The sequence below is a fragment of the Akebia trifoliata genome, chromosome 13 (genome assembly GCF_017979445.1).
Source record: "Akebia trifoliata isolate Shusen 1 chromosome 13, ASM1797944v1, whole genome shotgun sequence".
Lineage (NCBI taxonomy): Eukaryota > Viridiplantae > Streptophyta > Magnoliopsida > Ranunculales > Lardizabalaceae > Akebia > Akebia trifoliata.
Window position 1 is genome coordinate 5767865 of NC_141387.1, and position 70458 is coordinate 5838322.

Sequence of the window (70458 nt, forward strand, 5' to 3'; positions counted from 1 at the left end):
TCTCTTGGTAGAGTTGATAGGAGATCTTGGTAGATAGAGTTGGTGAGTATTATTGGAAAGATGGTCAGAAGGTTTGAACCTTCTGAATCACAAACAATGAAAACCATAGAACTGATGAGTCCCTTTACCCCTTGTGAATTATGTTTCTTTCATTAAGTTCCACTTGCCTCAAACATTAGTGCTAACTAGGTGCAGAGGCTAGGTATTGTTTAACCAATAGTAAAATTAAGAGCTAAAAGTCACGAGGTTTGAAGGTGCCAACTTGGTTAGTTTGTAAAGTCTGTGAGTGGTTGTGCTACATACTTAGATTGAAACCCCACCTTCATTTGTTACCTATCAAAGAAGAAGTTGTAGGGGTTGTGCAAACTTGATTCTGCCTCGGAAGCATTGTTACTTGTTGTACTTTATAAGTGAACAAGTAATATAGTTTATCGTGGATTCAAGTCCAGCTTAGTAGCTTACCCATAAAAAAATGTTTGACCTTACATCACATAGAAAGACAAAAACTTGTATGTTACCTAAGCTGTGAAGGTTGAGGTGGTTCCCCACAAGCGATAAAAAATGAGTTGACTTGACTCTGAGCATGTCATCCTCTATCTTAGATATTGAGACTCAGCTTTAGTAATAGAATATCTTAGTGGTTGAAAGTTGGCACCATAAAACTAAAAACTTGACAAGGAGAGGTTCTAGATGGAAAACAAACCTCAACTTATCATAAGAAGCTTTTGTGCTTGTCTGCCATAATCTAGCATCAGGGGAGATAAGACATACACACAAGCCAAAAAAAGGGTGCCTTTTGTTAATGATAACATATGTTACCTTTGTTCAGTTTAGGTTGTGAAGCATACTGCCTGAGCTTTTTAGTGCTTAATTTGGGTGACTGAATCACGAACCTCCCAAATGTTCAAGAATAGAATCTGTCGCATCTCAAGAACATAGGTAAGAGGGCCTTTAATTGGTCTAACAATAGATCGAGTTTGATGTATGAGTGGATTTGTTCCTTTTGGAAGTTGCTTTCCAGATTTTGTAATCTGGTCTGCATCTAAGATGTCTATTTTGAAAGGTTTTAGGTGCTTGGGGAGAGAGATTCATACGAAACAAGATTGTTAATGCTGATGAAAACATGGGTCGAGTCCATTGAAGTCATCTTGATATTGTTTTCTCTATGATTCAGTGAATACCACCTAGAAAATCTCCTAGGCCAATATTAACCTGGCTGGGTGTTGCCAACCATTCCAAACCTATGTTACCCAAGTCAATGGGATAAGAGAAGTTAACAATGGATGTTAGTTTAGACCCTCCGTTGTTGTGAACCAAGAGTTAAGATTGGAGGTGAAGGCCTAACAACCTTTTATACACTTGTTTGTGTTGAACCATATATATGTTATTGTCGTTTTAATTGTTATTGATATTAAAACATACTTGTTATAGGAATAATTATAAGAACTCCTAAAATTTTGTGAAACCACTCACAATTGGTTTTGTCAGGTTTGCTATCAAAATGGGCAAGTTTTATGTTGTCTTTGTAGGGAGAAAGACCGGTATATTTTTCACTTGGGAAGAATGTCACCAGTATGTCGATAGATATCCGTCAGCTTGTCACAAATCATTTTCATCGTACGAGGAAGCCAGAATGCACTTTATCGAAGATAGGCGTAATCGTGATATAGTTGAAGAAGAATTCCATGAAGTAGAAGATCAATTCCATGACTTGAAGCAAGAATTCCATGAAGTGGAGCATGTGGAGTTTAAGAAAAAATCCAATGATTCAAGAGATTTCATGTAATTTGTATAATTATTTTCATATTGTCTTTGTTCATGGGTATGTATTTTCTTTGAACTTAATAGTTTTTAGGAGAATAATTGATTTTGGATCTTGATGATTGTAAGAAAGAAAAAACTAGATAATATATAAAACTACTATGAGTGTTCTTTGACCATCTTTCTCTAGTTTTACTAAATATAGCAAAATATGTTTCACCAGCCATTAGTAATTTCAAGGTACATAGTTATAATTTACAATTTCCTATATGTTGTGTTGGAAGTTTATCACTTTACATTGGAAAGATCTCCATGATAGCTTTCTAATTAATACATTGTCAAGGCAAATCAATTTATGGAATGACTTTCAAAATGATTGGCCATTGAACTCCCAAATTTAAAGGGAGTGATTTTTAATCATTTGACCGTGACTATCTTAATCCTTGAAATTAGCTACATAATGTTGGAGTATAGAGGATCTGCTCTTGCACTATGAGGCAAGAATGATTTTATTTTAAAGATTACAGCCGGGAAGAACTTGGAAAATTGAAGTTGCCCTCTCTATGTTGTGACACCAACTTTTTACTTTTTCAAAATTTGAAGTAGCGCATTTTGCAATGTGACACTGCCCCACATATGAATATATTAGAAGGCGATACCAAAACGATTATATTTATTTACCAAAATTATTAAATATAACTAATTAAACAGCTCGAGTTTCTAACCCACAATTACTTGAATTTCTAGGTAGACTCAGTAGTTTTATAAGGGTTGAGTAACAAATGAGGAAATTCATTTAACAGGAGTCTTGAGAACAGAAATTAACTACCTTTGAATTTGATCTTGTGGGCAAATTTTTCCAAAACAAATGAAATAGAGAGATAAACTAATTCGCCAAAACACACCCTCTTTTAACACCCTGCAACTCCTGCTATTCACATCAATTCTTTCTCATCGTCCTTTTGGAAATTTAGCCCAAGACTATTGACTGGAGGCCAAGGGGGCGAGCTCATTAATAGCTCTTGAAGATCAAAGCTTGGCTTCTTTGGCCTCAATGCAGAGTTGTTCCAAACCTACAAAACCAAAACATAGAACTTTGACAGTGAAACTGAATGTGTATATATATAAAAAATGACGAACAAAAACAAAAAAGTTATAAATAGGAAATCATGTTTGTGTTTATCTTTATTCAGAATAAATAAAAGATCACCTCTATATTTCCGACATCCTCCATTGGTTGCCTATGGTTGCTGTGACCAATTGACATATCTCCTCCAGCTTATCTGTTAGAATGTGAATGTGATGTCACACCAGCCTTCATCCTCTGCCTTTCAGGGCTGTTGGATATGGAACGCTGAAGGTGCTCTGATCCTCCATCTTTCCTGGCTAGTGTTGCCTTAAGACTAGCAATCTGAATAGTAATTAAAAAACAAACAGAATTGACCGTTAAAAGCATTAAAGCACGAGATGATGAGATGTTTCTAACAATTTGTTTTTTGTTTTGATAAGCTGGACTTGAACCCACACCCTCAAAGTTGTTCTGCAATGTGCCAAACCAACTGAGCTATGGGTCTAAGCCCTCGGGATGTTTCTAACATGATAAAGCAAAAAAACCTGTTCTTTGAGCTTTTTCACATCTCCACTTTCTTTATTTAATTTAGCAGCACCAAGCTCAACAGTTGCTACCCGCTCACCTATATAATATGTACAAACATCAGTGTCTTGGCTTGCCCACCTATATAATAATTAAAACCCAAAAAAAGGATTAGAAAAAAATCAAATTTCTTATACCCAAGAAAAATAAAACATTAAGTTGATCTTACCAAGGGAATCTGGGAGCAATTGCGTGAGTTTACTGTTCCTATAGGGGACATGTGAATTCTTTTTAGTTTACTGTTCCTATATGTTGCGCCTCCTTCAATCTATCTCCTGTGACCTTAGATTTGTCGACTCTCTCACTTCCTGCCAGGTCAACTAAATGCATGCATCCACGAATAACGGTACCTGATGTCAAATCTCTTCCTTGAACATGAACGGTAAGGCAGCTGCAAATCAATTTCATAAAATTTAGCACTAATTTAAGGTAAATTGTTCCAAATTAAACCTACAGGACAATTGTCCTACCCTACCTGTGAGAGCGACTGCTACAGTCATTGAGGGCAGTTGCACTAATTGCACGATTCTTTAGTCCAATATTTATCAGTTCAATAACATCTGATGTTGATGAAACAGGTACAAGGTTTGCATTTGGTACATTGAGTCCATTATGAGAATTGTTGCAAATTTCTAATGTGTTTATGGGTTAAGGTACCTCAAGAAAGAAGAGTGACATGGAGTAAAAGTGAAATCTATAAATAAACAAATTAATGTCATAAAGGATATCTTCTAAGGCTATCTGCACGCATTCTGCAGCGGCCCTTAAACCTCCAGCAGCGGCAGATGAGGCTAATGCATGTCTCTTCACAAGAAGAGCAAAAGACTCTATCTGCTTCGTAGCCCAAATGACAAGCTTAGATGCATATGTTGTCTCCTTACCAAAAACAGCAGAAGAATCACTAACGGCTTGAGCAATGGCCAAGAAAACTAGCTGTGAGAGGGCAGCAGTATATGCTCCTCCATATGAAGTGCTTGATGGACGAAGACTTCGCATGTTATATTGAAACCTTTGGAAATGTGCATTAAGCAGCCACTCATGAGCACGGAGACTGTCTCCAAGTCTTTTAAGAGCTGAAACAGCAGCCCGAAGTTGAAAACCACAGGTAGAAGGTTGGCACATAGCTTAGGATAGCTGGTCGGCTAATTTTTGTCGGCGTTCAGTAATAGCAGACTGTAGTGAGATAAGTGTTGTAGGGCTCAATGTTTTGTTTTCTTTTGCTTCTGCAGCTAATTGTTCTCCTTCATCAAGGGCAGCTAAAGCTTCGTCTACTCTCCTCTAAGCTAACAAAACATCAAGTAGATAGCAGTTTTCTACTGACCACTTTTCTATGTCAGAAGTTTCTGTGTCCTCAGACTTAGAGTTGCCTACGTAGATAGCAGATTTCTAATGGAAAGAAGCTCTCCCTCTAGATCCGATATCTCCTTTGACGTGCTGTCAAATACAAAGAATACATATTACACAATGTATAAATGTCATAAATCACAATACATTACACAAAAATCGCAATAATTGTTCAGAAGCTTAAGCTCCATTTGTGTAATAGATAATTTTACACTACAGATGCAAATTTTACAGACATCAGAAAACCATGAGTTTGTTTCATCGAGAAACACTGAATTTGTGGAAATTTTATATGCCAAAGACACTAAATCTGGAAAAACAGCTACTAGATTTTAGACTGTCAGGTGGTTTTCCAAGAAAATAATGACATCATTTTCACCTTTGATCTCTCATTCTCTACTTTTTCTTCAACCCCACCCCTACAACACTTCTCTCAACCACCACAATTGCCACCATGTCACATCGCTGCTGCCACCACCAATGTCACCAAGTAGTTGTTACTTGTACTACCACTATCACTACTACTACCACTGTGACCAACACATGCCCACAACAGTTGCTGAGTGTATATTTTCCTCCACTCTCGGGTGTGTCATACCCCAGTAAGCCTTGTGACCCTCTTATATTCATAGTTATCCCCTTCAACAGAAGGGTCTTTCGGTGCAGTTGGTTGGTCAACAGTAGATCTCACTCTTACACAGCTCATATCCACATGAATGACAAATCTATTTCTTTCTACTACTCAGATGCTGAACATCCTTCTGCAACTCACATCCACAATAATGGCAGAACTCTATTTGTTTTGTAATTACGATCCAACTCATATCCCAACACTAGTGGGCCTGAACCTCTTAAACCATCAAGTTTGACTCATGGATCTTACTATTAGCATTAATACTTTACTCAACCAAACCATCATCAATCATGAAGGATGTGAGAGTTTCTCTCTGAGCATCTGCACTCTGATAAGCAAGACTCATGTTTATTAAAACATCACATAATGTACAAAACCTATTTCAATCATGTATGGAGAACTATGAATTGCATCCCAAGATTGGCAGCCTTACAAAGTACAAGGAATCAGAAATGCGTGTTAATAAACCATTACAGAGATGAACTTTACCTGGAGATGATCTCCAATTTTTGCAGTAGTGTGTCCAATACTAGATATACGGGAATCCAGCCTGGAATGGTACGACCAGAAGTAAATTGAAATCATAAAATTAAGACACATAAATGAAGTTCTGGAATCAGACCCAATAAAACTTCTCCAAGTGTCTAACTCAATGGAGATGCCTCATGATCACTTTCCATGTCCTGACCCAATTCTTGAATATCATTATTATCTGTTAAAAAAGAAAAATTATATATAAGACTTTACTATAAAAATAAATGTTTTCAAGCGATATTTTTTCTTACAAAGATAATTTCACGTACCTTGGGTTGTAGAACATGTCCGCTTTTTATATGGATTTATAGGACATATTCGTTTGTCGTGTCCGAATGCTTTACATGATGCACACTTTCGTTTCTTCTTTTGTTGGCTTAACTTGATACTACTTTTTAATCTACCTGTACATTCAACTTTTCCTTTTTCCTTCTCATCTTTCTTCCTACCCTTTGTTTGCGAGACATTCAGGTCCAAAAGTAACAACTGTGATTCATTCATCGCATCGAATTTCAGAAAGTTTTTTGGATAGTTCATTTAAGGTATTCGTGAAGATTTCATATCTCTTCATTGAAGTTGATGCAAAACTAGCTAATGTAGTAGCTTGTTGACACATATTGCCAAATCTTAATGCAATTGGCGGTTCTTTCCCATCGATCATTACTTCTGAATCCATCACCCTAAATTTGTTGGCCCCTTTTATCCATCTTCCAAGAATGAAGTGTGACGGTATACTATCAATGTCTAGACGGAAAAATACCTTTAGAAAATGCCGACATATTATTCCAAAAAATTCAAATTTCTTACATTCACATGCACCCTCGTAAGTATCCAAATTTTACTTCAACACAAACTCCTCGGACTTACCAAACTTAGTTGCCACTCGATACATATGAAATCCATCATTGATTCCCATTTCTTCAACTTTAAATCGATTCACTTGGAGCCATTCTTCCCTGAGTTTCTGAAACATAGTTCTAGTATACACTGTTGCAGCATGTTTAAGAAGTAATTCGTCATTCTTCACACATCGAAACTTGTGTTCTGATTTAAAATCTTCATCGGTCTCATATGTAACAAGTTTTTTCAATGCTTCCTCATACTTGATTACAAATTCTCTCAGATTTGTCTTCCATGTAACAAACCCGTCAAAGAATGCATTAATACTCTCACTACGACTAGTAGTATTCATGCCAGCAAAAAAGAAACCCCGATTATAAACTGGCACCCAAGACTCCCGCAAATGAAATAATTGTTCAAGCCATTCATTTCCTTCCAATCCATGCTCTACAATTAAGTTCTTCCAATTCTTTTCAAACTCTTCTCCCGTGTATGTCGACCAAATGCACCTCTCTAATTTGCTTTTGAAATCACAAGTTTCAAAATATTTATAAGCCAATTTCTCAGGAAACTTCTTCATGATGTGCCAAATGCAAAGACGATGACGTGTGTTAGGAAAAACTTTGGCAATCGCATTCCTCATTGCCAAATCCTGGTCGGTGATCATCGATATTGGGTGACGTCCTCCCATAGCCTTGAGCCAAGTCTCAAATAACCATATGAAGGTCGTCTCTGTCTCATCTTGTAGAAGAGCACACCCAAATTATATAGACTGAAAGTGGTGGTTTACTCCAGTAAATGGAGTGAACGGCATATCATATTTATTTGTCCGATAAGTCGTGTCGAATGTCACCACATCACCAAAATATTCATACGACAATCTAGACCTTGCATCCACCCAAAAGAAATTTGTTGCCCTCATCTCATCATCGCATTGTATTGCATAAAAGAATTGTGGATTTTCAGCCTGTTTTGTTATGAAGTAATTCAATACTGACTGTGCATCCCCTATCTCCAACTCCCTATGCCTAACATTCCTCAAGTGATTGTAACAATCCCTACCATCAAAGCCAATTAGATCTCCGCCAAGAATAGTTGACACTTTAGTGATTTGAATATTTTCTCTTTTGAATGTTTCCACTAGATCCTTGGCTACTGTTGGCATACAATGGTTTGATTTCATCATCATTCTCTTCGATGGTGTGACTACCTTATGATTATGGCTATCGTCGAAAACGGACACTTTCCATTTTGCGGTCCATTTGTAATCGTGTGTAACACGCATCATAGCCTTACATCCACATTTAACAGTTGAAGAACTTCTTCTGATTATCTGATTTGCGTTTTCATTCACATTTGTTGCTTCAACCTCTTTTTCTTTCGCCTTATAATTGCCTTGATGCATGCAAACATATGTCACTCCAGTTATCTCGTTTGAACCTCGTCGACACCTAGAAGTTGTTAGAATACGAATAGAAAATCCTTCTTGATGCCCGTAATCTTCATAATACTTCTTGGCTTCTTCAATTGAATCGAAGATCATCCCAACATACGGTATATCCAACTTTGCAACATTTTTTATAGGACTCTAGCAATCAACACGTTCTCCACTATCTACTTGGATTCTCGATGAAGATTCCATAGTTTCACCAATAGTTGCTTCCCCACACTTGTCAACGCCAATCGTATCCATGAAATATTTTCACTGATACATTAAATCACAATCAATGCATTAAAGGAATATTTTTCTTAGGTACCCAACAAATTCAGAATTTTCACAAATAAAATTTAACGTCCACAATACTGTCAACTATGGCAAGATGAGTCTCCTTTGGTATGTTGTTTACACCATTGAGTTTATCTGGGTCACAGATCAATTGTATTTATTTACTCTGCACTTTTCAATTTCCCACTCACTGTTAATGAAACTAAGGCACAAACAAACTTGGTAATTTAATTTGTACATCAATTTAGTTTAAATTTTCATTGCATAATTAACAGATATTTTAGACAAATTTACAAAATGAATGAAACAACTGATACAAACTAAAAAAAAATTAAAAATCAATGGTTCTCCACAAAGTTAAGCATTTAGACAATTTTAAAATGGGGTTTCACATAGATAACAATTAAGAATTTAATTTAAACACTAGAACTACAATCTTCTCAATAGAGTTATTTCAAATAATTCTTACTAAAATCACAAATTCCAAAACAAAACAAAACAAAAAAAAAAAATTTACAGTTCTGTCAAATAGGGCGAGAGATTTGCAGCCGTTCGAGTTCGTGAGATGGAATTGCAGCGAGAGTGAATGAGAGAGGCAGCGAGAGTGAGAGAGAGTGAGTGAGAGAGGGAGCGAGAGAGAATGAGAGAGTTAGCCGTTCGTGCGAGGGTTTCAGCGAGGAATAGGACGAGAGAGAGAGAGAGAGAGAGAGGCAGCGAGAGTGAGAGAGAGAGTGAGAAGAGAGAGCCAGAGAGCTCTTCGAAGAGAGAAGAAGACAGAAGCCAGAGAGCTCTCGGGTTTAAAGAGGAGAGGGAGGAAGCACAAAATTTTCATAACTTTAGGGACGGCGCTGTAAAATCGTAAATGTTATAACGTTCGTGTGAGATTAGATCTTAGCCGTCAGATTACATTTTATCAAACGGTTAAAACAAGTTAGCCAATCCATTCGCTAAAAAGTTAGCCCGTGAACGCCACCCTATATATATATATATATATATATAATATATATATATATATATATATATGGGTCAGGTTCAAGGGCCATATGAGAAAACATATGAGAAAACTTTCGTTTTTCAAAGTAAGGGTTAGAGGTTTTGGATTGAGCTGATTTTTTGCAAGGATGGTCACTATGATGAGAAGATCATCCTCACAAAAAATCAGCTCAATCAGAAACTTCTAAATCCATCAAAAGTGATTTACAAATTTGTGATAAAAATTGGTAAAAAATCGACGGTCCACATTCTAAATCACTTTTAATGGGGTTAGAAGTTTCAGATTGGGCTGATTTTTTTTTTTTTTGGATGATCTTTCCATCATAGAGATCATCATCACAAAAAATCAGCTCAATCCAAAATTTCTAACCCATATTTTAAAATTTTATTTACCGTCGAAAGTTTTCTCATATGTTTTCTCATATGGCCCTTGAACCTGACCCTATATATATATATATAGGGTCACGTTATTACGACCCCCTTTGCGACACACCTTTTTGTCTTATATGGGCAAAAATGTTTGGAATGGGCTGATTTTTTGTGAGGATGATCTCTATGGTGAGGGGATCATCCTGGCAAAAAATCATCCCATTCCAAAACTTCTAGACCGTCCGATTTTTGTTGAAAAATTATAGACCGTCCAATTTTTGTAAATCAATTTTGATGGGGTTAGAAGTTTTGGAATGGGATGATTTTTTGCCAGGATGATCCCCTCACCATAGAGATCATCCTCACAAAAAATCAGCCCATTCCAAACATTTTTGCCCATATAAGACAAAAAGGTGTGTCGCAAAGGGGGTCGTAATAACGCGACCCATATATATATATATAGCGTTCAATGGCAAACTTTTTGGCAAAACATTTTTCAAAACATGAGTTAGAGGTTTTGGAATGGGCTGATTTTTGGTGAGGATGATCTCTACGGTTAGGAAATCATCCTCACCAAAAATCAGCCCATTCCAAAATTTTTAACCCCATAAAAAACAGTTTGCAAAAAATGGACGGTCCACGATTTTTCAACTTGTAAACATGGGTTAGAAGCTTTGGAATGGGCTGATTTTTGGTGATGATGATTTCCTCACCGTAGAGATCAACCTCACCAAAAATCAGCCCATTCCAAAACTTCTAACTCATGTTTTGAAAAATGTTTTGCCAAAAAGTTTGCTAAAACGTTTGCCATTGAACGCTACCCATATATATATATATATATATAATATATATATATAGATATATATATATATATATATATATATATATATATATATATATATAGGGTCACGTTCAAGGACCAACTTTTTGGTAAAACATTTTTCAAAACATGAGTTAGAAGTTTTGGAATGGGCTGATTTTTGGTGAGGATGTTCTCTACGGTGAGGAGATCATCCTCACCAAAAATCAACCCATTCCAAAACTTCTAACCCATGTTTACAAGTTGAAAAATTGTGGACTGTCCATTTTTTGTAAACTATTTTTGATGGGGTTAGAAGTTTTGGAATGGGCTGATTTTTGGTGAGGATGATCTCCTCACCGTAGAGATCATCCTCACCAAAAATCAGCCCATTCCAAAACTTCTAACTCATGTGTTTGAAAAATGTTTTGCCAAAAAGTTGGCCCTTGAACGCCATCCTATATATATAGGGTCACGTTATTACGACCCTCATTACGACCCCCTTTGCGACACACCTTTTTGTCTTATATGGGCAAAAATGTTTGGAATGGGCTGATTTTTTGTGAGGATGATCTCTGTGGTGAGGGGATCATCCTGGCAAAAAATCATCCCATTCCAAAACTTCTAGACCGTCCGATTTTTGTTGAAAAATTCTAGACCGTCCAATTTTTGTAAATCAATTTTGATGGGGTTAGAAGTTTTGGAATAGGATGATTTTTTGCCAGGATGATGCCCTCATCACAGAGATCATCCTCACAAAAAATCAGCCCGTTCCAAACATTTTTGCCCATATAAGACAAAAAGGTGTGTCGCAAAGAGGGTCGTAATGGGGGTCGTAATAACGCGATCCATATATATATATATATATATATATATATATATATATGGGGATGGTTCAGCAGCCCTAAAGTTTTCCAAGTTTGGCACCAAACATTTTTCAAAATATGGGTTAGAAACTTTGGAATGAGTTGATTTTTTGTGAGGATGATCTCTATGATGAGGAGATCATCCTTACAAAAAATCAGCCAATTCCAAAATTTCTAACCCAATCAAAAGTGATTTACAAAAATTGGACGGTTGACGATTTTTCAATTTGTAAACTAGGGTTAGAAGTTTCAAAATGAGCTGATTTTTTGTGAGGATGATCTTTTCACTGTAGAGATCATCCTCATAAAAAATCAGCCTATTTCAAAACTTATAACCCCATCAAAAGTGATTTACAAAAAATGTTTGACACCAAACTTGGCAAACTTTAGGACTGCCGAACCGCTCCCTATATATATATATATATATATATATATATATATATATATATATATATATATATATATATATATGGGTCCCGTTCGCCACCCTTAGTTTTACCACACACTTTAACAAACGCGTTTTGTCTTACATGGGTTAGAAGTTTCGGAATGAGCTGATTTTTGGTGAGGATGATCTCTATGGTGAGGAGATCATCCTCACCAAAAATCAGCTCATTCCAAAACTTCTAACCCCATCAAAATTGATTTACAAAAAATGGACGGTCCACGATTTTTCAACGTGTAAACATGGGGTAAACATTTCGGAATGGGCTGATTTTTGGGGAGGATGATCTTCTAATCATAGAGATCATCCTCACCAAAAATCAGCTCATTCCAAAACTTCTAACCCATGTAGGACAAAAAACGTTTGTTAAAGTGTGTGGTAAAACTTAGGGTGCTGAACATTTCCCTATATATATATATATATATATAGGCATTCGAATCGGATATTAATGAATCGGATGTAGCGACATCTGAATTTGTATCCGATATCTGAATTTTTCAAATAATATTCGAAATTTCAAATGCGAATTTGAATTTTCAAATATCCATTGACAGCCCTAAATCATGTACGTCAATTCAGACACTAGTTATAGAGAACAAAGATTTGTTGTTTTGAAAGTTATGTGCATCAAAGTTATTGAATCGACGGCATGACACCATGTGTACTGAGAAGTTAAAAAAAATAAAACACTTAAAACTCCCAAATTTTGTCTTAGAATTTTCTCAATGACCAATCACCTTTGCTCATTTAATACACATGGCATCGTGCCATTGGTTCATCAACTTAGCACATAACTTTCGAAACAACAAATCTCATTTTATTTAAGTTATAGAAAGATTGCAATTAATCCATTAAATATGCCAATAGTAAGTCTGTAGATTCCATATATTTCAAATGCTGGAGTTGAGATTATCAATTAAAAGCTCCTTTAATTTACTTTATAAATCAGGCTAGTATGACTAACTTAGTAAGATTTGAAATCTTACTAAGTATCGTTGGGTCTACATGGATTATCAAATTAGCAATCCAATACAACAACCTTCTAGATTTCATGGTAAAACTTAGATTCAAAAGATAAAATTAAAAAAAAAAAAAAAAACAACCCTTTTGAACTTGATCTTAGGTGTTGAAAATGGATGGTTACTAAACTCTCAAATATAAAACTAAAACTCAACTGTGAAAATTAAGTTTTTCCAAATTTTTTCTTTCAAAGTTCTTAGAATTTTGTCTTTTATAACCCTATACGTGGTAGACCCTGAGAATTTCATTTTTGGGGACTGAACTAATAGTATAATGATGGAATTAGAAAATTATAAATAATAAGAGGATTTTAGAAAATTGATTTACTATAGAAAATAAGAGGATTTAGAAGAAAATTCTTTAAAATGGAGAATGAAAAGTTCATTAGCTTCTTGCAACTCAAACTCTCAAAGTGAAAAATGAATACAAACCTGAACAATTAGTCTCATGCCATTTTAACTAAAATAACTTTTATTTTTAAAAATCCCCAAAATTATCGAGTAAGATTGACTTGACTCGATTAGCTTTAAAATTACTATTATTTGAAGCGTACAACAAGTTAGTGGAATTGTGAAAGAGTTTTTCTTTCCTAAGAATTTAGATATAAAAGAGTAAGTATAACCTTACTAATTTAGTAATATTTCAAATCTTACTAAGGATCGTTAAGTTCACTTGTGGCATCTTAAAACATGATCCAATGCCGCAAGGACATAAAGGAAAAAAAATTCTCCGAGCTTTGAAAAAAAACTTAAAATATATTATTTATCATTGTTAAATTTTAATTTTAAATTTGAGAGTTCAGTAACTTTATTTATCATCGTTAATATAATTTTATTTTGGAACTCACATTTTCCTTGAAATTTAGAGGGATGTGGTGTTGGATTGCCAATCTGGTAATCCATTAAAGTTTAACGAGTCTTAGTAAGAAAATTTCAATTTTATAAAAAAACTCCCTTAGAGTACTTCTGACAAGAAACCTTACTTTATAAAGCTTATTAAGGGTTTTGAGAGTGGAAAATAAAATTTATGGGGCAGTAATAGTAGATTTTTTTATCTACCATTAAAATCTCTCACAATAGCTTACTAATCCATATATTATGAAAATTCTTGTGGGGGCAAGTGCCCCCACTGTACATCTGCCCCGGATATATTTCAGGGTTGTAAAGGACACAATTCTCTGAGTTTTGAAAATATAATTAAAGAAGTTATTTTTCAATGGTGATAAATAATTTTAAAATTTTTTTTTTTTTTTAAGTTCATAGAATTTTGTTTTTTACAATCCGGGGATCATGTTTTTGTTTTTTTGGTTTTTGTTGCACGAGCCCAACGACCCTTGGTAAGGGTGAAAGCCTTACTAACTTAGTAAGGTTTGTCAGACTCTTTAGAGTAAAAGGTTTAGGGTCAAATGTGGTGCACTTTGTCTGTTGGGAATTGGGATTGCACCTCACGTGAGGTCGAGCTTGGACAAGTTGCTTTAGAAGTAGAAGTGCAAGAAACCTTACTCTCAGTCTAGAAACTCTGGATGGATAATGTGTTACATCTTCCCCATATCTCATATAAATTTTAAGTGTGTAACTGCCATTAGAGCTAAAATAGAAATGAGCCTTCAATTGTTCTTCCTTCTCTTTCTACTCTATTTTTCTTTCTTTAGTGATGTAAGCTCTGATGACGAGATCAACAAAAGCCAGTTCCCAGAAGATTTTCTTTTTGGTGTTGCATCTTCATCTTATCAGGCAAGTCTTTTTAATCATTTTTGTTTAAAATTCTTTAATGGGTTCTCTTTTTCTGATATTGTTATGGTTTCTTAGTAATACAGATTGAAGGAGCTGTTCAAGAAGATGGAAAGGGTCTCAACAATTGGGATGTTTTCACTCACATCCCAGGTCCAAAAATTGAAAAAATCTCAATCTTTAATTTCTTTGGACTTAGTTAAAATAATAATTGGCGTGGTTGTTTGATCTTCACCGTTTCTTATGAAAAAATTTCAGGAAATATACTGGCTGGAGACAACGCAGACATCGCCGACGACCATTACCATCGTTACATTGTATGCAATTATATATAAGAGACATGTCTCCAGTCTTTTTGTTCCAAATTTCTTGAAATCTAGATAAAAACAATCTTATTTCTTGTTTATTCTATACAGGAAGACATCGAGATCATGAATTCGCTCGGTGTAAATGCTTATCGTTTCTCGATTTCTTGGACTAGAATACTACCTAGTAAGGATGATAAATATTTGGAATTGATTGACTTTCAATGTTAATCATCTCAACCCATTCTGATTAGCTAATTGTGTTCATAGGAGGGAGATTTGGGGATGTTAATTCTAATGGGATCATGTTCTATAACAAGATTATAAACAATCTCCTACTCAAAGGTAAGTATTTGAGACTTTTGATTTGATATTTCTCACCCAATTACCTTAAACAAACAAAAATGATCCAACACAACTAAGGTTTAAGGCAGGAATCGAGCCGTTTGTGACGATACATCATCACGACGTGCCTCAAGAACTTGAGGAGAGATATGGGTCATGGCTCAATCCACAAATACAGTGAGAAAACTCTGTTTTTTTATTATTTGATTTACTAATGATGTGTGAATTTAATTGGGTTTGGTTGGTTTCCCTTGTAGAGAAGATTTTGTATATTTTGCCGAAATATGTTTTAGAAACTTTGGTGATCGTGTGAAATATTGGACTACCATCAATGAGCCGAACCTCTTTGTCAAATTTGCTTACTTGAAGGGCACATACCCACCTGCCCGTTGTTCTGCACCCTTTGGAAATTGTTCCCATGGTAATTCAGAGATTGAACCTTTGATCGCAATTCACAACATGATATTGTCCCACGCCAAGGCTACTGACATTTACAGAAGATTATATCAGGTATTTAAAAAATTGCAACAATTCATTTTGGGATTTCTAATTGTCTCCACATCCTGAGTTTCCCTATACTAAGAACACTAGTGTCATATTTCTTAAAGATATTCCGATGCCCAAGTCAGATTCAATTGTCGTCCTACATAACTTACAGATTTGACATTTTTTGTGAACTAATATGATCTGTGTACCAGCCCAAACAAGGTGGTTCTATAGGAATCGTTATTTGTGCATTCATGTATGAACCAATCAGTGAGAAAGAGGCGGATCGTGATGCTGCCAATAGAGCACTGGCTTTTGAAGTCTCCGGGTAAGTTGTAAATTTCAAGTCTACCAATGTGACAGGATAGAAAGGAACACAACCGTGACACAACAGCAGTTGTATTGGGTAGAGCATATATATATATATATATATATATGATGTATGGCCCATAACCCCAAGGGGTTTGCCTAGTGGCAAGACGAGCCTTGATAAGCTCCTCAGGAAGGGTAGGTCAAGTGTTCGAAACCCCATGAAGCTATAAACTCCTTGGGGTCAACCCTCTCGAGTCGACCAGTTGCACGTAGGACTTTCTGAGGGGGGCTGTGCATGTGACCGTGGGATTAGTCTCACCCGGAGGGTGGGGATACCCACCATAAGCAAAACAAAAAAACAAAAAAAAAATTGATATATTGCCCATGTTTAGAATACAAATAAGAGCCACTCGTGTAGCTTTAAATATCGTCTGTGCAAATTAAGTGATTGAGACAAAAACACGAATTGATACGAAAAGATATGATGAAACATGCCTTAATGGATAACTAACACCCAAACATAATGGCCCCACGACCAATTATTACTAAATGCAAATGAAATGTATTGTCAATTGTGTGGTGAAGCAGGTTTTTAGATCCCCTAATATTTGGAGATTATCCTTCAGAGATGCGCTATTACCTTGGACATCAACTTCCCAAGTTCTCTCCAAAGGAATCAAATATGCTGAAAGATAGTATCGACTTCATTGGAGTCAACCACTATTCAACCTTTTACGCAAAGGACTGCATCGAATCTCCTTGTGACGAAGGAGGTGGTCATGCAGTCGAAGGTTTCGTGTACACCACTGGTGAAAAAGATGGAATCCCAATCGGAGAAAGGGTATTACTATATCATAAACAAACACTAGACAATGCTCATGAAACATTGAAAATGTGAATTTTTGTTACCCCCCTTAGTGCTACTACATACCACAACTCAGCCTGACTGGTCGTTTAAAACCGTTGAATTTGATTGATTTTCATCATGGGCAAAGTCCATGGGTGAAAGAATTCAATGGATTATCGGTTTAAAATTCAAAGATTAGGGTGTTGTGTGGGGTCAAAAAATAGTCAGTGTGTTCCCTGGGGTCATGACAGCAATGTAACACCACCACAAAAGCATAATTATATTAAATATTTATGTTTCCTTCTTTAATCCTTTCTTCCTACAACTTGATGCATTTTTTTTTGTTACTTAAGTTCATATGTTCTTATTTTATTTTACAGACAGGAATGCCAAGATTCTTTGTCGTCCCAAACGGCATGGAGAAAATTGTTGGATATCTGAAGACCAGATACAACAACAAGCCAATGTTTGTGACTGAAAATGGTGAGTAAATCAAAGTGGTAGAAAGCTAGTGATGTAGATGCAGCTACGAATATCAGGTTTGGATCGGGGTAATTTGGGTATCCAAATCATGATAAGATAAATTGATCCGATTACTTGAATTGGATTCAGAACTCATAGATAGAAACTAATACTAATTTGGCTTGAACGGATTCGGAATCCAATTCATTGACAGCCCTTGATATAGGGTTATAAATTGGAGAGCCTTGCTTTTTTTGTACTTTAGTCATTCGTTAAAATCGAAGATCAAAGATACTAATTTCGGGAATGTTTTTTTTTTTTTTTTCCGAATCAGGAAGTTTCTTTTCTTCATTTGGCAATTTTGTGACCTTGGTTGTGGACTTTAAACTCTTACTTGTTACTCCATGTTTCCAGGGGTCTCTATAGAGGACGAAAACACGAAACAAGTGGGTGAGCTACTGAATGATGTCAAGCGCGTCGAGTTTCACAAAAGCTACCTTGCTTCCCTAGCACGAGCCATAAAGTAAGTGAATTGATCAATTGGTTCTCCTGATTTAACCATAATTTGAGGGCCGTATTTTTTGCTCTGCTAAAAGAGGGAAAAGGGCGGCGTCATCAGCAAATATGACCCCTCTCCTCGGGAGTTTTCTAGTAACTTGGCGAAGGATTCAAAATACTAAGGTGGCTCAATGTCAACCAAATGAAAGTGGTTCGATCCACCTAACAACCCTATCATCATTATAATAAAAGATTTGGGGTTTGTTAAAATAATCTTGTTTAATTTCTCCATTCAATTCTTACCTACCGCCTATATAATTTATTAAAATGAGTGAGACAGTAATTGACCGATTAGGTATTTCTTTGACAGGGATGGTGCAGATGTACGAGGCTATTTTGTGTGGTCTGTAATGGATAATTTCGAATGGATTATGGGGTATAGTGCGAGATTCGGATTGTATTACATCAATTACCAAACATTGGAGCGGACACCAAAATTATCTGCAAAATGGTTCAGAAATTTAATAACTAATAATAGCCATCAAAGAGGGATTTTAACTTCCAAGAACAAAAATGTCAGACACATCACATGGATAGGTGTAGAAACAGATATGGATGTCATGTAGGCACAAATCATGTTATTGCAGCATTTGCAGAATTTATTGTGGTTTGGAATAATATTGGAGATAACTTCTCATGTCTTGAAATGTTTTCAATTTATCAGTTTGATATCAGTGCTCATTTGAATTTCGTTGGAGAGACAAATAGGGCTACAGATTTCTTCATCTGTTTGGGATCATTTGATAGGAATTTTTTTTTTATAGTGGAAGATGTGCGAGTTCTTTCCCCCAAAAGCTTTATAGATGACTTATTGTTGATGATCTCTCTTATCATTACATGTGAAGGTAAACACTGTTTCTTTTAGAGATGGGGGGAACGTCGTCTTATCCATCATTTCACACATTGGTATACCAAGTTCTATGGGCAAGCCACTACTTCATATACTTGGGGTTGGGGTATTTCAAGGGCAATGTTGCACTCTCTTGGCTATGTTGAACTATCAACGTTATCACTATCACCAACGTCGTCTTATCCATCATTTCACACATTGGTATACCAAGTTCTATGGGCAAGCCACTACTTCATATACTTGGGGTTGGGGTATTTCATGGGCAATGTTGCACTCTCTTGGCTATGATAAAGAGTCGTGCTGGAGTATCATTGACATTGGCATCGTTTCATGCATTGGTGTGCACAGAACCATAGATGCTTCGCACTTGTATCTCGATGAAAAGCATTTACAGTTTTGTACACACATCCACATCAACAATGTGTGAAATGATGTCGATTTCAATGTTACTTCAGCATTTTCCTATGTTAAAATCACTTATGTTTATTGTTAGGCATTTAAATCAATATGCCAAAAGGCATAGATCTATTGGATTATGTTGAATTTAAGCTCTTAACCACTTAGGCATATGGCAATCCAACTTCGAAAGACTCCAACTTGAGGTAGGTGGTTCACTTTGATACCAATTATTAGGCACTTTAACCAATATGCCAAAAGGCCTGACCAGCTCTGGAATACGTCAAATTCAAGCTCTTAATCACTTTGGCTAGTAAACATTTATTAATTATATAACATAATGGTTGGGTTTGGTTTGTTTAAAGGGTTGGGTTCCACGAACTCAAGATATGACATAAGATCTTGACCGTGTAAACACAAAATCAAATGATTGAAAATTATTCATGACATAAGTTCATCACGATATGTATTATTGAGATACACATAAAATCTCAACCATTGGATTTTGTGTTTAAACGTAATAGATCTTGTGTCATTTCTTGAGTCAACAGAACTCCACCCTATCTATAAACTTAAGAGTGAGTTAACCACCAACCAATTATTGGAGCCAAAATGACAACTGACGCACAATGCTTCTTTTTTGTCCTTTTCCTTCTACTCTCCTTTCTTTTGTTTAGTGATGCAAGCTCTGATTAAGAAGAGATCAACAGAAGCCAATTCCCACATGGTTTTCTCTTTGGCACTGCCACTTCATCATATCAGGCCAGTTTTTTTTTTTTATTTGGTTAAATGGTTCTCTTTTCCATATATGACATTATTATTTCTTTGTAATGCGGATTGAAGGAGCAGTTCATGAAGATGGAAAGGGTCTCAACAATTGGGATTTTTTCAGTCACATTCCAGGTCCAAAAATTGAAAAAAAAATCTCAATCTTTAATTTCTTTGGACTTAATCAAAAACAAATGGTGGGGCTGTTTGATCTTGGTCTTCGATTTGTAATTTTTTTCAGGAAATATATTAACCAGAGACAACACTGATGTAGCCGACGACCATTACCATCGTTACCTTGTATGTACATTATGTATAATAGACAGGTCTCTAGTCTTTTTGTTCCAAATTCTTGCAATCTAGACAAAAACAATATTATTTATTGTTTGCTCTACACAGGAAGACATTGAGCTCATGCATTCGCTTGGCATAAATGCTTACCGTTTCTCAATTTCTTGGGCTAGAATACTACCACATAAGGATGATAAATATATATTTGGACTTGATTCACTTTCATCGTTAATTGTCTCGATCCACATTGATTAGTTAATTGTGTTCATGGGAGGGAGATTTGGGGATGTTAATCCTAATGGAATCATGTTCTATAACAAGATCGTAGACAATCTCCTACTCAAAGGTAAGTTTTTTAGACAGAATTTTGACTTGATCTTTCTAGCCCATTAACCTTAAGTAAGGTTTAAAGCAGTAATGTTTAAGACATGTTGAGAAAAATTTAGAGTACTTAACTTTAAATACTCAAATATTGGATATAAACAAATAAACAAATTACTTGTACTATACCCTTAATAAAAGAATACTATTCACAATTTGAAAAAGAAAATAACATTCTTTTAAGAAAATATAACTTATTGTTTTGCTTACAACTTAATTTTTCTCACAACTTGATGCAAAATGAAAGAACTCACTCCTATTTATACTAGTGACACCTTCTTAAGTAATGATTAGGATTGTGCCAACACGCTTTTAATCTAATGATTACAATTTATCATATAGAATTTTCACCAAAATATCTACTACTTTAGAGTTTTCTACTTTTCTCTCATCAAAAAATATTTAGAATTTTCTCTAGAAAAATTATAGAAATTGAACTCTAAATTATCATTGGACTTGTGCAATAAGTTTAGGTTTTTTCTAATTGAGCTAGTGTTAAATTTTAACAAGACACACCACAAGAACTCGAGAAGAGATATGGGTCATGGCTCAATTCTCTAATACAATGAGCAAACTCCATTTTCTTATCTACTTTATTATCTGAATTACTAATAATGTGTCAATTTGATTGGGTGTGGTTGGTGTCCCTTGTAGGGAAGATTTTGCATATTTTGCCGATATCTGTTTTAGAAACTTTGATGATCGGGTGAAATATTGGACTACCATCAATGAGCCGAACCTCTTTGGAAGATTTGCTTACATGAACAGCCTATACCCCCCCAGTCATTGTTCTGCATCATTTGGGAATTGTTCCCATGCTAATTCGAAGATAGAGCCTTTGATTGCAGTCCACATGCCGACATTTAAAGAAGATTATATGAGGTTATTAGAAAAATGTAACAATTTCATATAGGAATCTCTAATTCTATGTCTGTTACATCTCATATCTCATTAAACATTAATTTTTTATTTTATCTTTGAACACGAACTAATGTGGTGTGATCTGTGTACCAGCCCAAATAAGGTGGTTATGTATCAATTGTTGTGAGTGCATTTATGTATGTGAAGCTGCCAAACATGGCTTTGGCTTTCAATGTTGCCTAGTAAATTTTAAATTTCAAGGCTAAGAGCATCTCCAACAATGCTCTTTAAAATAAAAAGGTAGATTTTGTCAAAATCTGACAAATGTTATTTTAGCTAATCTAAATGTTTTTAAATGTTTCAACAGACTCAACAAATCTTTTATTTGTTGAAAATTAACTCAAATTTTAATAAGAGTTGTGACCTCACATTTTGGAATTCAAAAACATGATCGGATGCCACAAGTTTCTGGAGAACGAAATTCTAAGAAATTTGACAAAAAAATATCATTTTTCACTGTTTAATTTTAATTTTAAATTTTGAGAGTTTGATAATTGTCCATTTGTATTCGATTGTCAATGTGATAATTCATGTGGGCCCAACGACGTTTAGTGAGATTTGAAATCTTATTAAGGTAATAAGATAAGTATTTTTATATTATAATTTTATTAATAATAAAGAAAGTACACGTTATGTGTCTTCATCTCGATATTTGTATTATCTACTTTAACTCGGGGACCTTAATTATTTTGTCAACTGTGTATAATATAAAGTATGACTCACGTTTATAATATAAAATTAAATACATTATTAAGTACCAATAACGTGATTCTCACTCCTTGGTATTATATTCTCTCCAATCAGTTGGACAGAAATAATGAAAAAAGAATGGGAAGAAAAAATTGTCTCTTTACGTAAGCTTTGAAAATTTTAAAATGGTAGGAATTTCGCATTTAAAATTTAAAAAATAATAATAATTGCACAGCTTTCACACAAGGCCCTATGATGTCTATATGATGTGGGGACTTATCTTTACTTGTGTAGCATTCTAAAGTAAATATTGGTCTTGTTTAATAAATGGTGACAAAACATGAATTGAAGTAGAAATAAGAGATTTAATGAGTCATGCTTTGATATAATTTAGAGAGAATATTTTGAAAATTAGAAAACTGGGTGTAAAAAAAATGGTTTGTATATCTGTTTTTGTAAATAACTTTTTTTCCATTATAATGAAAATCCAATCCTGATCTTAGTCAAGGCGAAACTTTTGATTTAGGCATCCATTTGACTATTATCATTAATGCTTTTGTGACATCTCGAGAAGATCTATCCAGTTGGATAAGCTAAATGATTCAAATATTCTTATTTTTGCATTTTAGAGTTATGTTGTTATTAGTTTTGAGGCACGATTTTGATAATTGTACAATATAATTTCAAGTCCAAATGCTCCTAAAATAATAAGAGGATTTTAGACAATTGATTTTCTATAGAAAATAAGAAGATTTAGAAGAAAAATATTTAAAATGGAGAAAGAAAAGTTTATTGACTTATTGCAACTTAAGCTCTCAAAGTGAAAAATGAATATAAACCTGAACAATTAGTCAGATGCCATTTTAACCAAAATAACTTTTATTTTGAAAGATACCCAAAATTATCGAGTAAGATTGACTTGATTAGACGAGTTGTAAAATTACGATTATGTGAAGTGTACAACAAGTTAGTGGAATTGTGAAGTGTACAACAAATTAATATAATCACAACAAAAATTAAATCCTTTCTCTCTTTGAGTGACAAAAATAGATTAACAATATCTAACCAATATCAATACCATCATTATACCCAATAATGCTAATCAAAGTGTAGGATAATTCAGCTGAGCAAAATAAACAACTACAAGCAACACAAGATTTTTAACATAAAAAACTCTTCAAACTGAAGGTAAAGCCATGGGACTTGTCTCGGTAGTCCACACCCAAATCTTTCACTATCAACAATAATGAGTTACACCAAAGGTCTCTCAAGATCAATATTGAGGCTCATAAAATTACAATCAACATCAAGAATACTTATTCTTGGTTCAACAATATAATAAACATCATTAAATAAAGATGAATTTCATAAATTAAAAAAAAAAAAAGGAAAAAGGTTTAGGTCTCAACAAGAAAATCTTTCAATAAAGATGAAGAGAGAAGTTAATCTAAATAAATAAATCGGTAGAGTTGTAGGGGTTGTTGCAAAAATTCTCCACTCCAAATTTGAGTTAAATCGGATAAGTTTTACCCTTTAATCTTTTTGTCTCAACTCTTCCAAGTCCACCCCTTTACTTTTCTCTTTCTCTCAACTTTGCTATTTTCTTTCCTACCTTTTTATAACCCAAAAACAACAACTGTTGCCCTTTTCTTTTCACTTTTTAAGTTGAATGGGCTTTCGCCTTATTTCCCTTGGGTGGCCTACATGAGGTGTCCTCAGCCCAACAACTCTCAGTCTAGAATCTCTGGATCGGTTGCATCTTCCCATATCTCATATAAATTTGAAGTGTGTAACTGCCATTAGAGCTAAAATAGAAATGAGCCTTCAATTGTTCTTCCTTCTCTTTCTACTCTATTTTTCTTTGTTTAGTGATGTAAGCTCTGATGAAGAGGTCAACAAAAGCCAGTTCTCAGAAGATTTTCTTTTTGGTGTTGCATCTTCATCTTATCAGGCTAGTCTTTTTAATCTTTTTTGTTTAAAATTCTTTAATGGGTTATCTTTTTCTGATATTGTTATGGTTTCTTATTAATACAGATTGAAGGAGCTGTTCACGAAGATGGAAAGGGTCTCAACAATTGGGATGTTTTCACTCGCATCCCAGGTCCAAAAATTGAAAAAAAAAAAAAAAATTTAAATCTCAATTTTTAATTTCTTTGGATTTATTTAAAAAAATAATTGGTTGGGTTGTTTGATCTTCACCATTTCTTTTGAAAAAAATTCAGGAAATATAATAACTGGAGACAACGCCGACATCGCCGACGACCATTACCATCGCTATATTGTATACAATTATATATAACAGACATGTCTCCAGTCTTTTTATTCCAAATTTCTTGAAATCTAGATAAAAACAATCTTATTTCTTGTTTATTCTATACAGGAAGACATCGAGATCATGAATTCGCTCGGTGTAAATGCTTATCGTTTCTCGATTTCTTGGACTAGAATACTACCTAGTAAGGATGATAAATATTTGGAATTGATTGACTTTCAATGTTAATCATCTCAACCCATTCTGATTAGCTAATTGTGTTCATAGGAGGGAGATTTGGGGATGTTAATTCTAATGGGATCATGTTCTATAACAAGATTATAAACAATCTCCTACTCAAAGGTAAGTATTTGAGACTTTTGATTTGATCTTTCTCACCCAATTACCTTAAACAAACAAAAATGATCCAACACAACTAAGGTTTAAGGCAGGAATCGAGCCGTTTGTGACGATACATCATCATGATTTGCCTCAAGAACTTGAGGAGAGATATGGGTCATGGCTCAATCCACAAATACAGTGAGAAAACTCTGTTTTTTTAAATTATTTTGAATTACTAATGATGTGTGAATTTAATTGGGTTTGGTTGGTTTCCCTTGTAGAGAAGATTTTGTATATTTTGCCGAAATCTGTTTTAGAAACTTTGGTGATCGTGTGAAATATTGGACTACCATCAATGAGCCGAACCTCTTTGTCAAATTTGCTTACTTGAAGGGCACATACCCACCTGCCCGTTGTTCTGCACCCTTTGGAAATTGTTCCCATGGTAATTCAGAGATTGAACCTTTGATAGCAATTCACAACATGATATTGTCCCACGCCAAGGCAACTGACATTTACAGAAGATTATATCAGGTATTTAAAAAATTGCAACAATTCATTTTGGGATTTCTAATTGTCTCCACATCCTGAGTTTCCCTATACTAAGAACACCAGTGTCATATTTCTTAAAGATACTCTGCTGCCCGAGTCAGATTCAAATGTCATCCTACATAACTTACAGATTTGACATTATTTGTGAACTAATATGATCTGTGTACCAGCCCAAACAAGGTGGTTCTATTGGAATTGTTATTTGTGCATTCATGTACGAACCAATCAGTGAGAAAAAGGCGGATCGTGATGCTGCCAAAAGAGCTCTGGCTTTTGAAGTCTCCGGGTAACTTGTAAATTTCAAGTCTACCAATGTCACAGCATCAAAAGGAACACGCCCCTGACACAACAGCAGTAGTATTGGGTAGAGCATATATATATATATATATATATGTATGATGTATGGCCCATAACCCCCAAGGGGTTGGCTAAGTGGGGAGCTGAGCCTTGATAAGCTCCTCAGGAAGGGTAGGTCAGGTGTTTGAAACCCCACGAAGCTATGAATTCCTTGGGGTCACCCTCCAGGGTCTGGTTGACATTCGAGTCAACCAGCTGCACGTAGGACCTTCCGAGGGGGGCTGTACATGTGACCGTGGGATTAGTCTCACCCGGAGGGTGGGGATACCCACGATAAGCAAAAAAAAAAAAAAAAATTGATATATTGCCCATGTTTAGAATACAAATAAGAGCCAATAATGTGTTATATTCTCTCCACTCGTGTAGCTTTAAATATTGTCTGTGCAATTAAGTGATTGAAAAAAAAACATGAGTTGGTACAAAAATATTTGATGAAACATGCCTTAATGAATAACTAACACCCAAACATAATGGCCCCATGACCATTTATTACTAAATGCAAATGAAATGCTAATGTCAATTGTGTGGTGAAGCAGGTTTTTAGATCCCCTAATATTTGGAGATTACCCTTCAGAGATGCGCTATTACCTTGGACATCAACTTCCCAAGTTCTCTCCAAAGGAATCAAATATGCTGAAAGATAGTATTGACTTCATTGGTGTCAACCACTATTCAACCTTCTACGCAAAGGACTGTATCGAATCTCCTTGTGATGAAGGAGGTGGTCATGCAGTCGAAGGTTTCGTGTACACCACCGGTGAAAAAGATGGAATCCCAATCGGAGAAAGGGTATTACTATATCATAAACAAACACTAGACAATGCTCATGACACATTAAAAATGTGAATTTTTGTTACCCCCCTTAGTGCTACTATATACCACAACTCAGCCTGATTGGTCGTTTAAAACTGTTGAATTTGATCGATTTTCATCATGGGCAAAGTCCATGGGTGAAAGAATTCAATGGGTTATTGGTTAAAAATTCAAAGATTAAGATGTTGTGTGGTGTCAAAAAATATTCAATGTGTTCCCTGGGGTTATGACAGCAATGTAACACCACCACAAAGGCATAATTATATTAAATGTTTATGTTTCCTTCTTTAATCCTACAAGTTGATGCATGTTTTTTTTTGTTGCTTATGTTCATATGTTCTTATTTTATTTTACAGACAGGAATGCCAAGATTCTATGTCGTCCCAAACGGCATGGAGAAGATCATTGGATATCTTAAGACTAGATACAACAACAAGCCAATGTTTGTGACTGAAAATGGTAAGTAAATCAAAGTGGTAGAAAGCTAGTGTATAGATGCGCGGCTACAAATATCAGGTTTGGATCGGGGTAATTTGGGTATCCAAATGATGATAAGATAAATCGATCCAATTACTTGAATTGGATTCGGATCTCATAGATAGAAACTATTACCAATTGGGCTTGTACTTTAGTCATTTATTAAAATCAAAGATCAAAGATACTAGTTTCGGGAATTTTGTTTTTTTTTCCGAATCAGGAAGTTTCTTTTCTTCAATTTGCAATTTTGTGACCTTGGTTGTGGACTTTGAAGTCTTACTTGTTACTCCATGTTTCCAGGGGTCTCTCTAGAGGACGAAAACATGAAACAAGTGGGCGAGATACTAAATGATGTCAAGCGTGTCGAGTTTCACAAAAGCTACCTTGCTTCCCTAGCACGAGCCATTAAGTAAGTGAATTGTTCAATTGGTTTTCCTGATTTAACCATAATTTGAGAGCCAAATTTTTTGCTCTGCTAAAAGAGGGAAAAGAGCCGTGTCATCAACAAACATGGGGCATATTGCCAAGTACCCCCTTGGGAGTTTTCTAGTAACTTGGCTAAGGATTCAAAATACTAAGGTGGCTCAATGTCAACCAAATGAAAGTGGTTCGATCCACCAAACAACCCTATCATCATTATAATAAAAGATTTGGGGTTGGTTAAAATAATCTTGTTTAATTTCTCCATTCAATTCTTACCTACCGCCTATATAATTTATTAAAATGAGTGAGACAGTAATTGACCGATTAGGTATTTCTTTGACAGGGATGGTGCAGATGTACAAGGCTATTTTGTGTGGTCTGTAATGGATAATTTCGAATGGATTATGGGGTATAGTTTGAGATACGGATTGTATTACGTCGATTACCAAACATTGGAGCGGACACCAAAATTATCTGCAAAATGGTTCAGAAATTTAATAACTAATAATACCCAACAAAGAGGGATTATAACTTCCAAGAACAAAAATGTCAGACACGCCACATGGAGAGGTGTACAAACAAATGTGGATATCATGTAGGCACAAATCATGTTATTGTAGAATATATTGTGGTTTGGAATAATATCGAAAAATATTGGAGATAGCTCCTCGTGTCTTGAAATGTTTTCAATTTATCAGTTCGATATCAGTGCTCATTTGAATTTCGTGAGAGAGAAATAAGTAGGGCTACAGATTTCTTCATCCGTGCAGGATCATTTGATAGGAAATTTTCTTTTTATAGTGGAAGATGTGCGAGTTCTTTCCCTCAAAAGCTTTATAGACGATTTATCGTGAATGATCTCTCTTATCATTTACATGTGAAGGTAAACACCATTTCTTTTAGAGATAAGGGGAGGACCTTTCAAACCCAGCTTACCAATAAAAAGACTAATAATAATATTCCAATACTGCCCTAGTCGCCATCACCATTGCCGTGTCATCATCATTACCACCATAATCACCATAATTGTCATCACTATCATCATTATCATCATCACCATCTTCCTCTTATCCATGATGTTGAAGATGTCCTAAGGGTCTTAGCTCATTTGCATTGGTTTACCAAGGTCTATGGGCAAGCCACTACTTCGTATACTTGGGGTTGGGGTATTTCAAGGGCCATGTTGCACTCTCTTGGCTATGATAAAGAGTCATGCTGGAGTAAAATTGAAATTGATATCGTTTCACACGTTGGTGTGCACAGAATCATAGATGCTTCTCACTCGTATCTCGATGAAAAGCATTTTTGTTCTGTACACACATCCACATCAGCAATGTGTGAAACAATGTCAATTTCACTGTTACTTCAACATCTTTCTATGTTAAAAAATCACTTATGATGTTTATTGTTAGGTACTTAAATCAATATGCCAAAAGGCATAGATCCATTGGATCATGTCGAATTTAAGCTCTTAACCACTTGGGCACGTAGCAATCCAACTTCGAACGACTCCAACTTGAGATAGATGGTTCACTTTGACACCAATTATTAGGTACTTTAACCAATATGCCAAAAGGCCTAAACAGCTCAAGAATACACCAAATTCAAGCTCTTAATCACTTTGGCTAATAAACATTTATTAATTATATAACATAATGGTTTGGTTTGTTTAAAGGGTTAGGTTCCGCCAACTCAAGATGACATAAGATCTTGACCGTGTAAACACAAAATCAAATGATTGAAAATTATTGTTGACATAAGTATCGTCACGATATGTATTATTGAGATACACATAAAATCTCAACCGTTGGATTTTGTGTTTAAAGGTAAAAGATTTTGTGTCATTTCTGGAGTCAACAGAACCCCACCCTACATATAAAGTTAAGAGTGAGTTAACCACCAATCAATTATTGGAGCCAAAATGACAACAGACTTACCACGCTTCTTCTTTGTCCTTCTCCTTCTACTCTGCTTTCTGTTGTTTAGTGATGCAAAATCTGATGAAGAAGAGATCAACAGAAGCCAATTCCCACATGGTTTTCTCTTTGGCACAGCCACTTCATCATATCAGGCCAGTTTTTTTTTATTTTTTTTATTAGGTTAAATGGTTCTCTTTTCAATATATGACATTATTATTTCTTTGTAATGCAGATTGAAGGAGCAGTTCATGAAGATGGAAAGGGTCTCAACAATTGGGATGTTTTCAGTCACATTCCAGGTCCAAAAATTGAAAAACATAAAAATAAAAAATCTCGATCTTTAATTTCTTTGGACTTAATCAAAAACATATGGTGAGGTTGTTTGATCTTAGTCTTTGCTTTTTAATTTTTTTAATTTTTTTTAGGAAATATATTAACCGGAGACAACGCTGATGTAGCCGATGACCATTACCATCGTTACCTTGTATGTGCATGATTTATAATAGACAGGTCTCTAGTCTTTTTGTTCCAAATTCTTGAAATCTAGAGAAAAACAATATTATTTCTTGTTTGTTCTACACAGGAAGACATTGAGCTCATGCATTCGCTTGGCATAAATTCTTATCGTTTCTCGATTTCTTGGGCTAGAATACTACCTCGTAAGGATGATAAATATATATTTGGACTTGATTCACTTTCACTGTTGATCGTCTCGACCCATATTGATTAGTTAATTGTGTTCATAGGAGGGAGATTTGGGGATGTTAATCCTAATGGAATCAGGTTCTATAACAAGATCATAGACAATCTCCTACTGAAAGGTCAGTTTTTGAGACTGAATTTTGGGTTGATCTTTCTAGCCCATTAACCTTAAGTAAGGTTTAAAGCAGGAATCGAACCTTTTGTGACGATAAATCATGAAGACATACCACAAGAACTCGAGGAGAGATATGGGTCGTAATTTTAGATTTTGGTGATCGGGTGAAATATTGGACTACCATCAATGAGCCGAACCTCTTTGGAAGATTTGCTTACATGAACGGCCAATACCCGCCCGGTTGTTGTTCTGCATCCTTCGGAAATTGTTCCCATGGTAATTCGGAGATAGAGCCTTTGATCGCAGTCCACAACATGATATTATCCCACGCCAAGGCTACCAACATTTATAGAAGATTATATAAGGTAATTTGAAAAATGTAACAATTTCATATAGGAATCTCTAACTCTATGTCTGTTAAATCTCATATCTGATTAAACATTAATTTTCATTTTTATCTTTGAACACGAACTGATGTGGTGTGATCTGTGTGCCAGCCCAAACAAGGTGGTTATATTTCAATTGTTGTGAGTGCATTTATGTATGAACCAATCAGTGAAGCGGAGGCAGATTGTGAAGCTGCCAATAGGGCTTTGGCTTTAAATGTTGCCTGGTAAGTTCTAAATTTCCAGGCTAAGAGCATCTCCAACGATGCTCTGTGAAATAAAGAGCAGATTTTGTCAAAATCTGACAAGACTCGACAAATCTTTCATTTGTTGAAAATTAACTCAAATTTTAATAAGGATTGTGACCTCACATTTTGGAATCCAAAAACATGATCCGATACCACCGACTTCTAGATAATGAAATTCTAAGAAATTTGAAAAAGAAAAAAAAAAATATCATTTTTCACCATTAAATTTTAATTTTAAATTTTGGGAGTTCAGTAACTGTCCATTTGTGTTCGATTGTCAATGTAATAATTCATGTGGTCTAAACGATCTTTAATGAGATTTCAAATCTTACCAAGATAGTAAGATAAATACATTTATATTATAATTCAATAACGAGCAAAGTATTCTCGCTACATGTGGCGAGTCTTCATCTCGATCTTTGTGTTCGCTACTTTTAACTTGAGGTAGTAGAGAGTCTGTTACCTTAATTATTTTGTCAATTTATTATGATAAAGAGCATCTGACACAGCAGTAATTATATATGATAGAGAAAGATTCACGTTTATAATATAAAATTAAATACATTAATAAGTACCAATAATGTGATTCTTCTTGGTATTATATTCTCTCCAATAAGTTGGATAGAAATAATGAATAAAGAATGGGAAGAAACATTTGTCTCTTTACGGAAGCTTTGAAAATATTAAACTGGTACGAATTTCCCATTAAAAAAAAAAAAAAAAAAAAAATTGCACAGCTTTCACACAAGGCCTTATGATGTCTATATGATGTGGAGACTTCTCTTCACTTGTGTAGCATTCTAAAGTAAATATTGGTCTTGTTTAATAGATGGTGATAAAACTTGAATTGAAGTAGAAATAAAAGATTTAATGAGTCATGCCTTGATATAATTTAGAGAGAATATTTTGAAAATTAGAAAACTGGGTGTATAAAAAAAAAGTGTATGTATACCTGTTTTCGTAAATAACTTTTTTATTATTATTATAATGAAACTAAGTAAACGAGTGAATTTGGCTTTTTTTTTTAAAGATTAAAGTGACAAAATCCAATCTTGATCTTAGTCAAGGCGTAACTTTTGATTTAGGCATCCATTTGACTATTATCATTTGTGCTTTTGTGGTATCTCGAGAAGATCTGTCCAGTTGGATGAGCTAAATGATTCAAATATTCTTATTTTTGCATTTCAGAGTTACGTTATTAGTTTTGGGGCATGATTTTGGTAATTGTTCAATATAATTTCAAGTCCAAATGCTCCTAAAATAACTCCGAAATGAAAAAAAGAAGAAGAATGGTTAACAGCGTCGCCATTTTCACCGTATAGATCTTCACGAACTACCCCAAAAATGGGAATATCCCACTTCGTAAATATTTTTGTTTCTATATTTTGTTTTGTTATTTTTGCAAATTTCATACCCATTTGCATGTAACACCTTATAATTTATAGCTTTCGATAAAGCTGAAGAGTTAAAAACACTGAATTACTTAGTCCTTGTGTTTCTCAAAACCTCTTTAGTCCACTTGGATGACTTAGCACCAAAACGTAATACCCCATCGACAAACTACTAAATGCCATTGTCAATTTTTGATGAAGTAGGGTTTTAGATCCCTTCATATTTGGAGATTACCCTCCAGAGATGCGCCATTACCTTGGACATCGACTGCCCAAGTTCTCTCCAAAGGAATCAAACATGTTGAAAGATAGTATCGACTTCATTGGTGTCAACCACTATTCATCCTTATATGCGAAGGATTGCATCGAATCTCCTTCTGATTCAGAAGGTTGTCATGCAATCGAAGGTTTCGTGTACACCACCAGTAAAAGAGATGGAATCTCAATTGGAGAAAAGGTATCACAATATCATAAACAAACATTTGACATTAATTACTGCCGTCATGACCCCATTGAACCTGTTAATTTTTGTTACCCCACTTGATTAGTGCTACTTCATACCACAAGTCAGCTTTATTGTTCATTTGAAACCGTTGGATTTGAGCGGTTTTCATCATGGAATTTTTGCGGTGGGATTGATGAATATATTATATGTCCACATGGTCATGACAGCAATGTAAATGGCATAATTATGCTATATGTTTCTGTTTCCTTCTTCCCTTCCCTGAAAGTTGTGATTCTCTTTCTCCTCAACGTACATTTTTTATTTTTGTTCCATTTTTCAGACAGCAATGCCTATATTCTCTGTTGTCCCAAGCGGCATGGAGAAGATTATTGGGTATCTTAAGATCAGATACAACAATAAGCCAATGTTTGTGACTGAAAATGGTGAGTCTCATAGTGGTACAAGGGTAATAGATGTAAATGTGGCTACCAATCGATTGAAACATTATTGGGTTTGGTTACTCTTGGAAGTCCTACCCATTGACAGCCATTGACATAGGGTTGTAAATTGGGGACACTTGTACTCCTTGAACTTTTTCCATTCCTTGACAAAAAAGATCAAAGTGTTAATTTGGGAGACTTTTAAATCGAATCAATTAGTTGAAGTCAGTTTTTCAATTTTGCAATTCCATGACCTTGGTTATGTACTCTAAAGTCTTGCTTGTTACCCCATGTTTCCAGGGTTCTCTGAAGAGGGACATACCACAAAGCTACCGAGCAAGCTATTGAATGATTTCAAGCGCATTGAGTTTCATAGAAGCTACCTTGCTTCCCTAGCACGAGCCATTAAGTAAGTGATATGTGACCACAATTTGTATCTACCACTTATATAATTTGTCAAAATGAGAGAGAATAATTGACACGCGTGCGTATTTCTCTGACAGGGATGGTGCAGATGTTCGAGGCTATTTTGTATGGTCCCTAATGGACAATTTCGAATGGAATTTGGGGTATACTGTGAGGTTTGGATTGTATCACATCAATCATAAAACACTTGAGCGTACACCAAAATTATCTGTAAAATGGTTTAGAAATTTCCTCACTAATAATAATACCCACATTGATCAAAGAGGGATCATAACTTCCAAGAACAAAAGTTTCATAGGCACTACATGGAGAGGTGTAGAAGTTGACATGTGAATGACATATAGACAAACCAATCGCAAGTGTGAGTGCAGCTTTTATAGAATTTATGATTGTTTTGAATATTAATAAAGCCAAAGGGTTTATATAAATATTAATATTCTTTATATTTGGATAGTTAGAACATGAAATGGGTGGGATATGGATATGAATCTGGATCTGTACTTGACTGTGAATTATTGAACCATGCTGAATTTGACTCATGGCCAGGATCTATATCCAATCTGAGATAGAATGAAACAGTTCTTATAGAAGGAGGTTAAAAAAATTTGACGGTCTGCAAAAAAAAGGACAATAGATATAGGAGGAAAAATAGTAATTGAAAAAAAAGTAAAACAATAGCAAATAAAAAAAATAAAAAAAAATAAAAAGGGCGGGGGGGGGGGGGGGGGGTGGTGTTCCAAATCACTCTTAATAAAGAGTCCGAATCGTATTATACCGAAGGAGGAAGGTTGAAATGCCACTCCCACACCTAAAAACTTGCCACAAAAGGAGATTCTTTCTTCAAAGGAGTAATGAATGTGATAAGATTTGAGGTGTCAAAGGGGGGTTTCCACCCTATCTTTCTCTAGGTGTATATATTCCGAACTCATATTCTAAAAATATCATTCTCCATCACAACGTAACTCATGAGATACAATGACAAAGACATTTGGTATCTCATTCATCTTAATACGATGCATCTTATTTTTTAACAATTGTGTCACTCCACCTACGCGACGGAAAGAATCTTGTTCGTCCATTTCATATCAAGTATTACACATTTAATTTTTCAAAATGGGAGAGAATAATTGAAAGACTTGTGCCTATATGTGACAGGGATGGTACAGATGTTCGAGGCTATTTTGTATGGTCCCTAATTTAAGTTTCGAATGGGTTTATGTGTATTGTATGAGATTCGGATTGTATTACGTGGATTACCAAACACTCGAACGTACACCAAAATTATCGGCAAGATGGTTCAGAAATTTCATAACTAAAAATACCCACATTGATCAAAAAGGGTTCATAGCTTCCAAGAATAAAAATGTCAGGCACACCAAATTAAATGGAGATGTAAAAGCAGACATGTAAATGTGATATGGATACCAATGGGTGGAGTGCACATTTTAGTTGTGAGTCATCAGGGTCTGCACATTTTAAACCATGTCTTGGCCCTTCAAAGGGTGGAGTCCACTAATTTTGCCCGAAATAGGATTGGGAGGCAAATTAAAATAAGATTCATGTTGTCGATCCGAAATATCAGAATGGTCCATATGAGTATATTTGTTCTGAATCTTGGTATCATATTGGGTTCCGAATTGAAGCCAATAGAAATTGAAATTAACTTATGTTTATAACAATGCCGACTAGTTTTATTGTAGTGTTCAAGTCGATAGAAATATTAATAACAATGTCGATTTGTATTAGGTTTACCATCGAAATATCAATTTGTTAGCAGTCGACATTTGGAATTGTTCGATATTTTCCACAGACCCTGCATTAAGTTGAAAGTGCAATCTACCATAAAACCAAGTCTTATGCCCTCCTAAATCTTGATTCAATAGAATATGCATTGAGAGAAAGAGGAAGATAAGGCAAAAGAATGAGGGAGAAATAGGAGAGCCTGTACTAGATAAAGACTTCAACAATAGCTTTTGAAAATGGGAGGCATTACCAGCATCTCATTTACATTTAATGAATTCGGCGAAAAAAGTTTCCATATTCTTCTTTTTTCTATGTCAGATTGGGGTGAGGATGTACATCTTACAAGCATGAGGAGCAACATATGCGGTCATTCGGAAACGTAACCCCTTCGACACATATGAATGCTGCAAAGAAAATGGCAAATCAGCTATAACCCATTGAAGGAAAATTTATAAATCATCATCTCTTCATATGTTCACGTTTTTTATTTTACCGTATTAATGAACGAAAAATGAAGAACTATAGCATACCATCCATAAGTCTCGAACGATAACAGGTTTTGATAGAGCAATCCCCATTTCCCTCCATCCCACTGTTATGGGTGCCCGGAACCCACTTCTGTTCCATAAAACAACGGCTACCCTTCTCCCCGATAGTGGCCCTGCCCAAATCTGCATTCCATGAACCTTTTACTAAGTGATAAAAAAAAATTGCATGTAAACGAATGTGTAAAAGATCAATCGTGTAACGCTGACATATGAAATACTCAAGCACGAATAAAATCAAATCGAAGCATCAGAAACTTGAAATAGATTTGTACTTTTCCTAGACCAAATTGTCCACATGAGCTATGGTTTATATCTAATCATTTATAGGAGGAAGTAATGAGTTTTTGAGACGTACTTCCAAGCCGGCATGTGATCTTATTTTCCTCCCTTGAATTCCCAATGGATCCTGATTGACGTCAATCACTTCTTTGTTTCCGATTATGCTTAGAGTCTCTTTGCTTATGGATCGAATGTCGCATCCAAGGAGTAATGGAGCCTATCAAATTTTGTTTTGGACATTAAATGGATAAAAGGGGATGAAGAAAGACATTGAAACAGGTTTAAATTTAAGAGACTTGCCTTCATAAGAGCCCAGATACTGAAGTGCGAGCGGCACTCCTCTAAATTCATCCCTCCATTGCCTACTTCCAACATGTCGGGATCTATTATGATCGTAAAAGAAATCAACAACATGCTTGCTCTTTTGAGTAAATTAAAAGGAAAAAAAAAAGTGAATAATATAAGAACATAAAGAAGGCTAAACCATATGAGAAAAAAAAAAAAAAAAATTTGACTTGCCATTCCATCTGCCTGGTCCTGCAAATCTTCCCCATATGTTGTTTTGATCCGCAATTGATGTGATACTGAAAAAAGAAAAAAATTGACCTAATTCTGTTGATCTGTTGTTTATGTAAATCAAATTGTGTTAATGGGTATCAAGAAGAGATGATTGAGACCTATCCCAATTGTCTTTGATGTCTCCTGTTGTTCTCCATGCATTTCCAAACCTACCAGCCCACTTTGCCGGGTCCTCTTCTCCCCTAATAAAGCATTCAATTTGTTAGAAATTAAGAAATAACATCGGATGACGATTAGCATTTTTTTATTTATTTTATTTCCTTTTATGTTAAGTTATGATCATCTAAGCTCACATAATGTTCAATTGCTTCAATGAGTTTGCTTTTGATTACAAATACAGGAGAAAGAGATGAACAGTAAGCGCTCAATCAATGTAAATTGTAATATCTGAAAAAAAAATTACCATTCACAAATAGAGTAAAGGATTGGTCGTCCGACCTTGAGTAATGCATAACTCATTCGCGCATACCTGCAAAAATAAATTTCATTATTTACTAATCATTATGATAAATTTGGTTGTGAGAAGATCTAAAGCCATAATCTTGTAAGTTACAAGTTGGGTCCATAAAGGCACTCGTGTAGGATTTACGGGTAAGCTACCCTTCGTACGATGCGACGTGAACAAAAGTGTCAGTCTTAATTACCCTGTTTACAATCTATCAAACAGTTCATCTTAGGCTTATTAAACCCTTGGTGAGTGAAAATGTTGATCAAGTTATCTCAATTAGGTATCTAATCCACAAAACATTTTGAGACAACATACCTGTCTTGATGTCTCGAACCGTCATGGTAACAGTTATCGTACTTCAGGTAATCAACGCCCTGCAACCAAATAAAACATCACAATAATAGAAGTCTTGGCTTTAGCTGATCTCAAATATTTGTTGCATCCTCCACCACCATATATTTCTTTTATTACATTTAATTAATATATATTTATAAAAAAAAGAAAAAAATCTAACCCATGCGGCGAACATTCTTGCATCCTGATCTTCATGCCCGAGAGAACCAGGCATGGTTTTGCTGCATGTTTTGTAACTGAGGAAAGCGGGAAGACATAAAACATTTTCATTCTTCTCATATATATGACAATCAACAATTGTAGATCAATTAATTTTTATTTTTTTTGTCTAAACGTGTGCGGTCTAAGAAGTTTGTTAAGAAAATTATTACCCTGCGTCGGAGTAAATGCCTAGTTTTAAGCCTTTGGAGTGAACATGATCAGCAATGGCTTTGATGCCAGACGGAAAAGTAGAAGCTCGTGCCACTAGATTACCATTTGTGTCCCTGCTCTCTGCTGCCCAGCAATCATCTACGACAACATTTGATGAGAAAATATGAAAATGTGGTCCTGTTAGATAACTATAAACAATTTAGAATTTAATGTTCGAGGGTGGTATACCTATATTAACGTATGTGTATCCGAGTGCTGCTAAGCCAGTCGAAACCAAAGCGTCCGCTGCTCGTAAAAAAATAAAAGGAGTTATTAATAGAGAGTAAAATGATCAGATTTTCACATTAATGGAATTGTAGTCCAGAATAAATAGGAACACTGATTCTACGTAGAACAACTCACAGTTGAATTCATGGGACTTATCGAATTGAAAACGTTAATTCTTAAAGAAGACTTTTTCTTTATTATTATTATTGGTTTATCATGGGTATTCCCACCCTTCGTATGAGACTAATCCCACGGTCACAAACACCGCCCCTGGGACCCTAGAGGGTGGCCCCAAGGAATTCATAGCTTCGTGGGTTTCAATCACTTGACCTACCCTTCCTAGGAGCTTTCCAAGGCTTGGCTTGCCACTGCCACTAGGCCAACCCCTAGGGGGTTCTTGCAATTCAAGGCTCTATCATAAAGAAGAATTTGATCTTCACCTTTTTCTACCACATAGCAGCTACAATATATAAAGATTTTGATCAAAGAGATACTAAATTGTTCATTAAACCGAATGTCTCAATTCCTTGACTAAATGTTTTAGTATTGAAAAAGAAATCATGAGGACTCCGAATCGTCTGAATGTAATAGATTGTGATTATCAGATTGATAGTATATTTTTTAGTCAACAAAATTAAAATCGAATATTCCAATTTTTGAACCATCTTTTTCAAAATAAAATTAAAAATGGCATCAAATATGTGTTTGGAAATTTTAATTTTTTGGATTACAAGTACATTAAATATATTTTGATTTTTAGGTCTCTGGCCCAGAGCCAACTTCATTCCATATAGATGATGAGATTAGGACTGCCAATGGGCCTCAAAATCCATAGCCCAAGCCATCCATCTATTGGTCAGGCCAATAAGAATCACCAAACCCAGCCCAACCTGCCAGTATTCGTGCCTATTTATGGGCTAAGCCTTACCAGCCCACAGGTTTTGTTTCATGTGTAGCTTAATATGGTAAAATAATTACGAGAGTTTGAGAGCTGCTATTTGCACCCCAACTTTGACTTATTACATCCCAAATTCTCAAATTATTTATCACACCCCAATTAAAGATTAAAACACACACTTCCAACATTACAAAGGTTTGGCTCAAATTATAATCTCAATATTACATAAGTTCAAATAATTTCAGCAATTGTTTGCAGTTATGATTAGGCTCATATAAAATCCTGAAACTAAACAAATAAAAATTTGAGAGAACTTCTATTGGCACCCCTACCTTTACTTATTCTCAACCATTCACTTATTTTATTTATTTTTAATAGATGTGTAATAATTAAAAGTTGGGGTGCCAATAGCAGCTCTCATTCGTGCTGGATGGGCCTCCTTACAGATTAATTCCCACTTAAAAATGAATCGGGCTAGTCCGGCTGGCCCAATAACTAATCAGGCCTTGTAACCAAACCCAACGTGATTCACAACGGGCCGGGCGACATGACCAATGGCCAAGATCGGAAGCACAAGTTCCAATCCGGTCCAATGCTTAAACACCTTGGAAACACTATCTAAACCCGCTTCACAACATACTGGTTTGGGCCGATCATTTGCCTCGGGATACGCAGAATCATTACAAAAATTCTTACCTATCCCGAGGCAAATGATCGACGATTCTACGTTGGAATCAGAAAATCATATTAAACTCATATAAAATAAAAATAAAAATAAAAATAAAAAGCGAATACCAGTGGTCTTGACAGTCCACTCGTCTACTCCACATTGAAAATGATTCCAGCTGTTCCAACTGCGCATACCAACTCTCTCATAAGGAATAAATCTCTATCTCCCACTATATATATATATATATATATAAAGAAAATATAATTTTTTTTTTTAAAATCAACATAAATATAAAGATTTAAAGATTAGAAATAAAAAAAAATAATACCCCATAGGAGGAGTACGACCGACCCCATTGGCAAGAAGGAATCGTCTATAGAATTGATGAGCATCGCTGCTAATGTTTGCAGCCGTCAATGCCTCACTGCTGCACAGAAGCAGCATCATCCATAATACCGCAAATCGAAGCTGAACCGTTCGATTCATATCTAAAACATAAAATATGACCCACAAAAACTTTATTTGATCAGACAGAGAGCTGATCTGATCTATCCAATTAAGAGATTGAAGTTTAAAGATGGTGAGATGTGAGATGTGAGATGTGAGAAAAAAAAAACATGAGTGTGAGTGAGAGAGAAAGGCACTTTGATTTGAGCTGTATAAAGCCAATTGGCCAAAGCAACAACTATACGTCGGTGGAGTTAATGAGATGAGATTTTTTGTTGTTTTAGCCTTAAAAAGTATGTATGGAGATAGTTGTAGGGTCATGACTTATCTCCATAGATTGCATCACATCCCTCTTTAAGTACGTACTATTAGCTGTTTAAAAACAGCTATTCCACCAATAGATAACTGCCATGTATCCTTCAGAATGTAGATCTCCTTAGTTAGTCTTACCAACAGGTTCAAACTTCTAATAATAAAAAAAAAGACGACCCACCATATACACTATCGCTTTCCCCGTTTTTTCAGAGCACTTAAAGTTGTTCACAATATCTTCGACACGTTTCTTGAAGTTTAGAAACGTAACTCACGAATAGTTAAAGTGATGACAACGGACTGAGATGTGGACGATTGCTTGATGAGAGCCTCGGTCAAGTTTGACTATAAATATCCGTTTGGTCTCCAAACTCTTCACTGAATCCTCTTTAGTCTTACACCATCTAATTAAAGTGAAGTAGAGTTTTGGAAGTGCCAACCACGATAAAAAAAAATAATGAGAGAAAGTGCGTGAGAATTAATGATCGGATGTACGATTTTTCGGGCATTTCAGATTTCGATTCTTATCAAGTGTTTATTTTCGCATTTTTAAAATCGATATTCAGCTTTCAAGAAGTTGAAGAAAATAATATTTAGATCATCTCCAAAGTCTATAAGAGAAAGTCTAGTCAAGAGGCAATGTCATCTTCAAAAAATTGAGGGAGGGGGTCAAATGGGGAGAGAGTGTGGGTAAATGCATGGGGCATGTAATTAGTTGAAAATGCAAGGGTATCACAAAAGTTGGGGTACGGGTGCAAAATTGGAGGGAAGTGAGGGGGTGGGGGAAATGGGGAGGGAGTGTGGGCAAGTGGGACATGTAATTAGTTGAAAATGCAGGGGTATCTCAAAGTTTTGTTGGGGGCGATTTCACCACTACATCCTTACTAGCTTAACCCCTGTACTTGTGGGTGTATGAAACAAAATCTTGTTAATTACTTTCATCCACCGATTTATTTTAAAACAAACAGTAATCTATCAAATCTTTTAATAATTTTTAGTAAATACATATCGAACATTTTAAAAAAGGTTTGGTGATAATATACCAAACATTTTTCACATGGGATCTCGTCTAAGGAATTATTCAATATGTAACTACCAATCTAAAAATGATATATTCAATAGAAACATACTGAAAAATACGCTATTATACAGTAGATACATACTGAACAGTTCTTTCCATGGGGATTCCATGTGAAAAATGCATTTGGTATGTGTAGACACCTCATTTTTGACTTTCGTCTGATTCATCGACTTGTCACAATAATTGTCTAAGAGCTCCCAAATGAGTTTACACTACGGTAAATGCTCCGAGATGAGTTGTATATTACTGTACACTTTGAGATGAGTATAAAATGCCTCACTCTCCTGAATAATCAAAACCTACATGTAATTTAGAGAAGATAGAAGAAAAAATAATAATTGAGAGAGAGCCCTTACAAAACGACCTGCATTTCTAGCAAAAATTGACACATTAACCTATCATGGGACATAACACCAAGAACCTAGGTTGCACTCTCAAAAACCCTCGACATAGGTAAAATTATGAAAACCGAACTTCGCCCAACCAAAAAATACTCCAAACAACCACTCGTGACTTAGAAACCTTTCAATTAGGATAAAAATAGCAAAATCATAGAAAACGACGTGTTCAGTCTCCAAGAGTCTTGAGATCTATGCAAATTATCGAAATTCGACAAAAAAAAATATAATTTGAAGAGAATATGCGTCAAACGATCTCTGTTATCAACGAAACTTAACAAACTATCACATTTTTATTAATCAATCATGACCACTAAAGATAAATCACATTTTTTTTCTAGAGCATCTAAGGTGGTAAAATCAATTTCCTATAGTGTCCGACGCTCACAAAGTTCAGTAATACCCAAATGTCAGCATCACGTTAGACTTATCGTCAAATTAGATTATAAAAAATGAAGTGTCATTTACTTTGGCATTCTGATAACGCAATACTTGCCAACACATATCTTGGCACTCGACTTGCTTGTATCCTTTGTCAAAGAGGGGCATCTATAGACATCCCATTTTTTACTTTTGTCTGATCCATCGATTCGTCATGATAATTGTCCAAGAGTTTCGAAATGAGTTTAAACTATTGTAAATGCTCTGAGATGAGCTGTAAACTAATGTACACTCCAAGATGAGTATAAACTGTCCCCCCCCCCCCCCCTGGTCCGGAATGAGCAAAATTTACATGTAATCTAAAGAAGATAGAGAGGGGAGATAAAAAATAAAAGAAAAATAATAAGTGAGAGAGAACCCTTGACGAACGACCACTATCTCCAGCGAAAATCAACATATTAACCTATCATAGGGCATATATATAGTGCTAATGAGTTCAGTCTTGACTTACCGAATGTACTAAAAATTTGAAGGAAAAAAAATTCATAAAAACAAAAAAGATAAAAATTGATTTTTAACATAGTTCATTTGCAAAATGATAAAAAATAATTCCAAATATAGAAGATGATGAAAATAAATTATAACTACTCACTTTCATCTATCAAAATGTTTAATTATACCAAATAAGGGTTAAAAAAAATCTGATTTTAATGAATAATGTTCCCACAAACGGATCAAAACACAATCATTTGATGAATCTTTGAATAAAAGTCAATTGGTTATGTGGATTCGACTAAATTTTAATAGAGTTCTTCGATATGAATGTTTCGTTAGGGTCTGATATGCTTTGAATCAATAGGAGGGAAAAGTTGCATTTGTTCGGTGAGTGTTAAGCACTACGTCATATTGCGTTTTTCGCAACACCGTAATTGCGCTAAAAACGACTGCTTAAGGCCGTCATTAATTGTGACAGTTTTAATCTGTCGTTTCTACGAAAGAAGTAAAAGTTGGGGTGCCAATAGCCATTCTAAAAGAGAGAGAAAAATGACTATCTGTCTCTGTGGTCTCTCGTTTACTCTCTCTCTCTCTCGCCCTCAACTCTCGTTCACCCGTCCTCGGTCTCTCGTTCACTCGTCCTCGCTCTCGCGTTCTCTCACACTCTATGTATCTATCTGTCTCTCGCACGCACTCTCTCTCCACAGCATTCCAGATCTAGGGTTTGTGGATCCTTGTCCTTTCGTTCGAATCCTGGTTGGAAATCTAGCTCTGAAGATCCCCATAGCTTCGAAACCTCCTCGATCTGGCGTTCACCCTTCAAGTTCTCCATATTTTTGCAAGATCAAACTCAAGAACTTTCCTCATAAAACGGTTACAATCCCTCTGATTCATCCGGAGACTCAGATCCTTGATGGTCAAGTTCAAACCCTATCCAAGGGAATAGAAGGCAGCCTGTTTTTACTTGCAAGTTCGATTTCAGAAACTCCATCGACCGAAATCAGATCTCAAGGTCAGTTAGTGTTTCTTTCTGTTTCTTCATGTTTTTGTTATAATTTTTGGATTTGGAACCTTTGAAAGTGAATAAACATCTATTTCAAGTGAATCGAGTCAGTGTTGCGTATCGCTTAAGAGGTATCTCCTTCATAAGCTATAAGTAGCATTGATGGTCACAAATCTTAACCATCAAATCTAACAAAGAACCAAAATTATAAAATAACCTAAACAAATAAAAAATCCCAAATATATCATTCTCTTCAATCTATGCTTCTTGATTTACATCAATGAGAAAACCAGTGTGCACAGAGTTTCTTCATTTTCTTTCGATTTTGTATTGCCTTACCTCCTCGACGATAACATGTATCATAATCAAGTGATCAACATTTATTTTCTATCATTTCAGTTTTGTAACTTTGACATATCTTACATCCTATGAGGAAGTTGTATTTATTCTAGGGTTAGTATACTTCAGCATTAATCTATGTAACTTTTCGATCCTTCCTACAGATTTAAAACCAGGGGAGAGAGGTCTGGACTGGCCCACAAGGAAACGTGTAGCTTTTGGTACAGCCCATGGCTTGGAATATTTACATGAGCACTGCAATCCGAAGATCATACACCGTGATTTGAAGTCTGTCTCATCCTTTTTCATGTACGGCATTATTTTATTTCTTTAAATAATTAAACATATTTTATTAATGAAAACAAATACGAGGTCGAGATGACCAATCTCTACAAGAAAAGTTACAAACAGCCCCTTAGTTGGAGCACAAAGCCTCCCAGCTAAAGACAAATTCCTCAAAAAACCCAACCCTTAAAGCCTGGATCTTCTTTTGTGTACAGCATTATCACTCTCTTTGACAGCTTCATTTTGTAACAAAGTAGTGCTTTTCCCCTGCACTGCTGGTCCTAAATCATGACATGAGGGTCGGTTCAGCGTGGCAATTCATGTAAAAACTTAGTTGTCTCCAACTCCAACCACAAGTCCCCATCCTTCATATCAATCACTTGGTTGATCCAGCCAACCCCAAATATTTTGGGTTAAAGGTTTGATGACTGATTGGCCAACTGATAGTTGTGGCGTTTAGAAACTCATCAAATATTCTCCCGCATTCTTTCATCGTTATGTTTTTATTCTCTTTCCAATATTTTAGCTTACTGAAAGTTACTCAAAGCTAGATGAAATCAAATTTTTGGTTAACCACTGTTGTCACAATGCCATATTACCCTGGTTAGTGCTAAAACTGTAGTTTAACGATTGCATCTAGTTAAAATATTGGAAACTCGTCATAGTGCCATCACACCATCATTTTCTCTTGCCTTAAGGTTTTAATATCCTGTTGCTTTTTGACTAATAAGTAGTGTATGGATTTTCATCTACTTAAGAAGTAATACCATGAAGAAGCTACTGATGTCATGTTAGCAACTTTGATTTGTTGGATTGAAATTTCATAATCGTTTGAAATGTGCAGGAACTGAATCAAATCCGTTCTCTCTCAATTCATTAGCTGTTTTCATGTTTCATGTACTTCAGCGAGTTAATCACCCGGTATTTGCATTTGTCTTGCTGCTTTTGTGTTCAATCTAAGCAGCCACTTCTACACACAAAATGTAGCTGATCAATTTCTAATACTTGATTTTCTGCTGCTGTACATTTTGAAGGGAAATCTTGAGAAGACATCTCCAAATGCTGGTTACGTCCTGCTAATGTTTTACCACCTTTATGAGGGAAAGGTACGCGCCATTGCTGTTACATAGTGTGTATGCACATCCCTTAAAGCATCTTCTTTACTTTTTCTGTTTTGCCCAATTTCCAGGATCGTAGAGAATTCGAGAGTGAATTGATTGAAGATTTTGGAAGTCTCGTCAAGATGCCATTGCTTAAGTCTGACAGGTCAAGATCCTGTACTCTGTGTAAGATGCAAGCTCTGATTAAATGGCTATTTTTTCCAATGAGGGGTGTTTCGTAGGTCAGAGAGAATGTAATTCAATTTCTTTATCATTGACTAAGAAGATGAAACATGTTCAATATGGTGGGTGTAGATGCACCAATACTGCTATAATTTATGTTCTCTCCTATTTATGTTGGATTGTTCTCCGAACCAAAATAAAATAGTGTGCTTATATTTTATTGTAGACACCACATAATATTTTGTTTGTGGTAATGGGTGCCATTTGATTGTGCTGTCGAACAAGTGTTGAAGCAACTAAGAAGTGTTGCAAAAGGTTGATGGAATAGGAATTTGATTTGAAAGAGTGGTGATACAAGTTTACCTCTAATGGATTGTATATCTATCTAATATTTCAGAATTATTCTTTGTGATTTTTAGTTTGAACTGAATGTGGGTGTTGATCTGAAACAGGAGTGGGAGATCATATTAATGATTTTTAGTTAGATTTATGAAAGTTGAAGACGAGGGGTATTTGGGTCTTTTCATATTGTTAGTTGGGGTCTATGTCATCAATGTCAAAACATAAGGGTATCTCCAATATTCAGCAACATGTGAAGGGGGGCAGGTGTAAAATATATTTTTTTTAAAGAAAATACCCTATAGCGACGGTCGCTATATTCTTATTTTACTGTCGTTTTTTCCGACTGTCTTGGACAGTCGTTTTTAAAAAACCACTCATTTTAAAACGACTCTTTTAACGACTGTAGGGGCAGTCGTTTTTTGCGCATTATGACGTAGTGAAGTAGGTGTATGTAACAAGAAATTCGTGTTTTGTTCTTGTTTCTTGGAAAAATACTAACAAATCGGTGTTCCCTTTCAATCTCCCCTATCTTCTATTTTTTAATTCCAACCACACTCCTCCAAGAGGACCACCATATCGCTGTCACTAACACCACCACAATAACCACTACTGCCACAACCACCAACATCCCAATCACTTCCACCTCTATTGCCCCCACCACAACCATTACTTCTAGTCACGGGGGTTGATACATGTTTGCCCATCACATTGTCGAATCAAATGCACAAATTTTAGTTATTTTGATGGACAGTTGTTTTCCATGTAATCTTAAGACAGCCTTAATATATATATATATATAACTTGGAAATTGTTTTTGGTATGTAGGGGAGAAAAAAAAAATGATCATTGTGATCTAGAGATTACCAATTTTGGGGGTGAAATCTCATTCACAGATACATATTAATCAAGAAGGGAAAGGAGAAATGGAACAATATAAAATTTTTATGGGGTTTATAGCCTAAACAGGCTAGCTAGTACATCCAGTGGATCAAAGGAGTCAATTAACTAAATAATTTGAACATACAAGCCTTTCTTTATAAGTTTTGACATCCCCCCCTTTCATGGAATAAGGGATTTTTCAATAGAAAATACATATATATTAAAGATATAAATCTCCAGTAAATTAAAGGATTGATTCTATTTTTTACACGACATGAAAAAAGCCTATATTTGACAGCACAAGGTCGTCGAATTTTTCATTGTCAATTTTTTTATTCGACGTACCGAAACCGTCTAATTAATGGATGATGGGAGAAATTTTATGGCTCTAAGCCGTCGAATTAGGGAACATAAAAAATTTCACCGGCCATGGCCTATGGGCCATAAAAATTCAGTTTCTAAAATTTGTGGGCTTTGCCCGTCGAATTTTCTTGTCAAAATTTTCAGTTTTCACATAGTATTAACTAAATTTTCTTTTAATGTCTTCTAAGATTTTGCGTACTTTTTTTTACCTTATTATTTGCGCCCCATGCAGGATTCGTACACAAGATTTTACGATCTTCCAACTAGGACCTATCTCTGAACTATGCAGTCTCTCAACTTGAGATTGTGCAGTCTACCAATACTAAAATGTACAAATTAATTGCCTAATCTACTTAGGATTATTTAGTTTTTTGACTCCAAACTCTATGATCTTCCCAGTCTAATTAAAAAATGTACCTATCTCTTGGTTACACATGTCTGATAAAGATTGAATATAAATTATTGTATCAACATGCTAAATTCTAGACTTTGCAAATCATATAATCTGTTCCGAGAAGTTCGTAGTCTACTTTATTGTCATCTTTAAGCAATGAAACCCGCGCAGTGTTGAACAGAAAATAAACAATATAACATTCTTATTTGATCATCTTGGTGGTACAAATTACCTTTTTTATGATTACAAGAACTTTTGTTATATGCTATCAAATACCCTATTGCCTCTACATTAACAAAGAACAACTTGGCTACAAGAATGATAAATAATAATAAAAATATTCTATTCTTACAATCGTCCCAAGTTCGCATCCTATATTCCGTAAAGTTTCCAGTCTCCTTTGTGTGCCTTGTGATACACCTTTTTGGGTGCATAGGTCCCTTAAGGGTGATGTGTAGGTCTCCTCAATCACCATCAAACTTGATTAAGTTCTTGACAATGATGTTTGAAGCGCTTGTCATGAGATCATTCCAATTTCTTCATACCCACAAAAAAAATCCTAATGTCAGAATGTTTGAGAAACTAAAGATAAAAATATTCACATGTTGATTTTATTTTGACTATTTATAAGGCAAATCGAAGATACTAATATAGTATAAAATTATGATGCACTGAAGTAAGATGTACATTAATCGGTCAGTTGAGGATTATCGAAGATACTATACATCGTATAATCCTAAATCAGTATTTTCAACAAATAATCCTAATCTGACCACTATACAACTTATTTCAATGCATTAAATTGAATTTAATACAATACATTACTTTTATAATGGGAGAAGGTTGACCATTGTTTGCACAAACCCACATTACTTTATTTTTAAATTTACTATTTGTTTTTTGAGTCGTGATAATCTGACTCCCCCATGTGGAATATTCAAAATACTCTCCTAGCATGGCATGTGCTAGAACTTGGGTTGCAAGTTAATTCGGTTCAAACTGAGAATCGAACCAAACCGTGTATTTTGGATTGGTTTGGCTTGGTTTAGATTAATAACGGTTCGATTTCTAGTTTTAAAAATGAAGAACCGATGGATTCGGTTTGGTTATCGGTTCAGACTTAATAAAAAATCAAACCAAACTGAAAACCGAACCAACAATTATTTTCAAATAAAATATAAATTTTTTTCTTTTTTAAAAACCCTAAATTGATTTTCGTTTTTTCATTTTTCCCTCTACTCTCTCTCTCTCTGATTTTCGATTTCTAGTTTTAAAAACCCTACTGCTGCAGGCTGTGTTTTCTCTCTCTCTCTCGGTGAGCGGTTGTGGGCATGGGATTCCGGGAGTGCGACTGCGGGCATGCGAACTTCGGTGGCCAACAGGTCTTCTCTCTCTCCCAGCGTGCGACTGCGGGCCTGCGACTATGAGAGTGCGGCTACAAGTTAGCTCATGGAAACCCATTTTGTTTTGGGATGGGTTTTGGAGAAAAATTAATTTTTTTGATTATTTTTATAAATCTATTATTATTATTATTATTATTGTTATTATTATTTGAAATTAATCTAATTTTTATGTGATCTCATATATATATATATATGGTATATGGGTCGGGTTCCGTAGACTCACATTGCGACACACCGTTTTGTCTTATATGGGCAAAAATGCTTGGAATGGGCTGATTTTTTGTGAGGATGATCTCTATGGTGAGGAGATCATCTTTGCCAAAAATCAGCTCATTATGAAACTTCTAGCCCATGCTTATAAGTTGAAAAATTTTAGACCGCCCAATTTTTGTAAATCAATTTTGATGGGGTTAGAAGTTTTGGAATTGGATGATTTTTTGCCAGGATGATCCCCTCATCACAGAGATCATCATCACAAAAAAATCAACCCATTCCAAACATTTTTGCCCATATAAGACAAACGATGTGTCGCAATGTGAGTCGTAATAGGGGTCGTAATAACGCTATCCTATATATATATATATATATATATATATATATAGGGGACGGTTCAGCAGCCCTAAAGTTTGCCAAGTTTGGTGCCAGACATTTTTCAAAATATGGGTTAGAAGCTTTGGAATGAGCTGATTTTTTGTGAGGATGATCTCTATAATGAGGAGATCATCCTCACCAAAAATCAGCCTTTTCCAAAACTTCTAACCCCATCAAAAGTGATTTACAAAAATTGGACGGTCCACGATTCTTCAACTTGTAAACTAGGGTTAGAAATTTCAAAATGAGCTGATTTTTTGTGAGGATGATCTCTTCACCGTAGAGATCATCCTCACAAAAAATTAGCCTATTCCAAAACTTCTAACCCCATCACTTGGCAAACTTTAGGGCTGCCGAACCGCTCCCAAAATATATATATATATATTGGATTTTTAATTTTTCATAATTCATGTGTTTACCTAATTTTATTGGTAAATTTTTGTGGGAAAAACTTTTTTTTTTGCAACTCATGGAACCAAACCGAATTAAGATCGTTTTGGGTTGGTTCGGTTCTGGTTCTCATATAATGAAATTGACCTTGGTCGATTCGGTTCTGATTTTACTCTAAACTGAACCAACTCGAACCAAGTCGCACCCTTAGTTAGAACCATAAATTTTATGCCTTGGGATACACAGCTGCATATCACCATAAATTTGTACATGTGTGAATGAAAGAAAATCTAGATTTTCTGGGGCTGTTTCTCGATCTCCTACGTGCGAAATTTATTGGCACATGCCACATCAGGAGAGTATTTTGAGTATGCCATGTGGGGGTGTTAGATTATTGTTACTCTTGATTTTTGGATAACCTTCGCAGGTATGCCACATCTTTTTTTTAGTATGTTGTTGTTAAATAAAAATTTATATTTTTTCTTTTTACTTAGATGTGAAACTTGCAGACCTCATTGGTTGTGATATTGATCTTACGGGGGGAATGAAAGAAAATAATATAATGACTCATATTACATTGACCCTCTATGTAGTTGTCTATCTAGGGCGATCGATCTACTGCTTTCCCCATACCTGGGGCTGTGTCTCGATCTCCTACGTGCGAAATCTTAGGGACTAGTTCCTATGGAGATTCCCCTTGGTCTAATTCCACGACGGAGAGGCGGCGTGGCGTAAAGATGTGGACTAATCCCTACGGTTGCACGTCATGACCCCACAAAAATTTCCCAACATGCAAAACAGTAAATAATGAGTCGAAGAAGTCAAGGAACCCAAATAAAGAGGTGATTGCATCCTTACCCATTGTGGGAATCGAAAGTAAGCCCAACGGTAAACTTGGCCACTTGAAGTGCCCATCTAAACCTATGGAATTCCTCTTTTGAGCAACTTCCATCATCCAAGTAGACATCAAGCTCAGAAGGCTTAATATCATAGAAGATAGGGATAACCTTTTTCTTGGACTCCATCATTAACGCCAATTCATGAAGACAGAAATAAGACTCGCAATAACGAGGAGAGAACACTGCAACACCAACTTTACATTCTCTTATAGCTGATTCAATCTTTTCGAAAATCTTGTCTCCAGGTCTCATGCACTCGTTATCGAAAAATGCACGGACCTTGAATTGGATTAGGCGGTCGTGAATCAACCCGACCACCATTTTTTTCGTGTCGATGCCTCGATAATTGATGAAAATGTCCCAATTAGATGAAATTCGTTTCCTGGTTGAGGTTATTCGGCTTTGAGAGGGAAGATTAGTGTAACGGGCTATGTGCTTGGCTAGAGAACGGTGCATGACTCTCACTTTGAGTTTGATGGTTTTGAAATTATTTTGATTCAAATGTGCTTGATGGTTTTGAGATTATTTTGACTGGAATGAGAGGTGTTTCTATACTTATTTATAGAGATTTTTTAATGAGCGATGACATATTCAATGTTTGAATTTGAACATTAGTCGTTTTTAATTATTTGTGACGTAGTGATAGGAAGCAAAGATCTCACGTTCATAATACTGGGTTACGACTATTATTAGGAACCTTCTGTGGCTTCCTAACAGGTCAGAGAGGATAGAAAGTTAAGACGAAAGTCGTGCTGGGGTGACACAGAATTACTGCGATTCTCACAATTCTGACGTGGACATGCATACATAACCATAGATGGTTTTTAGTCGTATCACGAGGACAAACATCTATGGTTATGTGCACATCCCACGTCAGATTTGTGAGAATGGCTGTAAATTTTTTTATTTTTTTTTCGTTTCAACATTTTCCTTGCTACTCGGCTTTATGTTTTAAATTACGGTGCATTGAGTTGACTATTATGAATCTTGGATTGACTCGGTAAAACACTTTAAAACCAGCTCGCAATTCATTTTAATTCCCAAAACATGACTAGTGAGATCACAGGTTTTTTAAAGTGACAATCTCGCTTATTTATAAAAACAACGATCTAGCTACTTTTCAAAAATAAACCTACCTGCAGTCTCGCTAGGCATGTTTTCGAAATTAAAATGAACAGTGACTCAAAATGGGAATTACATCAAAAGTTGGTCATGTTTTGGTAATTATCTTTATTTAATGTTGATGTTAGAAAACAGTAAAGAAAAATTTTCGATTTTAAAATAGTGAAAAATGTTTTTTTAATAATTCATTACCATCATCAAAACCTTATCCAAAGGATTGAGGATTGGCAAAGCTAATTATGCAAGTGTTGTCACTATCTAAATTCACACTCTTTCTTCCTCTTGTTCTTTTAGAATCGTCAACTTGAATATTTTTTCTAAAAAGGTTTATAATTCTTTGAATATTCTTGAACAATCTTAATTAATTCTATCTTAGAATATAGTCTATTATATTTAGTCCAACATTTCCTCAAATATATATTCATTTCTAATTTTATCTTTCTCATCTTTCCACTTATCAATCTCAACATTGTTATGTTTGGCCTTGTCTCCTAGTAGGTGTAGTTTTGTATTGGCATGAGGGAATGTACACCAAGTAGCCAATTCCACGATTTCAAAGAAAATGAAACTAGTTGGTTTATCATTTCTCCAACAAAATTTTTCAGGATTACTCATTTCCCTCAATTTGTAACTATTGTCTTACAGGAAGTTTCAGCTTTGTATAACTCGTTTTATGGTTTCCAAGAGGATTTTTTCCATTTTTCTAAGAGAGTGAGATTGTGAGATTATTACCTTGGCTTCAGGGAATTAGTAAAAGGATCTCATCATCACCTATGGGCGTAGGCAATCTTGTTGAACCTCGTAAATTTTGTGTCGTTTTATCTCTTCATTCATGGTTAAATTTTTATTTTTGATCGATGCACATAGGCGGTTAGGTTGGGACACAAATTATCATACTAGGGATAGGATTGGAGCATCCCTTGCTCGATTAGTTTTCCCTCTTGGGTTAAAAGAGACTCAACTCAGTATCAATTCTTGAGATCTCTCAAAGCCTTCGTTGAGCTTACAAACCTCCTTTTCTATCATATTGATTATCATTTGAACTTTGAAAATACGATATAACAAACAAAATGATTACGAGACTCAATTGAGTGCCAACGTTTGTGGATCAGATCAAAATCTAATCACACTACTGTATTTGTTTGAGATTGAAGGATACTCCCAAGGATTCACAAGAAAATTAGATCAATAACAAATTTGTATTAGTTTCTATTGGGGGTGCAAGGGGTTGGGACAGAAAAGGCAATTGTGTAACATTTTCTTAAGGGTTTTTCTAAAACAAATTCAGTCTAAACCTATCAAACAGAATTGTTAAAAAATCTTTGAGTTCTTTATTCAAACCCATGGTTTTGAAGTTTTAATAGTGATTTTTCAATCTTTATTGATGATTAAATGCAAAAAAGTAAAAGAAATTTCAAAGAAATAAACTAACTTGAAAGAAAAAAAAAAATTAAAATTTTATCTCCATTGACTCAACCTCTCATAAAACTCAAAAGGAGATGAATATGAAGAAGTAGAACAAGTGGGCATGATGAGCGTATATGATGGGCATCAGTAGCAAGACTCCAATTCAATTGGAGTGGGGTAGCACATTATTTTTTTATATAGGTGTTTGGACCCTTAGGCCCGACTAGCAAGGGCAAGGCAACTTGCTTCTTAGAGCATCATTTCTCACCCAAATATATCAGGTACATGCAATACCCCACCAACCACACCAATATGGGATAAATCCCTTCGGGCGGCCAACAAAGCAAGTTGTGTAGTAAATGGTTATGATGGAAAGATCTTCTATAATGATCCCTAGGAAATTTGTGGCCATAGTTCGACATTCAAGTTAGAAGAGATTTTGTTAGAATCATTTTTAGTTACTAAATTGCAACTAAAAGTTCTTCCTTATAACAAACTTCAGACGTCGTTTCCTAAGATTTCTCCTCAAGATAGCATCGGCATTATAACTATTTCACATTCATCGCAAAAATGGAACATGGGACTCAAATAAGAATTTAAGGACTTTCACAGGTTAAGATTAAAGTAAAACTATTGGTACAAGAGGTTGTAAGCCGGTAAGTCTTGAATTCGATGAACATCCTCCAATGAAAGTTCTCTTTCCAATTGTGTTCGTGTCACTCGTAATACCTCCTGAAAGAAGAAACAATGAACAATACAAGGGAGAATATTACGACACTGAAGTCATGTGCATGTGTGCGTGAACGTGTGAGTGTGAGTGAGAGAGAGAGAGAGTACATTAAACTCCATGTAGGAAGCACACATAGCAAGCCATTGAGCATCCATCATTTCAAATGCTATGCAATACAATACATCAAAAGCTTCTTCATCTTCTGCAATTGAGTAGATGTACTATTGATGATGGTAATTTGACACAATGAATGATTGAAAACAAATTGTAAAAACTAAATCTATTGTATGATGAGATTTGGTATTTTTTACCTGACAAGATTTTTATGAAGTTCAGTCCCGGGAGACATTTTGGTTTTGCTGCAACAAAGTAGAAAAATATAAATCAGGAAAGTTCCATAAACATTAATGAAAGAGATGTCCAATTCTTGGAAAATGAAAGTAGTAGATAATTAAAGAAGGAAACCAATCAACAAAGCCTTCACCCAAGTATTTAGGGTCAGCCACATGAATCTTGTTATAAATTTAGAGAGCTGTTATTGCCACAACTTTTACTAATGCCACACCAATTCCTATGTAAATCGCCAAAGAATTGCACACAGTTGGTGTGGCGTTAGTAAAATTTGATGTGGCAATAGTAACTCTATATTTTATACGTATAAAAATACGCCAAAAAAAACAGAGGTATAACACATGTTTACATGAGATGATTGAAAGATTTTAAAATACCAAATCTTTCATTGGATTGCCAACATAATAAGAAGAGACAACAACATTTGCAAGTTGGTCTGTAGATCAGACCCATTTGGAGTACTAGACATGTAATAGACAATAGATTGTTGATTTTATGAGAAACTAAATGCTAAGAGCCATTCCTTTGGACCTACTATTCAATGCCTTAAGATCATCTTCTAATCAATGTTTTAAAGGTGTTTGAAGCTTAAGATTAATTAAATAAGAGAGCTTCTATTGCCACACTAACTTTTGCTAATGCCACCCCAAATGTGTGCTAATTCTTTGGTGATTTACATATGAATTGGGGTGGCATTAGCAAAAGTTGGTGTGGCAATAGAATCTCTCTTAAATAAGCATACTGTGCATTAATATGATATGTATACTTGATTGTTTCACTGACCTGAATAAAGATCCAACATCTGAATCAACATAAACGACACATTAATGCCTGCAACAGCAAATGGGTATTCCCAAGTGGCTCGCTTCCCATCTTGCTTGAAGAGTAACCTATGAAAAGAAGCCTTCATTTTGAATTTGAATAAAATCAGTAACAAATCATTGTGAACATACTTATATATCAGATAAATTAAAAAGAACAAGAAAATAAACAGAAAAAAAAAATATATATATATATATATATAAAACATTTTTCAAAACATGGGTTAGAGGTTTTGGAATGGGCTGATTTTTGGTGAGGATGATCTCTACGGTGAGGAGATCATCCTCATCAAAAATCAGCCCATTCCAAAACTTCTAGCCCCATGTTAACAGGTTGAAAAATTGTGAACCGTCCATTTTTTGTAAACCATTTTTGATGGGTTAGAAGTTTTGGAATGGGCTGATTTTTGGTGATGATGATCTATTCCCTGTAGAGATCATCCTCACCAAAAATCAGCCCATTCCAAAACCTGTAACTCATATTTTCAAAAATGTTTTGCCAAAATGTTTGTCAAAATGTTTGTTGCTGAACATTTCCCATATATATATATATATATATTGATTAACCCTGGTCCTTTGCCAAAACAAAACAAATAATGAAATTGGAACCATACCGGATAAGTCCTAGCAAAAAAAAGCAGATTCTCAAGCGAAACAAATCCACAGCCCCTACAGAAAGAAAAACACTTATGTTGCATGTACTCTTCAAAATGGGTGAAGTACCAACGTCAGATGACACTTCCAACTTTTTTTTCTTATCTTATTGTTAGATATTAGTTAGCATTTATGATAGATTATAGGTTCCACACACACACATAAATATATATATATATATAGCTTTATTTGGGTTCAAGCCCATGTCAAACTTTGACCCTCGTTCCCATATACATATAGCAAAGCTCTTCACTAAACCTTCATCAACCTTCCAGGGATGATGTTATCTATATTTAGTTCTACTTCTCCAGATGGCATCAATGGGTTCAAGGGCCAAAATTCAAACAATAGAAGATTTAGTCACCAAGTACACAACAAGTCAATATCAAAATCATTATTTTGGCATACAACAAAAGAACGCTTGATTAAAGTTTTCTCTTTAACACAAACAAAACAGTAAAAATATTTGGGTTTAATTTCGTTTTGCTCTAAAAATTAAGGACCAAAATATGACATACTTAAAGGGTAGTTAGCATGCGTTTTCTAGTGTTAGGTTTGGAAGAGCAAGTATGACATGAGAAATGCTCAGGTGGAGTTTGTTTAATATATATACATATATTTTAAAATTCGCCTCGTTGAGCATATTTTCCAAAAATACTCTGAATTCATATTATACACATAACATGCAAAATTTGCAAACAAGACACATTTTTCTCCAGTGAGTTATATTGGTTCTAACGCTTTTGTTCACATACATGGCCAGTCATGAGCCCAGATAAAGGAGGGTTGCATCTAGCATGAAAATCCACCACTCCCTCATATGAATCCTGAATGGATGAACAGGATTCATTCAGCTGACCCCAAACCTTTGAGATGGCTTGAACTTTGAATGATGAATCAACTTTAAGTCAAATGCTAGCTCATATATCAAACCATAACTAGTATTTAGAATGTCGGAATCAAACCTAAAGTCAGTTGAGGGATTAGGACCTTGCCATCCCATATCTTTCCATTGCTCAGAGATCAGGCCTTGGAGATGAATATTTGGAAAAGCAACATGCCATAATGCTCTCAGAGCTTCCTGGCAATAAGACAAATCAATCAGATAAGCTTATTCATATATTTAATGCAACAGAGGAAAAATAGCTTGTAAAGAAAAACAATATGATACATTGATTGGAAAAGCTTTATTCTAAAAGAACAGATATATACAAGATTGTGTAGATAATGTCATCGTCAGAGCCTTATCCCAAAAATTTGGGGCTCCTCCATTCAACTGTCTAAATCCATTTCTTTTGTTAGTTCAAGTTCATATCCTCTCTCAGTACCTTGATCCATGTTCTTTAGGATCTTCCTCTCACCCTTTTGGAACTTGCAACTTGTATACTCTTCTAACTAGAACTGTAAACAGCATTTGTTGCACATTACCAAACCATATCAAAATTGTTTGTACAAACAATTTCATATATCGTAATTCCTTCCATTCAAAAGATTCAAACCTGAAGGTTGTTGGATAACAAAATAACTTCCTTGCTAAAACAAAAATAAGTATATTACAAAGTCAATTCCTAATCCAAATCTGAATTTCTCAAAGTTGAAAGTTAAATCTCGAGATCAAGACCATCAAACCATGGTCCAGGGTCCTGTTTTGTCTCAGACAAACCATCTTGTTCAGGCAAGGTACCAAGACAAAATGTTGGCGTATGTATCCTATCATTTATGTAATTCAAACCTTATTTTTATCGTTAGCCGACCCCAAATCTTTGTAACAAGGCTTCGACGAAGATAATGAATACTTGTCTTTTTAGTATGACTTTTATAACATAAGGACAAACAAAATATTTTTAGCTTAATTAAGTACTAACAACTATTTAATGTGTCTTTTTATGGGGTGGGCTGAACTTTAAGATATTTAATATGTTGGCATATTTTTTGTATATTTGTGTATTAAGACATCATTTTTCCCAATGTCCTGTCCTATCACTTATTGAGAGGTGAAACAAGAGTCAGATTTTAAGCCCCGCATCAAACAATTTGTAAAAGGCTCCAATTAGATCACCGTACAATTTGCAACACTAGTCTATAAACCAATGGAAGGATTTCATTGCTGACAAGGGTTATATACATTTACACATCTGGAAATGATAAAACCAATTAAAACAACCCAAAAATTACGGTGCCATACATAACATAGATTTAAACATCAATAGTGACAAATTTTTATTTATATTGCTGAAATGAAAACATAATTCACTTTTACAAAGTTTGAAGAAGCATTAAAAATCTGGGAAGAAGGGGAGAAAGTAATTGACCAGATGGTATTATTAAAAGGTTTTTGTAGTTCACTTCTATGGAACCCAAAATATTTGGGGAAAAAAAAGGAGAAAAGAAAAAGATAAGCAAACTAGGAAGAGAAAATACCTGATGATCTGGCCGAGTCTCATCAAAAGGTATTTGCAGTCGTTCTTGAAGCCTCTGCAATTTTTTTTCCTGCCAATAAGTAAAACAAATTCATTAACTCTATGCAAGAGGAGAGGATAATATAAGATATAATTGTGTCCACACACAATGTAGATAGTCATTCCTAGCCAAAATACACGAAAAACATTTACTGGTGCGAAGAACTTCCCTAAATCTTCTTGAATATGATAAATTCGTAATTGCGGGCTTTCTAAAGACACCATGAAGAAAAATACAGTTTAAGGTTTATAAAATAAGTAAAGGCTAGCATGTCTATTAACCATCTTGCTAAATCCCAGAATCAATAGAGTTAGATTACGAGTACTTTAAGTATATACAAGAAAACCAATGTTTTGTAGAACTTCAAGAAAAAACACTTGATTAAGATTTCACATTTACCTGAAGAGGGCTCAAAGAATAGTCAAGATTCTTGCCACTGTATCCATTACGTCTATTGCCTGAGCGATAAAGAAGTCCTCCTATCCATGATCTTGGCCCAACCATAGCATTAGCTGCAACCACCAAACATTGATTAGTGATTTCATGGGGTAGAACATCTCTGTGTTATGAATACACTTTCTTTCCACAGGTCCATTCAGAGACATTAAATGGGAGCTTCCCATATGCACAACAGCTTCGATTTGTTTATGACAAAAACCCTCCAGGGAATTTATCATTAATGACCACAAAACCATGCAACCTGCTGGTGAATATAGATGAGACGTTTACAAATCATACTCTATGTGAGAAAGAGACTACACTTTTCAGATATCGCCATGCATGTCGATGTGGCTGTTAAGGAAATGGTTAGAGTTATCCCCTCTGTGGACTACTGATTATGATTAATTTGAGTAGTGAAAGTGTTATTCAACTATTCTCCCATTGAAATTTCTCCTGGAATTTCCAGTACCCCTTCATATCTCATTTCAAAAATAATAGGTGTTTTCCCTTCTCAATTTCATCCCTTTCCAAAGCTGGTATATCCGCCTCTCTCGTCAAGGAAAAGGATTTTGCGGAGTCTATGCCCCTCTGCTATTTATAGGCCCATCGAGAGGGAGAGGAACTCCCACGTGTTTTAAGAAATGAGAAAGCTATTTAGGACGTTAACATTATTATGGATACCACTTTTGTCCATACCTGGAATAACAACATGCCCCTAGATCTGGCAAGACATGTGATAAAACCAAGCCCAAGAATATGAATCAAGAGAGGAAGACACCGATCCCAGATGAGTTAGTCGTAGGCATCCCACAAATCAGAGGCCACGAGCCACCTTTTCTCCGAGGATGAATAAGTGTACCCCATAGGTGAGCTTAGAGGTAGTATTATCCTGATCTCATTTCTAGCTGGATCAGGACACTCAGTCTCTAACCATTTAGTCAAGAGTGCTCGGATCCACTAAAAACATTGAAATAAGCTCGGACGGTAGTAAGGACTCTATGAGCTTAAAAATCCTATAAGCTCGGCCTAAACTGGTCAAACATAACAAGAAAGGGTATTTAAGGAGATAAAAGCTCTTTTCTCTCGAGCAGATCTTCACATTAATGTGATATCCTCCTTTGCTTCTCAAAGGAGGGATAGAAAGGACATTCCTTGACAAAAACTATTCCCCCCAAAACAGTGAATCTTACCAACCCTCCATTAAATGTATTTGAAACACTCTTAATCCAACTCAAGTGCAACATTGATGAGGCATTGGCATACTTCACAAGAGTTGGGAGAATGGATCTAAGTTATCCATCCAACTCAGCAAACCACTTCCTTTTACTGGATCAGTCATGTGGTAACACATGCCTCTGAGTGAGTATATAAAAGTCTCTTTCGAAGACTGAGAGGGGGTTTTGAACCTGAAATCATACAATATGATTATTCTTAGTCCGATGTTCATCATCTTCGACATCTATTCTCCTGCAAATCTCACATCCTTTACCATGTTTTCCTGTCAAGAATATTATCCTGACGTCGCAGTCTCGTTAGCAGGATCCACACCGGTGCCCCTCGATCCTTCTCTCCTTCTCTATTTCTCTCTTTTTCTCCCTCTTGTCAACCAGAGAGCAAAGTTGAAGTTGCAACACCACCAACATCAATCATTTGAAGATAGAAGCTCCTTCAGTCCTCAGATTATGTTCAAAGCATCATTCTTCTAGAACATGAATCTCAAGGAGTGGAGGACCCAAAAAGCCTCCACAATTACCATCTCAAGCTTTTCTTCGAATGTAAAGCATTTAAGGAATTTAAAGGTATGTCCTTTGACAATTTCATGTTTAGTTGAGACCTTATTTTCTTTGAGGGATCTTAGAGTGGGCATTTGTGTGGGATTGATGTGTACTTTTTTGGTTTTTGTTCTTGTTTTCGATTTGGCTTGTTGTTGTAGGTAGGTCTCTCAACCTCCTTTCATTACTTCTTTAATAACATCCTTATACCTATCAATAAAAATTAAAAAATGCCACAATTTCTTATCTTTTCCAGTTACAAGTCATACAAACACAATTTAAATCAGTTTCAATAAATTTTGATTGATGCCCATATAATTTTATTTTTCTGAACAAGCAACATGTATATAGTAATAGTAATACACACAAAAGGAAAATGAATTTCATATGTGAATGATAAACCCCAAGATGCGTGCAGCAAATAAATCAAGTACGAAGGGCAGGACATTCTAGAAGTTGAGATAACCAAAAGGTAATTCGAGGCCACCTACCAATTTGGTTCTTGTTTTTTTGGTGCAAGTTAATTGATAAATTCAAAGGTGTATTTTTTGAGGATTTTGTATTTAAGTGGGTCCTTATATGTTCGGCTTAAATAGGTAGGTGTCCTTGACCTCCTTTTCCTATTCTAATAAATTTATACTTAATAATAAAAAAATAAAAAAAATAAAAGAATTGAGGAAAGGTGACTCACTAAAACATTGAGCCGGCTATGATACTACGTGAGTAAGATTATATGCCAATGCCAGATCCCTAGTAGCAAGAATCTTCTACCCAACATATTGCTCCTGCTATGGAATCCTACCCTCACTTCTGGTCATAAAATAATTCAGCTTATAGTTTTTGATGATGCTCCTGCCCGAAACATGGAGCGCTTCCAGTAACTCAAGGCAACATCTTCACGAGTAACCTTTCACTTCCAAATAACCATCATCCTCATCAACCTGTTTATAGAAACAGTGTTTTTTTTTTGATAAATATAAATTTTATTAATGAAAGAAAAAGGATAAGAGGAGGCTGAGATAGCCCCCAAACAGCAGAACCATAAAAACAAGAAAGAGAAAATACAAAAAAATAAAAACACGCCCAACTGTTTATAGAAACAGAGTTAGTAATAGTAATTATCAAAAGTGATCACAAATTCATAAATTGGGTAACACTCCAGTTCACAATTTAACACCGGGGGGGTCTTATTTGAAAACCAAACCAACTTGTCCAAATTTGATGAGTTTCTCCAACCAACATAAAAAATTAAAACACACGCACACAAGAATGGATGTGGTGAATGTAAAGTAGTACATTTTGCACCCGAATTAGGTGGTCTAAAAAAAAACAGACGAATTTGGGTGATTTTGCTGTGTTTAGAGAAGAACAAGAAGGGAATGTTTGAAGACCAACTTGTCCAAATTCTTAAAAATTTAATGAGTTTCTCCAACCAACACAAAAATTGAACAAAGCACAAGACTGGGTGTGGTGAATGTAAACTAGTACATTTCACGCCGGAATTGGGTGGTCGAAAAAAAAAAAAAAAAAAGAAGACAAAATTGGCCGCTGTGTTTAGAGAAGAACAAGAAGGGAATGCTTCTGCAACTTTTGATCTTTAATTCAGATAACAAGATTCAAAATTAAAAAAAAAAAAATGTGAAATGGAACAAATGATTATGGCAACTAGTGCACTGCTGCTCCTAATTCAACCTCTCATCATTCCAATTCTCTCCACACACATATATAAATGAAAAATAATAAGGAAATTGATGGGTAGATATCAATCTATAGTACCTAAAATTCCCGACAAAAAGGGGCTAAAAAGCAGAGAAAAGTAAATTTTTTTAAATAAATAAATAAGCAAATATTAGGGCGCAATCAAAGGTAAATAGTGCAAGACAAAAGGGACAAACAAAACACACAGAGATAGAGAGACAAATCATATTTTTTTAAAAAAATTAAATACAAGAAGGTAAGAAATCATGATGTTGGTGGAGCTGAAGACCGAATACCAGAGATTGAAATCGAATCCAATATAAGATTTGGAGAAAGCCAGCTTGGCGCGTGACGTGGAGGTGAAGGTGGTGGGGCCGGACCTGGAAGAAGAGGAGGAGCACCAGAGCTCTCCCCAACAATGGCGGGAAGGGTGGGGTAGAGAGAGAGAGAGATGGAATCCCAGTTTTATCGGATGTGTTAGAAAAGAGGAGAAAGTTAGACTCTCCAACGCAAGACAAGAGCCAAAAGCTTCCCCTGTTAATGCTAAAACCATTCCTATCCCCTTGGGGGCGCGAATCTACCACAGAGTGCCAGCATGGAGTGTGGCTGAAAACGTGCGCGAGCGAGACTTTTAAAAATAGAGGCAATTCCTTACTTAATACAAATACCAACCCATTTATAGGGTTTCCTTTCAAATACACCCTACTTTTTTTTTTTCTTACAAAATCTCCCTAGACACCAATTTATTTACCTTAAAAATAAAGGATTTAGGAGAAATTCCTATAAAAGTATAAAATAAAATAAAAATAAAAATAATTGTGAAATTCCTATTTTAGCGCACTATTAATTTTAATTTGAGTCATGATAATATGACGCCCCCGTCATAGAATCATAAATCATTTGCCTTGGGATACACAAGAAAAAGATTTTATGATTATGCATATCCCAAGGCAAATGCTATACGATTTTGTGATGGGGGTGTGTGACTAAGAGGGGTGTCAAAAAATCATTTGCCTTTTAATTTTCAAAATGGTTGATATAGAGGTCTTTTCTTGAAATTTACATCAAACACTTTAAGAGTAGTTTTGATGGTGAATTTGTCTTCCTCTGTAGAACTAGGACATCGGTGTGGTATTTGTGAAACACTCTCCGATGCTCAAGTTGAAAAAAAAAAGTTGCAAGAAGTAATGGTTAAAACAATTAAGCCATCATCTCCTAAGTCCCTTCTTTTACGGCCTCCTTGTCTATTTATAGGCTAGTCCCTTTCTATAATTACCCTTAGAGACACGTCACTCATTTTCTTATTAAGGGGATTTCAGATGATCATCTTTGAATCATCAAGTTAGTTAAAGGAAGGGTCTCGTAAGATAGGAAGTGATCCATTTAGGAAATAACGTGATTGACACAGTCAATCACTCTTAAATTCTTGAGATACTCTCCAAATCCAATCAATTGAGTTCATTCTTGTCTGTTCTTCTACTCTGATAAGTAACCAACTCGACTAGTAGCTCATATATCAAACCATAACTAGTATTTAGAATGTCGGAATCAAACCTAAAGTCAGATCAGGGATTAGGACCTTGTCATCCCACATCTTTCCATTGCTCAGAGATTAGGCCTTGGAGATGAATGTTTGGAAAAGCAACATGCCATAATGCTCTCAGAGCTTCCTCGCAATAAGACAAATAAATCAGGTAAGCTATTTCATACATTTAATGCGACAGTGGAAAAATAACTTGTAAAGAAAAATAAGTTTGAAATGTGGAAGATTCTTCAATTTGGAATGTGGTTTTCTTCAATGTAATATCTTAAAAATACAAATTTGAAGAATCTTCCATGATCAAATTTGTAAGTTTAACTTATGTGATATCTTAAAAATACAAATTTGATCGGAGAAGATTCTTCAATTTGGAATGTGGTTTTCGATTTTGTGAATGCGAATCTAAAACAAAATGAGTTCTGGAGAAGGATCACCTCCCAAACCATCAATCATACCAAGGTTTTAAAGTGCTTTTGCTCACTATGGCATGTGTATCTAAGGTATACTTCTGATACATTCTTAAGATCATGACATGATGTGGCAGCACTAACACTTAGAGCAGATTGAAATTTGTAGTTGCTTTGTTTAGGAGATCTTGGAGAATATTTTATTCTTATTTTTGATTGAGCTTATTTAGGAAGTAGTTGATGTTTTGGTAGTAGAGCACGACCATATAATTGTAATAGGGGAATTCATTGAAATTAAGCAATAAAATACTATTATATTGAATTCTTTCAAGAGAGACATGCCCATCCTCTGAATTAGACACCAATAACGTCATCTTCATTATTAAGTAAACTAAGAACTATATCAACTTCATTCTAAGAATAACATTCCAATATTTTTTAAATGAGGTTCAGAGAAGGATCAACTCCCGAATAAACGAATTGGGGTTTTCGAAACGTGAGAGACAACCCATAGAAGCTTTTTGGTTACTAAGGTATACCTCACTATCCCCATATGAGTTTCCAGTCCATGCTAACATTCATGACACCATTAAGAAAAATTAAAATCTTGATTGTTCATTTAAACTAATGAGCCTCACAAGACAAGTACAAGTTACAAATTAATTAACTGTCTCAGACATACACATACACATACCCATACCCGCATGACATAAAGAATTAAAGTACTTAATACCAACTCTCCAATTGAATAAGATATAGGATTACAAGGAGCCCTCACAAAGGGAAAAAGAGACTAGTATGATACATAGGGGGGAAAAAAGGTGTTGAGTTATGATCATGGAACTGGATAAGATTTTCTGTTACACATGCACTTATATGCCATGGGACACGTTTCTGCCTCCTCCAAGGATGAACATACAAAGCTCACCATCACTAGTCTGCAAGGATTGCATGACCCACAAGCGTGCGAGCAATCAGGCAAGCTTGAACCTGCAATTTGGAGCGTATCTGCCCGCCTCAGTTTGATTGGCTTCCTTTCCCCATAAAAGTCTGGTTTCACCATCATCCCGTCTTTCGTTCTAGGCCACTTACTTGGTTGATGATGACTGTGATCTGTTTAAACATGAAAAAAGGAATCCTTAAGATGGGGAATATTTATGCCTAACAAAACAAGAAATTGAGATTTATTTGTGTCTATTTATGTATGTAAGTCTATATATATGAAAGTATATATAGATGGATAGTTGCTAGCTTTAAATAGTTGATAGATTTGTAGACATGCATGTTTAATCATGTTTGCTAAGGTTGCAGTTTATTACACAATTGGATCAAGGCTCAAACTGAGTTCTGCCCAAATTAAAAATGACTAGACGAAGAACTTGTAAAACCACCCATACTAATTAAGCTGACCGTCACAACATTTATTATAAGTGGGTCTTGCTTCGAGGAACATTGTGGGTCTTCGAAGAATTTACCAACCGATTATATTGATGAATCAATGAATTAAATTGGCGATATGCTGATTAATTCCCCCACACCCACACCTTCAAGATTCTATCTTCTTCAACTTTTAAATCTCAAGAAAATGAGGGTTCTTAGGGAGGTTGAAGTTAATGGGTTGTTGGGAAGAAACCAAATAACATCATTTGTATAATCCTCAAATATTTTCTAATTTCTTCGAAACTTTATTGGATTTATCCGAAATTTAACCAAATTGATCCCTACCAAATAATTGCCAAATCCGAACTAGCTTATGATGTCCCACCTTATATTAAAATGATTTACATTACAAATACATATACCCAAAATCCTAAATACCAAAATTACCCCTGATTTCTTTCAAATTTACGGAATTTTCATGTAATTAATCACCAACTAGATTCAAGACATCTATAACACCAATTCTTAATTAATGTATATAATCATATCTCTTCATGTATTACAAGGGGCCAACTTAATATGTTGGTTAAAGCCTGTAAGTGTTGATACCTCAACCTAGGCTCAAGACCCGTTTACACCTACTAATTCCTAACCGCTAACTCGCTTTCTTAGCAAAATAAAGTAAAATACACAATAATCGGGTTTTGCAACTCATGTTTGTATATATAATTGTATATTACCATGAATGTATATATATATATAAATAGGGTAGAAGGAGGAGGGGGACATACGTGAGCGATGCCGACCAATGTGCCGGGCAGACATAACAGCCGGTGCAACAAGGAGAAAAGCAAGAAGCACAGAACAACAAATAGAAAATCTCATCATCAGTTCGATCCCTGTGATCTCCAAGTTAAAAAAAAACTAGCAAGTCAAAAATGTTTGTGAGTGTGGTGAGGAGAAAGATAAGTGTGGAGATGTAATATATAGAAAAGGGGAGATACTAAGAAGAAGGTATTGAAGTGAATCACAGGTGGGGTATGGTGATGAGAGGTGGTAGACTAGAGATCACATGAAAGAGAAGGAAGAAGAGAGGAAGGTTCACAGGGTTAGGCGTGGGATGAGTGAGGAATGGTGCTTGGTTTTGCTTCCCTTCACGGAAGTGCACGCTTTTGGTGACTCTATGGAAGGGAGATTGAGGAATTTGAGAGCTTTTTTTACGTGAATCTCTTGACTGTGTTCGGGTTTAATTTGTTGCTGAAATAAAGAACTTTAGGTGCTTTAAAAGGTATCTCGAAAGCTGCCTGGTGATCATAAATTACCTTATGAGAATTTAATGTGACATCCGTTAATGCTCTTGTATCTCCATTAATGCTCTCTCTCTCTCTCTCTCTCTCTGTATTCAAGTCGTGCTGGGGTGACACAATGATGTGGGGGTGCGCACATAACCGTAGATGCTTTCCGCGAGATACAAGTAAGAAGCATCTATGGTTATGTACGCACCACCGAATCATTTGTGTCACTTTTGTGTCTCCGTTTGTGTCATTCAAGCATTTTCCAATTCAATATTCAATTCGTTATTAAACTTTTTCTCAAGGTTTAAATGTTCTTATCGAAAATGATGATTTAGGAAAAATGCAATTTTGAGTTGTAGGATTGCTAGGGAGGGCTGGCTGGCCCGAGCTCAACCTGGGCTCAACACGATTGATAGGCGAGCTTAGATCGAGTTGTGTAGAACATGAGTTGAAGCCTAGGTTGCAATAACTTAGCCTGAATTTAATTCGGGTAGAATATGGATTGAGGATTCGGGCAACCTAAATTTCAGGTTACATAATAATATATATATATTTTTATTTATGTTAAAAATATTTTATAATTATTCTTATTTTAGATATAAAATTTTTATTTATATTAATCGTATTTCTTGTTGAAGATATAAAATTTATTTGTTAAACAAAACAATATTAACTTGTTCAAGGAGCCCAATCCATCCAAAACAACCTAATTAGGACAAACCCAAGCTGATCAACCCACCTTGCACTAAATTTCAGGTATATTATGATCATCATACATTAAAAAGGTGGACTTTTCTAAGTACCAATGACAAATACTGGGATGGGTAGAGCAATAAAGGTTTCTTGGGAATCAATGTAAGTTTCCCAATTAGTATCTTTGCATCTAGGCCATTTCAACACATTGGACACAAGAGTTAGATACTTAAAAGAATTTTTTCTAGAAAAATTGATCGTAACTGGTTCACGCTTTAAGTACATGTGTACGGAGAAGTCCTTTATTCCCATTAGCCTTAGGAAAATGTTTTCCAGAGCTATCCTAATTTCAATACTTGATCCAAGATCCAAAGGCCAGCTTGATTACTTTGTTACACCTCGTGTTGTGTAAATATCTTGTTTTCTATTGCGCTAAGCAAAGTTGCGGGTGAAAGGGCAGCGTCACTTCTCGAGGGTCAGGGGTGGAGCCCCTAACACAAATTTTTTAAAGAGTATGAAAAGGGTAATCGTGTAATATTTTCTTAAGGGATTTTCTATTTTTGAGGATTTCTGTTTTAGGAGTTTTACATGTTTTGGTAACTCTCGATTATATAAATAGAAATCTCTAGGACTATAAAACTTATGAGAAAATAGTGATTGTTCTTGTTCTATTTCATGAAAATAGACACATTGTCGAACCACATAAATCCTTGTGTTTTATTCGATTGTGTTAGAGAGATACAATTGTTGAAGAACATGGGTTAATGTCAACCAAATAATATTTTGAAAAATAATTTTTTTTTTTTTTACTAAGAAACGATATTAATGACCAGTAACTAGGGTTGTGCCTCAGTGGTAAGACCAACAACTAGAGTTTGCTCCTCTAGATTGTGAATCCAAAACTAAGGACCATTTCTTAATTAAATTACAACATGTGTTGTGTGGATCAGTGCATGTAGTCATGGATTAGTCCTATCGAGTATGATTGAGAAACTTGGGTTGAGCCCGTCCAATAGACTGGGTCCTAGTCCTCTACCAATGGGATACCATGTTTCAACCAAAAAAAAAAAGACCAATAATAAAGTTGAAGATGGATTTTGAACCCAAGTCATGATCAACACTCATAGACTTTAATCAACTTAGTAAGATGATAGAGTTCTACAATAGTGCAAAGGTGAGCGTACGATGTGGAGTGAAGGGTGCAAAATTTTTATTTTCGTTTACTAAAGGCACAAAATGTTTACTACAAAAAGGAAACCAATATGAACGCATTGTAATGATCTCAAAGATCTCGAGATGTTGGAAGTTTGTATCAATACACTAATTTTATAATATATACTTAAAATAGTGATTTATAAGAACATGCTAGATTTTTCAACTTCTTGTCAATTTATTGAAAGATTGGTTGAGATGAGTGACATGGGAGAGATCTAAACCGTGAAAATGAAGTTGTGGGAGAGTAATTCAAGCGTCGTATTGGTAGGCGAGTGAAGCAATGGAATCGAAAGCATCACTATACTACGCTCTAACCCGAGTAGAATGGGGCATATGGAATTCTTTCACAACGTGAAAAAAACTCATTCAACAGTCCAAAGCCGTTGAATCTCGTGAAATTTGATGGATCATGGTGTCAATTTTTTCATTCAATGAGTTGAAATCGTCAAATTAATAGAGGATGGGAGAAATCCAACGGCTCTAACCCGATGAATCTAGGGAACATCACAAGTTATGACTGCTCTAGGCCGTTGAATTTTGATTTCTAAAATTCATGGGTCTTGGCCTATCAAATTTTCATGTAGAAATTTTCAATTTTCACCTAGTAAGACTAAATACTGTTGGTGACCGATGGCGAAAAGAACCTCGAAATAAAACATGAAATTGTAAGCTCCAAAATGTAGGAGAAGACCAAGGAACTTCATATTATATGAATGTCTCATTTCAAAAGGTACTTAGAAGTGGGTCAATATGAAAAAATCTTAAATCATCAGTGTGGGAACAAAAACCCACTATCCTCTAACTATTAATCACATAATAAAAGAGTAAAATACATAAAGGAAAAAAAAAAAACCATTGATGGGAAATACTTGGTACAATAGCTTAAAAGGGATTTAGACATTATTAATTTAGGGCACCAAACCCTTGTAGGGACTAAATCTGTATCTAATCTTACAAGGCGTGGATGCTAAGTCCACCAATCATAACAGGATCAAGTCTAGAGATCAAACTAACAGCCAAATTCTCACACTCTTCAGCTTCAATATCCTTAATCAAGCCACTGATACCCAACTCCAAGCTTCCCTTACTCTGCAACTCCACCCCCTTATTCCCACACGTGTGAACGGCATGTTCACCAAACTTCCTACAAACTCTCCCAAATCAGGGCCCTCCACATCAGTGTGTGCTTTCGAGACGTACACATCGAACCTAACTGGACCATTGTGGAGAATCTCGATGCCATCCACGACTAGAACCTCAACCACTTCGCGTTTCTTAGAATTGGTTCGAGCCACTTTGGGTCTTGGGACCAAGGCTCGTATGGTCTTCTCAAGGATTTGGGGTTGAGATCCGAACTCGATCAAGGGTTTTGGGACTAATTGGCTTGTAAGAGTGGTAGCTGTGCTGTGTAGAAC

General features: G+C 35.4%; 8 protein-coding genes and 2 pseudogenes across 12 annotated transcripts; 4 read left to right on the forward strand and 6 right to left on the reverse strand.

Moving 5' to 3' along the window:
* Nucleotides 1–6765: 6765 nt before the first annotated feature.
* On the reverse strand, nt 6766–7458 carry LOC147387529 (protein FAR1-RELATED SEQUENCE 5-like). The gene has a single exon (XM_086421600.1). The coding sequence runs from the start codon at nt 7456–7458 to the stop codon at nt 6766–6768; it is 693 nt and encodes a 230-aa protein (XP_086277726.1).
* Nucleotides 7459–7530: 72 nt separating this feature from the next.
* On the reverse strand, nt 7531–8310 carry LOC147387530 (protein FAR1-RELATED SEQUENCE 5-like). Its single transcript, XM_086421601.1, has one exon. The coding sequence runs from the start codon at nt 8308–8310 to the stop codon at nt 7531–7533; it is 780 nt and encodes a 259-aa protein (XP_086277727.1).
* Nucleotides 8311–14428: 6118 nt separating this feature from the next.
* Nucleotides 14429–18677, forward strand: LOC147387531 (beta-glucosidase 18-like). Its single transcript, XM_086421224.1, has 12 exons — nt 14429–14718; nt 14802–14868; nt 14974–15032; nt 15132–15207; nt 15291–15365; nt 15455–15542; nt 15623–15875; nt 16064–16179; nt 16752–17004; nt 17391–17493; nt 17887–17995; nt 18341–18677. The coding sequence occupies exons 1-12, from the start codon at nt 14515–14517 to the stop codon at nt 18594–18596; spliced, it is 1659 nt and encodes a 552-aa protein (XP_086277350.1). The 5' UTR covers nt 14429–14514; the 3' UTR covers nt 18597–18677.
* A 531-nt stretch (nt 18678–19208) lies between these two features.
* Nucleotides 19209–21779, forward strand: LOC147387532 (beta-glucosidase 18-like). The gene is made up of 4 exons (XM_086421229.1): nt 19209–20179; nt 20286–20344; nt 20444–20681; nt 21371–21779. Exons 1-3 carry the CDS (start codon nt 20107–20109, stop codon nt 20588–20590), a joined length of 279 nt encoding a protein of 92 aa, XP_086277355.1. The 5' UTR covers nt 19209–20106; the 3' UTR covers nt 20591–20681; nt 21371–21779.
* A 2255-nt stretch (nt 21780–24034) lies between these two features.
* On the forward strand, nt 24035–28257 carry LOC147387533 (beta-glucosidase 18-like). Its single transcript, XM_086421225.1, has 12 exons — nt 24035–24278; nt 24362–24428; nt 24550–24608; nt 24708–24783; nt 24867–24941; nt 25031–25118; nt 25202–25454; nt 25643–25758; nt 26366–26618; nt 26999–27101; nt 27420–27528; nt 27886–28257. The coding sequence occupies exons 1-12, from the start codon at nt 24144–24146 to the stop codon at nt 28139–28141; spliced, it is 1590 nt and encodes a 529-aa protein (XP_086277351.1). The 5' UTR covers nt 24035–24143; the 3' UTR covers nt 28142–28257.
* A 1062-nt stretch (nt 28258–29319) lies between these two features.
* Nucleotides 29320–34081, forward strand: LOC147387534 (beta-glucosidase 18-like; annotated as a pseudogene). Its single transcript, XR_015171361.1, has 11 exons — nt 29320–29613; nt 29694–29760; nt 29887–29945; nt 30045–30120; nt 30208–30282; nt 30352–30643; nt 30776–30891; nt 32505–32760; nt 33089–33191; nt 33489–33597; nt 33692–34081. The product of XR_015171361.1 is annotated as a beta-glucosidase 18-like (transcript).
* A 1455-nt stretch (nt 34082–35536) lies between these two features.
* On the reverse strand, nt 35537–40450 carry LOC147387535 (alpha-galactosidase-like). Of its 2 annotated transcripts, none has more exons than XM_086421228.1 (13): nt 40101–40450; nt 39898–39956; nt 38166–38222; nt 37937–38075; nt 37726–37801; nt 37527–37585; nt 37167–37232; nt 36862–36945; nt 36704–36768; nt 36485–36546; nt 36261–36401; nt 35888–36028; nt 35537–35761 (listed from the first exon to the last, which is right to left on the reverse strand). In XM_086421228.1, the coding sequence occupies exons 1-13, from the start codon at nt 40256–40258 to the stop codon at nt 35672–35674; spliced, it is 1197 nt and encodes a 398-aa protein (XP_086277354.1). In that variant the 5' UTR covers nt 40259–40450; the 3' UTR covers nt 35537–35671. The 2 variants fall into 2 exon arrangements, with proteins under 2 accessions (XP_086277354.1, XP_086277353.1); XM_086421227.1 differs by having other exon boundaries at nt 36485–36567; nt 40101–40447.
* Nucleotides 40451–48238: 7788 nt separating this feature from the next.
* LOC147387536 (putative 2' cyclic ADP-D-ribose synthase BdTIR pseudogene) lies at nt 48239–51558 on the reverse strand (annotated as a pseudogene).
* A 2470-nt stretch (nt 51559–54028) lies between these two features.
* LOC147387537 (uncharacterized) lies at nt 54029–63128 on the reverse strand. Of its 3 annotated transcripts, none has more exons than XM_086421680.1 (10): nt 62810–63128; nt 61507–61756; nt 59002–59114; nt 58564–58632; nt 57133–57223; nt 56103–56157; nt 55451–55557; nt 54628–54675; nt 54424–54518; nt 54029–54318 (listed from the first exon to the last, which is right to left on the reverse strand). In XM_086421680.1, exons 3-10 carry the CDS (start codon nt 59104–59106, stop codon nt 54217–54219), a joined length of 672 nt encoding a protein of 223 aa, XP_086277806.1. In that variant the 5' UTR covers nt 59107–59114; nt 61507–61756; nt 62810–63128; the 3' UTR covers nt 54029–54216. The 3 variants fall into 3 exon arrangements, with proteins under 3 accessions (XP_086277806.1, XP_086277805.1, XP_086277807.1); XM_086421679.1 differs by having other exon boundaries at nt 55451–55571; nt 57108–57223; nt 62810–63124; XM_086421681.1 differs by lacking the exon at nt 56103–56157 and having other exon boundaries at nt 57108–57223; nt 62810–63127.
* Nucleotides 63129–65093: 1965 nt separating this feature from the next.
* EPF1 (epidermal patterning factor 1) lies at nt 65094–66829 on the reverse strand. Its single transcript, XM_086421613.1, has 2 exons — nt 66632–66829; nt 65094–65573 (listed from the first exon to the last, which is right to left on the reverse strand). Exons 1-2 carry the CDS (start codon nt 66726–66728, stop codon nt 65296–65298), a joined length of 375 nt encoding a protein of 124 aa, XP_086277739.1. The 5' UTR covers nt 66729–66829; the 3' UTR covers nt 65094–65295.
* Nucleotides 66830–70458: the final 3629 nt, after the last annotated feature.

Bases quoted from the DNA above. Each gene is read 5' to 3' on its own strand.
- LOC147387529 (XM_086421600.1), bottom strand. From the start codon at position 7,458: ATGGGAGGACGTCACCCAATATCGATGATCACCGACCAGGATTTGGCA.
- LOC147387530 (XM_086421601.1), bottom strand. From the start codon at position 8,310: ATGATCTTCGATTCAATTGAAGAAGCCAAGAAGTATTATGAAGATTAC.
- LOC147387531 (XM_086421224.1), top strand. From the start codon at position 14,515: ATGTGTTACATCTTCCCCATATCTCATATAAATTTTAAGTGTGTAACT. The intron at 15,208-15,290 runs GTAAGGATGATA...TTGTGTTCATAG, and splicing joins TTGGACTAGAATACTACCTA to GAGGGAGATTTGGGGATGTT. The intron at 15,366-15,454 runs GTAAGTATTTGA...GGTTTAAGGCAG, and splicing joins AAACAATCTCCTACTCAAAG to GAATCGAGCCGTTTGTGACG.
- LOC147387532 (XM_086421229.1), top strand. From the start codon at position 20,107: ATGCGGATTGAAGGAGCAGTTCATGAAGATGGAAAGGGTCTCAACAAT. The intron at 20,180-20,285 runs GTCCAAAAATTG...AATTTTTTTCAG, and splicing joins TTTTTTCAGTCACATTCCAG to GAAATATATTAACCAGAGAC. The intron at 20,345-20,443 runs GTATGTACATTA...TGCTCTACACAG, and splicing joins ACCATTACCATCGTTACCTT to GAAGACATTGAGCTCATGCA.
- LOC147387533 (XM_086421225.1), top strand. From the start codon at position 24,144: ATGAGCCTTCAATTGTTCTTCCTTCTCTTTCTACTCTATTTTTCTTTG. The intron at 24,609-24,707 runs GTATACAATTAT...TATTCTATACAG, and splicing joins ACCATTACCATCGCTATATT to GAAGACATCGAGATCATGAA. The intron at 25,759-26,365 runs GTAACTTGTAAA...GTGGTGAAGCAG, and splicing joins CTGGCTTTTGAAGTCTCCGG to GTTTTTAGATCCCCTAATAT.
- LOC147387535 (XM_086421227.1), bottom strand. From the start codon at position 40,258: ATGAATCGAACGGTTCAGCTTCGATTTGCGGTATTATGGATGATGCTG. The intron at 36,029-36,260 runs GTACGTCTCAAA...CATGGAATGCAG, and splicing joins GATCACATGCCGGCTTGGAA to ATTTGGGCAGGGCCACTATC. The intron at 35,762-35,887 runs GTATGCTATAGT...TTTTCTTTGCAG, and splicing joins TCGTTCGAGACTTATGGATG to CATTCATATGTGTCGAAGGG.
- LOC147387537 (XM_086421679.1), bottom strand. From the start codon at position 59,106: ATGGTTGGGCCAAGATCATGGATAGGAGGACTTCTTTATCGCTCAGGC. The intron at 58,633-59,001 runs GTAAATGTGAAA...ACTTATTGGCAG, and splicing joins ATTCTTTGAGCCCTCTTCAG to GAAAAAAAATTGCAGAGGCT. The intron at 55,572-56,102 runs GTATGGTTCCAA...TTCAAAATGAAG, and splicing joins TTTTTGCTAGGACTTATCCG to GCTTCTTTTCATAGGTTACT.
- EPF1 (XM_086421613.1), bottom strand. From the start codon at position 66,728: ATGATGAGATTTTCTATTTGTTGTTCTGTGCTTCTTGCTTTTCTCCTT. The intron at 65,574-66,631 runs GTATGTCCCCCT...ATGTTTAAACAG, and splicing joins CATTGGTCGGCATCGCTCAC to ATCACAGTCATCATCAACCA.